The following is a 72,089-nucleotide window of genomic DNA, read 5'->3' as shown; positions in this document are numbered from 1 at the left end:
ATGGTGCACATTATGTAGAAAATAATGTGCAAAAAGAAAAACTGCCTACTTTTAGAAAAATAAAGCACAATGTGTAGAAAAGAGAATAATTTTATCCTCTAAAGTTATGCTGTCTCAAGAGGGAAGAAGTAACAACCAACAAGGCTGCAAAGATGCCTTGTAAAGGGAAGGAGAAAACTTCAGTGTAACTTTAGAAGACAAGGAAGTGCTGAGGATGAAGTTTTGCAGAACAATGTCAATGATTCAATTGTTATGATTGTTGTTAGACCAGTAAGTAAACTCAATTGCTACTGGTTTAGGGAGCCAGGTAAAATTTAATATCAAGTAAACAGCAACATTAGACTGAAGAACTGAAGCCAAGTGTTGCTCATTGACAATTAACTCAGGAGCCAGTGGACAAATGCAGACTCCTGGTGAGAAGCCCATGGACCAACAGAGAAGGAAACCAAGGAATGGCTCACTTAGAGGCAAGATGAAGCTGGAAATATTTCCTCACAGTCTGCAAACCTACAAGAACACAGAATGTCTTCAGTGTTGTAGCTAAGAGAGATGGATGCAGCTGCCTACAATGGAGGCATCATTTCAGCCCTTGAAATTTTCAGCAGAGCTGCCTAGAACTGGTGAGAACAAAAAGTTCTCACTATTTCGTGAGCACAAAATAGTCAAGTGCTCAATCCCCAGATTTTTTAAGAAAAACCAGAAACCAGTATCATGACTAAAATGCTTCTATCCCGCAAAATGATTAGATCACAGATGCGACTTGCAATGGCAAATTAGAAAAAATTTAATCTAAAAACTAGGAGGCCAAATTTATTGCTAGTAGATACTTAATATACTTAGAAAATGCACCTGGAGTAGTTGAATAATTTGAGTTACAATCCTATCTCAGAGTTATTATAAAATGGCTGTAAAAAAGCACTACCAAAGTGTGCCTGAATGGTTACAGGACATGCTTTGGAAACTCCTGTGCTGTGAGGTAAGGTTGAAAGTTACTCATAAAAATTCACTTTTGGTGCAAATATAGCAAATGGCAAAATTTCCAGGACATGGAGAGCAGTGGATCCTGAGATAATGCTATCAACACTCTGCAACGTCTCTGCAAGGCTGAAAATCCCAGCAGAGCACAGTGGCAACCAGCCAGAGGGCCTCAAAAAAGAAGAGTCTTGGGTACCATTTGGCTTGAGCAGGAGAAATGTAAAAGTCAATGTCTATTAAGAACTACTGTGATCCCACCAGACACTGAGGATGTGAATGATTGGGGCGAGTCCCACTGATTTCACCACTGACAGGAAACCCTTTGAGGATCACCAGGTTGGAAGGGTTGTGATGGCAAAGCCCATGCAGTGCCAATGTGGCTCCCACCACCCACATTCCAGTCACTTGTAGTCCCAACAGCTCATCAAAAACATGTGAAAAAAACAGAAACACAAAAAGCAATACTTAAAAGGAAATAAAAGAAACCATAAGAAGCCTGATACACATCAAGAGGGCTTAGTCTGCAGGAGGCAGCTGGAAGTCAACCTTAATTTTACTGGATTAATAGCTATTAACCCTGTTGTAATAAAAAATTTTGTTTAGGTTTTCAATCATTAGTCTTTATGTGATATTTATCAGCCCATGGCCCATAAATTAGGTCAGATGGTTTTTTTCCACCTTCTATTGCAGAAATAATTATCTATCTTTATTCTAGCAGGAGAAACAGCTGACGGGGCCAGGGAGATTTGTTTGTGTTTTGTTTTTTTTTGGTAAGCCATATTTTCAAAGACTTGAGAAATTTTCCAGAACCTGCTCCAGGATATTCTATTGATATTTCCAATTCCTCAGGGGTTGTAAGAAGAGATTAACTGTTGGACAATATCCACGTGAGAGACCATGAACACTAGAAGTTGACAGCTTTGCAGCATAATAATCCATGGAAATGTCATCTGAAAAGCTGAGATAATGTCTGAAATTTGCCAATGGGCAAGAACAGTGTATCTGGGGATGTAAAAAAGATAGGCTTGAGCTTGATTATAAGAATTCAAGAAAGACGGAATTGAATCTGAATAGAGAGACTTGTGGCTCTTTGGATTTAGTCTCACAGGAGATAAGCACTTGCTGACCTTCAGTTCCTCAATGTTCTTCTGCCCAGACTTCTAGTGTGCTTGAGTGTTTGTTTCTTGACCTTCAGCCCCAGCAAAGCAATGAGGTTTAGAAATACTTGAATTGGATCAGTTGCTATGATGATCTTTTCATGAATAATTTTTTGGCAAGGTTAGTGTAAATTTGGATGCCATTCATGAGCTGTTAGTATTGCAAGGTACAGGGGAAAAATCCCTGATTTTATGAGAGGAGCAAATGGCAATGAGCTGTCCTCTGCAGGATGAAGATTTTAATGAGCTGAACATCAGCTGACTTAAAAAACTGCAGGAGGATATAAAGGAAAACATGATGTAGAATTTCTGTTCCTTGTAATCAATTAGAGATAATTATGGTTAGAAGACAATTCACACATGTATTAGCTGTATTAGCTGTGTATTAGCTGTGCTTTCTTTGGTGTTGGGCACTGAGTTTCTACAAACATGTCAGTGCAGCTCTGTGTCCTGTCAAACAAAGGGCAGGCAGCTCAGTCAGGAATCAGAAGTAATGTGGCATCAAGATGTGCAGTCTTGCCAATCTGTAGCTTTCTTGAACTGAGTAAATCTGGGGTGGGATGCAGTACACCAAGTGAGGACTCCTCAGAGTGGTGAGGCACGGGAGATAATCTTGTATGACTCTATATATGTTCCAACAAATGATTGCTATTATTTTGTGATTGTGTATCACTGATTCCAGTATGCTTTGTGGTTTGTAATAACTCAGCTTTATTTCTGAGGAGCTGCTACCCAACCAGTTCTTCTTCCTCTTGCATTTTCACAGATGACATTTTCTTCTATGGAATACTTTACTCATATCCTTATTACTTTTTGCAAGCAGAGGTTTCCTCTATTTCCAGTGCCAACATATCTCTCTTCCAACTCTGTCTATGTACTGAGACAATTTTTGGCTCATCTGAAAAGCAGTACCCTCAGGAGTGCTGGGCATTCAGTCACTCTTAAATGGTTATGTGCAGAATAATATACCTTGCAGCTCAAGATATTTAGAGGTTTTGGGTACTTTGTTCTTTTGATATGAATGTAGGCCGTCTGTACTATTTTTCTCTCTTTTGCATTGATGTTTCTGAAAAAGAATCTAAAGCAGAACAGGAAATTTTTCACTCTTTTTCCTTTGGTAATGATGCATTCAATTATGTTCCCGGTGATTCATGAGGTTTCTGGTGGTGACGATTATTTATCCTGCACAGCCTCCCCGGGGAACACAGGGTGCCCAAAAGTGTGACTAAGATGGGTTCAATGCCATATGCTCCAGTCAAAGTTAGTTATGTTTCTAGGAAAACCTTTCACTGCTTCTGAGCACTCTGGGCTCTGCTGACAACCGCAGGAAGATCCTCCTGTTCCTCTCAGTCTTCCAGGCTAAACCTCCCATTTCCCTGTGTCTCCTCCTACCTTCATTCCAGAGTATTCCCCAGCCTCAGTGTGATCATTTTTCTTCAAGGATTCAGAAATCTGCTTCTCCTTTCTGTGACCTCTTTCTGATCCAGTGTGTTTAGGCGGGATGAGACAAACAGGCCATAATGACAACAGGTCATTACCCATCCTGCCCACCACATCCTCTCTAATACTGTGTAATATTCACTGTACACACAGCAAACTGTGGTCAAAGAAACAATCAGTAGCATTTCTCACTCAGAGCCTGATGAAGTGCATGTCTTCATCATTGCATTTGGGGGACTCAGAAACTGCTGGGTTATTTTTCATCCAAGCAATAAATTTGTCTTAGAGAGGATTGGTAGCAAGGTGTCAGATGCTCCATCAGATGCATCTGGAGAACTGGCGCTTCCAGGTGTCAAGAAGAACACTTCAAAGAAATAATACTCTGCCCTCCAGAGGCTTGCCAAATTTTGTCTACATTTTGTGCGTTGTCAGTGCTGCCTGACAGAAAAAATAATTCAGCAAATGTTTAGGTCATCAATGCCACCCCAGCACAGATAAGGCAGGCACAGAGACATCTCAGCTCTCTTGAACTCTGAGCACTTCAGCACAAACCTGGCAGCTGGAATTCCATTAAAAACCAGAGATGTCAAGGGAATGCCGGGAAAAAACCAAACCAAACCAAACCAAACCAAACCAAACCAAACCAAACCAAACCAAACCAAACCAAACCAAACCAAACCAAACCAAACCAAACCAAACCAAACCAAACCAAACCAAGCCAAACCAAACCAAACCAAACCAAACCAAACCAGACCAAACCAAACCAAACCAAACCAAGCCAAACCAAACCAAACCAAACCAACCAACCAACCAATCAAAAAAGGTACCTGAATTTTACAGTGATGGCATTTTCAATTTTCTTAACAAATTATTCCCTTTACTAAGTTCTTCCTTCCAGTTATAGCTTGGCCAGCCAGCACAATTCTGAAAGTACTGAATTGCACATTTAAAAGCTGCTAAGAAGTGTTTAAATTAATTTCATGACACTTGAACAATCTCCAAATTTTATAGTGTTGTGATGCCAGGATCTTAGTGATGTTCTTACAGTCTATGCAAAAGAGGAAGAACCATTGTAATTTCTTTTCTTCTCTAGGAGCATTTAAGAGTTAGTTATCTACCCCCAAACTTTCTATTGAGGGGAGCAAAGTGTGACTGCAGCACTTCTCCAGGGGAATGGGTTAAGACTTTCAAACTCTGTTGTCATTCCCATGAATTTCCTAAAAATATAATTATAAAATATAATTTTTTAAAATTATATGTCCAATATAGAATAGATAAATCAAAGTTCATTGTTTCTTGTAACAGAAAGCTTTAATATAACCTCTAATAGTTATTTGTATGTGTTGTGCACCAGGTGCAGACATTGAAGACATGAAGTATTTTGAGAGTGTTTGTACTTTTCATGCTGGCTTTCTCAATTATCTTTGCTCTTCAGGGCTGATACAGGGCATTGTAAAATGTTTTAGAGTGATGCACATTACAGACAAACATCAATTGTCATAAAAATTTTGTGGGTTGATGTTTGAAGACTTTAGCAAAAGCTGGGGGGAAAATGTATTTTCAGGTCACTGGATGCAGTCAATAGTGCTGAGTCTCATTTCAAGTGACTGAGACGTTACCTAAAAATCCCAGAGCATAAGATCTTATTCTATTCAATCTAAATAAGTTAATTAATGGGCTATACCAATTTTTGAGTACACAGAGAACAAAAGTCTTTATTTGGAGAGATTTTGGTGCCCTGCTCAAAGTTTTGAGTCGCAGTCTTGTGTTTCAGACCTAAAGTTTGAATTCTGGTTAGGAAAAAGAATAGCAAATATTTTCAAGGACAAAGAAAAGTTTCTATTTCAGTTACTTTCAATGCTTAAAGTCTTCCTTTTTCTAACAGAATTTTGCTTTTTCAGTTTTTCTACTACTTAATTATTTTTTAAATTATTCCACATTGTCGGGAGCCTGAGGACACCAGTAGTTAATGGTCTTATATTTAAATTTTTTCCATGAAACATTATCCTGACCACTTTTCTAAGAGATTTCTGAAATAAATCTTACTCTATAGTTGCTCTTCAAACCAATAAGCAAAAATGTCACTGATTTGGCTAGGTGAAAAGGTTTCATTTTTATAAAACCTTTCTGAATATTTACACAGGCTTCATTTAATCATCTGGAGCCATCATTTTTACTAGTGAGATACAGAAAAATGAATTTCTATTAAAATTATAAAAAATGTTATTGCTTTCAGAAACAATCTGTGGTGCAATTCTATATTAGTCACTGTTTAGAGTGTTGTTACTCCTTAGAGAAAAGAACAGAGCATTTATTTATGGTTTCTTTCAAGGGATCAAATGATGCCCTGACTTTTCAAAGCCCATGGAAGGGGTGCTGACCACTCCACAATGAATAGTCCTGCAACACTGCATCTTCCAGGGCAGAAAGAATTTCCATTTGCCTCGTTCAGAATCTGTCTGTACTTGGATTTGTTTCTAGATACCTTTGGAAAGCAGGAATACATAGGACACTGGGAGTTTAGGGGAGGAATGTTTAATAGGTGAACAAACAGCTTTGGTTTTTATGTCCTTTCACAACATCACTATTTTTTGCATTAAGGACTGGTATTCATCCTTTCATTGCTCATCCTGTTTGATTTTATTGCTGTTTGATTTTATGTTCACCCTGTCCAGAGCAGATCCTGGACAAAGTGGGGTCCTGGCATGCAGCCTGCATCCACACAGCCCCATTGACTCTCAGGGGTTGGATTCAATACTGGGACAGCCAAGAGCCTCCTCCCAGCCCTCCCTGAATCCTCACTGCCAAGGCTTCCATTGCAGGCAATGTGACAAACCAACAACGTCTTGCCAGCTGCCAGAGGATTACAGTTTTCATTCGGGAATTCTGCAAATTTTGAGATGCCATCAAAGTATTTTTGCTCTTGCAGAATCCAGCATTTCTCATCAGAGGCTCTCAGTGTGACTGGAAGGCAGTAATTGAGCACAGGTGTATAATGAGTTTGAACGAAGCACAGTTCAATTTCTGACTTGAATTAGTCCTGTTATAGAATGATATCAGGCTTGTTTCACATAATGCATTTTTCATGAAATGTATTGAACAGTATTGACAATATTTTTGATCTTTCTGAAAATAATCTAATACACTTCATGTTGCTTATTTTTCTGTTTATAGAGAACCACCATCAAGGAAATTATCTCAAATTTGGAAAAGCACAGGCTCCAAAAGTATAGTTGAATATGCTTTGTTGAAACTGAGTAAGTGATATTTGACAAAAACACAACATGTTCTTTGATACAGAGGGATCTCATGCAGCTGGAAATCTTCAGTTTATTGCATGATTACTGCTTGAAAATGTTACTTATGTGCTACCAGAATGTTTCTATACACACATATATAGTATTAAAAACTCTACATAAAATACCCAGTAGCCTGTAGCCAAGCTCAGTGAAGTTCAGATCTTTGAATTTGTGGTGGAAGTTGCTGTTTTCCAGGAAAGCATGGAACCCCCAATATGTCACCATGCAGAAGCTCCAAGCCCTGTGTGTGCCAGCTGCAGGGCCAGATGTGCGCCACAGTTTCCTGGTACAGCAGAACAGTTTGCATTGGAGCTCATGCCATCATGAAATGGGACACTGAAAGCTTGAATTTATTTATGCTGCAAGGAAGACATGAAACACAATCACAGCTTTAAAACTGACAGGGCACAATTGTTTTTGGAGAAGTTCAGAAACCCAGAAGTCAGATATTTGTCTCAGCTGGTTACCCCCTTGTTCCCTTTGTAGTCAGTAGGTAGAATCAGAACTGAGCTGTGAGAGACTTTGTTTTATACATCCAGTTTAAAAGAAATTGAAACAAAGTCTGCTTTACTAGAAAATCAAAGTGGAAGGGATGCTTTTGGTGATTAACTGAAATATTTTATCCTAACTCTAAAATTATTACGCTAGGATATATGACTAGATTTCTGACTCTCTTGATTTTTATACACTTTCAAAAATTAGTACTTATCACCATCTTATTAAAATAGTTTATGCATACCATGAAAATACTGTTTCCTTAGTTTATCATGTTCTGCTGTTTGGGGTTTGTTTGTTCTTCTTTGCTCATTTCTACTTAAAAATTAAAGATCTTACTACATATAAAATTTTGCAAATGGTTTCTCTTACTACATTACCCAAAAGTCATCACCCATGCCTTGCACTTCAGTAATTGCTTGGATATTTGACAAAAAGATAAAAACTTATCCACTAATTTATAAAATGTACTGTATAAATTAGATAGAAGCCATGGGGGATATTAGACACTTATTCATGGTTTTGGAGCAGGCTTGAGAAGATGCAGATTTGGCAAGATCAGAGTAATGTGAAAGAGGAAATCACACAATGTTATCTTGTTCTTTCCCTCTTCTAGTTTCATGCAGTCCAGGACATGAGGCTCTTGTCACCAACTGAGACTCCCATTATATTAAATTTAACTAGTGTTTTGTTTAAAATAAACTTACAACCTTGTAGAATGGATTGGCCTTTCACTTTTTTTTCCATTTTATGCTAATAATATTTATGTGTGATCTTCTAAATTCAGCAAAGCTTTAATTTATTATACAGTCAGCTTGGAGAGCAGAATACTTTCCTATCAAATAGAACACATTCATATTAAGCTAGAAAAATTGATATTGCACAGCAGCTCTTTTTTAGTAGCCTTGTTCTAAAATATCTCAATCAGAAATTGCCTTTGGGTATGTGGGTATTACTGGTTTGTGGAAAAACCACTTAACTGAACTCTTCTGTCCTAAAATTCTGTTTTCTCCTTGCCACAGTCACATGTGGCAGACAATTCCTGATGTGGTAAATTTGCATGGAGCAAGCTGCTCTAGGGGAAGGTGTCCCTGCCCGTGGCAGGGTTGGACCCAGCTCCTCTTCAAGGCTCCTTCCAACCCAAACCATTCTGGGATTCCACAACGTGAACTTGTCAACCTCGCACCACCCCTAATGAATTATTCCAATATTTTTTCACAATTAAATAATTGTACAAGTTACAAGGTACTGCAGTTTTAAATATATTTAATGATTGCCAGTGTTCTCTCATTGCAACCAGATATGAGCACTACATATTCATATAAGAAGGTATAAATATATGTAAATATACACACATATCTATTTTTTATGAATGTGTATATGCGATACAAGCTTCATAACAGATTTAGTATTGTTTTCTACATAATTTCATTTGTGAAATAGTTATGTGTTTAATCACCATCTTTTGAGCAACCTCTAAGTATGAAGGAAAAGATTTTGCTACTCAAAATTACAGAAATATTTCCTTTCTGAAATGAAAAAATAATTTCGATATGGGGAAGGTAGGTGAAAACCCAAAAGATTTATTTCACCTATTACCAGTTTGACATTAACAGCAGTGAATTTTCTCTGGAAGAAACTTATGCTTTTTATATTTTATGTCCCTTTAAAGTTCTTCACATTACCTTTAGCTTTGATTAACCTAAATCGCTGTATCCCGTGTGTGCTTTTTGCCTCCCTGTTGCTCATTCATTTCCCCTACAGATAGATAATGAACATAAAATTAATTCTAATACAGACTGAACACATTAACAGCCTTATTGGGCTTTTGTATTAGGATGAAAAAGCTTTAAAATATGTTTTTAACGCAGAGAACAATACTGTAATGAATTTTAATATGCATAAACTTGCTCATTCAAAATATTTCTAAAAAGTTATTTATAAAAGTCTTTATTGCTGTAATGTGAAGCTGTAAGTTTCTACATTTTTCAACAGTTAAAAGTCAGTGCAAATGAAGAAATCCATTATTAAAATTAAATAAAGAAGGTCCTTTTATTTGTGCATGTGAATATCCTTTCTGTGTATGAACACTGGGAGTTCTGAAAGGACTGGAAATTTTAATTCTATTATTTTTGCTTTTCCCATTTTTTTCTTAGTAATTTTGTACAGAAATGCTTATCTGTGTTCAGTTCTCCCAGTGAATACTCTAAGATTGTAAACTTTTCCTAAAGGTCCAATACCTTTCCCTGTACCCCATAAATTACAACTCCATTGTAATGAGTTAGTGCTACAACAAAGACTCAATGGCAATGCAGTGTATTTTAATAGACAAATTACTCTAAATTAAGCTCTAACCATCTGCTCCATTCTCATTTATGGCTCTAAAATGAACGTATTTTAAAATTATATCATTTAAAAATAATGCAAATGATTGAAGTGTGCAGTAAGGCTTCTGCATATTTGTTCATTCAGTGTAGCTCAGTTATGGTAATAGTGATGTTTCTTCCTTGCTCCAGGCATGTATGAAGGAGAAAGTGGTTAATGCTTGGTACAATAAATTTGCAGTTATTATGACGCATTAGGTATGTCAAAAAAGATATTTTACTCCTAGAGAGTTCCACTGAATGTAAATCTCTGTATTGGAGCATCCTGATGGGATACCTGGAGGCAAAGCTTTAGCTAATTCTACAACTTGTAGGGGGTTAAGGATATCAGAGGCATTAAATGCTGACAACTGTAGTTTTAATATGCTGGGGAAATGAAGCTGTTCCATATCACTTTCTGTATTTGCTAACTGTTATGCCACCACCAGGGATCTCACTAGGATTTATAGAGAAAGAACATGATGATAGCTATTTAGAGGGAAAACAGTAATTTTTTTTCTCCAGTAGTAAATTGTGGTACAGACTGATGGAGCAGCAAGGAGGAGAAAAGACACGATACTCTCAAAGGATGGAGCTGGAAGTTCAAATAAATCCCATTTCCTCTCATTGCCTCTCTGCATTGTTTGTGTCCTCCATATTTTAAAAATATTGCATTAAATGCTTACATTGATCTCATAAGTGAGATAACTTTACTATTATTTTTGACTTCAAAATAAGCATCAGCAGTGTAAGAACATTTACCTCAGGCTTTGTGTGACTGCAGCACTTGCCTGGGAGAGCACTTGTGGAAGGTGCTAAATATTATTCACCACGCAGAAACACCTTTTTCTTCTGACACACTGGGCAGGCCTCTCATCTCACAGAAACACAAAACATAGAAGCACAAAACAAGATCAGCCGAGATGAGGAAGGGAATCTGACCTGCAGATTGTGACCAGATGCAGAGAAAAGATGGCATGAATTTCACCAGTCTGCAGTTCCAGAGGCAGCAGTTTAACTGGGCAGGGACACAGGGAGGAGGGTACAGTGCTGTTTGCCCCGTGTGTTTTCAGTGAGGGTGAATTTCCTTTGGGAAATTTGGAAACTCCTGCCCGTGCAGAGCCAGTCTGAGGCAGGCAGGGCAGGTGCTCCCCTGTTCCACACTAAAGTCAGACAAGAACACCAAAGTCACCATTCTCTCATAGCACTCCAGCAATGCCTCCCTCTCAATCACTCAGGGAATGACATCAACGGTTATAAAGGAACATCTGCTGATGGCTTTAGGAGGGATTAACTTTGGAATGACTAATTTAGTCATATAATTAACAGAAATACGGTTTGTTTCGCAGAATAGGAAAAACACACTACAGAGATACTGATAATGATAATTGTGAGGGCCAGTAATAGAAATCAGAATGCATCACTTCAGTACGTTGCATCTCTGGTCTGTCATTCCAAAGTAAGTGCCTCTTAAAACCAGATGCTCCCCCTGCAATATTTGATATGTGTTTATAATGGATGAACAAAGGAGGTATTACATCTTTTGTTATCACTAAGCACCAAGGTCAAATTTGGTAAGTAAGCAATGATTTCAGAGTTTTAATTATATACAAAATAATTCTGTTTAATTCCTGCAGAAATGTGTCTGCCTCTGGGAGATGTTCTGGAAGGGAGGATTTTAAAATTGGCCATCTTTTTTAATCATTAGAAAATATAAATTTTAGTGTATGCATTCTTTTCTTAGCCTTGTAAATATTAGGAACATAATTCAGATCTTCCCTGTTTGATTGAGGGTGTACTGGAAGGACAATGCATGGGACTTTTCTTCACACTGTAACAGAATAAAACTAACAGAAATGTATCTTCTCTGGAATATTAGTGCCTGGAATTATAAGAGGTATTAATACAGGCTAGAATGTGATTTCATTCTAGCTAAATAAAACTTATTGACCTTTTCTTATTGAAGTTATTAACATTTTTGTTTCCGGAGTCATCAGAATTTATTTTTCAGTGGTTCATTTATTATTTAACATATGATTTCATTCTATTCCATTCAAATTTATAAACTAAACTTGTAACACTGAGAATTTTCCAATACACAGCTAAGAGCTGTGATTAAGGCTGTTTATCTCTGCTCATACTTTTCCATTCTCCACCCTATTGTTTGTAGTATTTTGTTTTGCCAGGATTTTAAAATTTATTTTACTACATGTGTTCTAATTAGGCAAAAATGTTAAGAACTGAATCTTCTATTTGGAAAAAGAAAGGCAGCAGTCTTCCCTTCCCTTACTTTACAAAACTTCCCTATATATTTTCTTTTTTTGGCCAGTTACTTTCATTTTGGAAGTCATCTTTTTGTTCAGTCTCGCAGAACTGCTGCTTTTGGCAGATTTCTGAGAGTCTGTTCCACTCATCCCAAGGGGAATGGATTCATCAGCAGGGCAAAGGTGAGGAGCAGAGAGTTCACAATAAATGAACATTCTTATATTATTCCATAATCCATACTGTGGATGTTGCTGCTATCGTGATGGAACCTTTTGGTACACGTGTGCACATGTTCAAAAGAATTCTTTTTTTCCTCCTCTGTGGGAGCTGAATTTCTGCTCATGCAGAAATTTTATCAGAAGAATTTCCCTGGTGAAAAGGAGAGAAGTGTGTTACAAGGGGAAAAACAGAAAATTCAACATTCTCAAACTTACTAAAAAACATTCTTTTCTAGAATTTGGTTCATTGACATTGGTCTGACTATATAATCTAATGTGTTAGGTGTTATTTTTGTGTTGTTTTGGGGTTTCTTGGGGTTTTTTTAAGTGAAATTTTTTTACTAGAAGAGAAACCACATTTAATTTTCCTGCTGTCTAAATTTTCCATTTGTATTTAGGAGGTGATAAGTTTGGGGCCATAGTGGCTGTTACTGTTCTTTCTGTGCCCTTTGGGAGTTCTAACTACGAAATGAAGCCAAAGCTGCAGCTGCAGCAGCAAAAATGCACTTTTTAAATGAGAAACATCTTGCTGTTTTCCCCTTCCCCACAGTAAAATTTTGCTTAAGATGAAAAATTAAACATCATGTTACAATTAGGCCACCATCTATTAACACTTAATTTGGTAGAGATAAAATTAAATACAGGAACAGCAGATATTTTAATAGATTTTGGGTTTTGCACATATTACCACACACGCACCATTGTATGTAGTACTATGCATTCAGAAGAAAAAAAAATAAATCTTGTGTTTTCAGTAATTTAACTCCTTATGACTCAGTTTTACATTAATATTCTCAATTGGGAGCAATTTTATATACAAACATCATCCTGATATGAAATTTTGCTTCTAGTTCATGCAATACTTTCTGTAAACAAAAATTAGATTCAGTGTGCAGGATCTAAGCTTTTGTCAGTGCGAGATATCAGCTTCATCTACTTTTAAAGTTTTATTAATTCTAACATTTATCCTTTGAAGGGGTAATGATTTATCGTGTGTGTGGAAATTCCACAATACCCTATTTTGCTTTGACAGCTGTATTTATTCCAGTGAGCTAATTAATAGGAATCACAGTTGTTAAGATGGTTTTCTGATGTGTTGACAAAACCCAAATAAACAGCTGAAAATTACACACTTTAGCTTCAAGAAGGAAAAATGTCTTCTTTCATTTCCTTGCCTGTTTTCAGGTATAGAATACAAGGATTGTCCTTTGGAAAGGAAAAGTAATCCAGGAAAATCTTTCACTTTCAGTTTAAAACACATTTTTGTAATAGTTGTTTTTTAGGATTTGTCTGTAATATTTCCAAATTAAAGAGAAAAACCGAAACAATTGAAGCAAAAATAATTCTATTATTTTCTTAGCGATTGGAATTACTTCCCACAGTGACTTAAGCAATGTGATTAAAGTGACTGCTTTTCTTCCATAGTCTGATTTATACAGCAATCCATGATCTGAGATGTAGGAATGTTTAATCTAGCATCTAAAGGCATAACAAGATTTTACTGAGGCTGAAAGCAGAAGTCAGAAACATATAAACTGCCAATTAAATGCAGCTTTGGAAAACATAATGAATCTGACCTTATTTTTGAGCATCTTGCTAGATGGAGGGCAATTAATGACTGACAGTTCTTCTCATGGGAAGTGACAAACTCTTAATCATCTGGAATCTTGAAGTCAAAATTATGTGTCTTTGAAAAGAACATTCAACAGCCCAGTAAAAAAAATTAAGAATATTAATGTTGGTTTATGGTAAGAAAAAAAAATAAATTCCCCACTATGAAATAGCAAGTTTTGGGTCCTTATTACTTAGAAGCTAGAAAATATGATTATAGTGGATTCTTCTGCTCCTGACAGACTGAGGAGCTACAAAAGTCTGTTGAAATAATTCATGGTATGAGTACAAGGAGGAGAGGGAACATTCTGCAATGAAGGATGACATTGGGGAGGCAGGCTGCTTTAGCAATTAGTGCACGGATTCACAAGTCAGAAATTCTACATTCTATTCCCATACCTGACATTGATTAGCAAGTCACATTAGGACTTATTATCAAAAGTCAGATATGCAGCTGATCATCTCATTAAGATCATCATGCCATTAGCATAAATGCATTTGCAAATCATGTATGCAGAGCTTTAGCCTTTGTTTAACCTTGATCTCAGCTATGAAAGCAATCTATGATTCAACCCTCTCATTCCATAATTTGAGCAGCCCACAATTTTTTGATGTATTTATCCTCATCAGATCCTGTCAAACTGGATATTATTATTTATACTTATTTTTAGAAAGTGGAAGTGCATCACAGAAATAGAAGGTTCTGAATTTTGAAGATACTTTAGCAGTTAAGAATGCAGATAACCAATTAATGAAATTTTCATAAGTCCCAAAGATGATCATATCTCTAAGTCCTATATACATTTTAATGACATTTTAAGTGCCTAAATTGTATTTGAATTTGATTCTACATCTTGTGAGGGTCTGTGAAATCAAAGCCCATTTAAAAACAGTGTCCACATGTGCAAGTAGCACAGACCAATATAAGCAAATGAATAAAATGAAGCAGTTTGTAAGAAGGATCTGGCTGGCACACATATCAGGAGGCTTTATTGCTGGTCTAGTTCTACTCATGCTTGCCAAAGATCACCTCCTACTCACTTTCATTCCAAAATTCAGTTTGTGTGGGAATCCAAGACCAGTCAGTAAATACAAAAAAACCCATTATTAAATGGGAATAATCAGGGAATTTGCTTCAAAAGTTGACAACCGAGCTAAAATGTTGATGTAGCCTCACCCTGTGATTCTTAGAAACAGAACAATCTAAGAAGTGTAAAAGTAATGGAATTTTGCCCTGAAAAAGTAGAGCATGTTGATGTCCTTACTTGAAAATTTAGCATTAGTAAGCAGATTTGGTCATCTGAAAAGTATGGCAGGATTGTTTTGGAATAGCTCACTGAAAACCTGGACAGAAACTGTTAAAACTAACCTTGGAAGAGATACACTGATTTATGGAAGGTTAGCCAGCCTAACAAAACAAAATACTTAGCACCTGTCCAGTCTGAAAATATTGCTGTATTCTGGGATTATTTGAGTAAACATTCTCCATTTCTAGGCCAAGTTTATGAGAGAAAGCAATAATTTTCCATCTACTGCACTGCTCTCACACTTCAATGAATTTTCCATATTATGAGAGAATGGAAGAAAAAATGCATCATTTCAATGTTATTAAGTATATCAGTAAAACAAAATTAAACTTTCATGCAATAAGATGAAAGGAGATTAAAATTTCAAAGAAAAAATATGATTGAGAGTTTCATTCATTCTTTTGAATAAATTAATTTTGTCACTCTTACACATTCCAGAGGAATATCATGGACACATGAGAGGTGCTCTGTAACCTGATATTTCTAACTTAAATATTTTAATTTTTCCAAAATATGAGATGTTATGCCTGTATATGCAAAAAAACCCAAAACCAAAGCACATAGCAAACAGTTCTTTTGACAACTGCATTTGAGCAGCATTTCCTAAGCCATACAGATCTCCTCCCTTCTTGTGCTTTGGTAATGCTGACACACTTAAACAATAAACACACATGAGCATTACTCAGGAGAGGTCAGCAAAAGGATGCTGGAATAGAAGGAAGGTTCATTGTTACCACAATAACCTTTCCATGCTCTGAAATATTACATCAGAGTTAAAAATGCAGGATGTAAACAACAGCTATTGAAAACACCCACATGAACTGAATAGGGTCAGACAATAGTAACTCAATATAAAAATCTATAAGACAATAAAAAATACTTCTTTCTATCTGAATTTCATGTATTTATGTATGTTTTTTAAAAGTTTTCTAGGACTTCAGTTATGAGATAACTACAATAAGTTTCCAGGCTTTTCTTGGCACGCTCCCAAGAGAAGAGATGTCTTAATCCACATCCTTTCCCTACATTTATGTTTGAGTGAAAACTGGAGCCTTCAGGGCTTGTACCAAACACTGTGGATGGCTCAGAGAGTATTTTTTCACTCTAGAAAATGAAGCTCCTTCTAGAGATTTTCCATCTGTCACTGCCAAAATAATTTGTGATATCCTAATATGCCCCATCTCACTCTTCGAGTCTGATGTATAAATTGAAGGAGGTGGGTTTATAGAAGTATACCATTCCCTTTTTCTTTCAATATTGTGTATGCAAATACCTTGGCTGCCTTTTCAGTATATCTGCTCTTATAATATATTTTCATTTACACTGTTAGTATAGCTTGGTAGATAATTTACAAGGTCCAAACCTAAAATTCCACATTACCCTGTCTAAAAAGGACTTTGAAAAAATATATCTGTAGTTTTGATTTAAAACTAGTGAGAATAGTCACAGTTTAATTAGCTAAATTTATAAGATTTCCTAGAATTTTTCTCATGGGGTCTCTTTCCCTCCAGTTTTAAATCTGTGAGGGCTTTCAGACTTGGGGGCAAGATTAATATATTTTTAATCACAGCTGTTTGATTTCTTTGTGTTGCATCTGCTTCTATACAGAAAAGAGGATCTCTAGACATTTTGGAAATAGAAGGTCACTTAAAAAGAAAAAATCTTCCTAGTATGCTGATATATATACTTGTTATCTTGGAGCTACTTAAAAATTTAAAATTTAAAAGAGAAAATATAATTTTTTGTTCTTTTACCACATGCTTTTATTGTAATTTCTCTAGAGAATCCTGTCTCTGTCTCACTTTATTGAGTACTAACAGGTGGGACTTATTATATGTTCTCCAGTTTGATCTCTGTCTTGGATTTCCCTTGAGGAATGGGAAGACTGGGCAGTGAAATGAACATGCCCACAGATCCTGGAAACAGCTACCAATGGAGTTTTAATTTTATTTTTTGATAAAAGATCCTTATCCCCTCAGAAATGTATGAAGTTTATGAACAGCTGTTAAAAAGCAAAAGTTGGATAATGAAATCTGTTTCATTAAAGCTGATAGAAGCTGATAAATATCCTAAATGCTCTCAACGGCCTCAGAATGGCAGTACCACAGTAGGTTTTAGTGAAAAATCACACATGTGGCATATGGAAATTCTCTGTAGAAAAACACATTAATCTTTGACATTTTGGGCATGAATGACTTGGTGTCTGCCAAGATATTTGCTACAATGGATTAAAAATACTAGGTCTGAATGGATTTTAAAGGTCACTTCAGAAAGAGTTCACAATGTACCTGAAGGAAACACGGAAAGGAAAAAACCTTTCCACCAGAAAGGCTGTAAAGACATGATGTGTTGATGTGCCTATTTTGTACATTGAGTGCCTAAATAATAAGACACAGACAGAAACCTGAAGCAGTGAGGAGCAGGGTATGGACCAGCATCACTCAGGCCATGGGGAATCCCAGCAGAGGAAAGGTCTCATGTTAATCAAAGTTGAAGCTGATAAACTACAGAAAGCGGGATTTGGAATTCCTCACTTTTGTGCAGATTATCCTAAATGATACAGTTCTGGAAATCTTACAGAGACCATGGAGGCTTTTGAGCTTACAAAAAAGATAAGGGATGGTTATATAACAGAGCCATTCTTATTATCAAAAGGGTTCAATTTCTGGTTCTTGTTTATTTTCTCTCCCAACATCCAACAGACTGTTCTGGCACATCCCAGGGACTGTTCCTGCTTCAGGTGAGAACTTTAACTCAAAATTCCTTCATTCCTTCAAAGTGCTATACATTTGGTAATAGCCACCTCTTCCACTGAGTTTTTCTGAAATAGAAACGTTTTGAAGTTACGCTTTGTTTTCCCTGTGCACAGATTAGAATCAATCTTGTATTTCATTATTTTAGGAGGCAGTCAGATGCCATGACAACAGGTAGCAGTGCCTTGAGCTGGACAGACAATTAATCAATGGCTGTGAGAGGTGACTAAAAGATCAGACAAGAGGTAGGCATGTTTTAATTATTTTGTAAGATCTATCCATCTGCTCTTTTCTGTACTGCCTAATACCAATTATATCATCCTTACTCTGGACTATGACAGTGCAATCCACACTCTGAAAGATGAGGATGAGCAGAAGCCTGAACCAGTCTGGCTCGTGTATTTGCATCCTGTCTCCCCAGAAACAGGGCCTAGGGAGGGTCCGCCAATCCAGGTCTCACCCCATGTTGTAATCTTCACAGCAGCGTTGTTGTCTTCTCCCATACCTCCTCTCAGTGTTTGCTTATGGCTGCAGATCTTCTATCACGTCGGGGTCACCAGATGTTGTAATCATCACAGCAGTGTTGGTGTTGCCTCTCATCCAGGTCTCCTCTCCAGCCCTCTCCAAATGCTTCATCCCCTTTTATCCCAGCTACCTCCATGGGCTACAGCTGCTGCCCAATCAAGGACATCACAGCTGCAGCCCATTTACAAAAACTAGGATCAGGGCAATACAATACAGAGATCTTTTACTGCCATACATATATTTACAATACATATATTTACTCAGGGCCCTACAACCTCAGGTCTTACTGGAGGTAAGAAAATGAAAAGGATGCACATCTGAGCCAGAGAACCAGGAAAGACTTTGCAGTTTGGATGGAGGCATTACAGACTGCCTCCAATGTTGACTTCTTTTTGCTTGATAGATGACAAAACTGAGGTTTTTTCTTGTCTTAGTCTCTATTTTGTGGTTGCTGAGGGTTTTTTTTCTTCTTGCTTTTTTGAAATGGTGTGACAGACCAGCAGAAGGGCTGCCTCTGCTTTTCCTGGCTGTGGCAGTTTGGGTCAGGTGGACTGTGGGGAGGAAGAGGAGGAGATTGCAATGTCCGCACACACATGGAAAGACTCCTGACAAAGCACATGTCTTGCCTGTGGAAAGGAGCAGATCCAAGCCTCAGAGGTCAAGGAGAGGATGCATTCCTAGAGACCCAGAGGGAGACTCTGAGGGTTGCTGCAGCCCAGGAAGCAGCGCAAGCTGCTCGGCTCCAGAGCATCTGGAAGGAGAGCTCATTCTGAAAGGAAATGGAATGCAGGGGGAAGATTTGTTTTCCAAACTTTTGTTTATTGCATCATAAGACCTGCATTTGGTGTATTTATTAGTGGGATGTCTGTGCTGTAACAAAATATCAAAGTCAGAATTACTTTAGTGGTTTGGGGGTGTTCATTCTGCAGATAAAATTAGTCCTACCTCAAGGTTCAGACCTCCTCAGAGTCCCATCAAAACCCCATCAAGGCAAAAGTTTTTATATAAACTTTCTGGGACTGTAGGCCTCTCTTCCTAATTCAGAAAAGACTAAAGAAACATTAGTAAATTATGGCTGGTGTAATTTATTTGGCCAGTCCTGCTGGTAGAAGGAGACAAATAGCTGTTATAATGGACTAGACACCATGGAAAAATAAGCTTTGGTGTTTAATCTCTTGAAGCTGATCTAATTAGTGATGACAATTTGTCTTAGCTACTACAAGAGATTTAAGAGCTGTGTGTAATGCTGTTTCCCTCAATTTTTGACTGCTTTTCTATCTCTAGATGCTGAATTCAAACATTTAAGTTTTCCAAGAAAGCATTTATCATATGATACACACTGTAAACAATGTATATTTTCTATTCTGTTTAAAATGTAATTTATCTATAAAATATGTGGTTCAAAATTCCAAACTCAAGGATCTGTGGGCTCCCATACAGTTAACCAAGTTGTCTGCTGTCCTATATATTCTCAAGCTATCCTGGTCCAATCCAGGAAGATAAATGCATAAACCATAGGACCAAACCATCAACAAAAAGTATTGATCTCCTTGTTAACTGAGCATAAAGAATTATGGGTTTTTTTAACCCTCTTGATTTCCTGTTTTGGTATAATTTTAGTGTCACTGAACATGACTTAAAATCCAAATATCAAATATTTTGTACAAGCAAACCTACATCCTGTCTGCACCTTTATAGAGCAAATCTTAACCGTACTTTGCTTTGGTTATATCTGCTGAATTACACTATCCCCCTGAAGTGCTAATGGATTGGAGTAAGAGATTAATGGTTGGCAACAAGTATAATTCCAAGGGCCTGATTTGCTGTACATGATGGGACTTTCTTGATATATTCAACAAAGAAAGTGTGCAAAGAACTTGATACTGTGAAATGATGGGATTCCTGTGATAATAGTTTGAGATTTGTGATGCAATGTGCATATAACATAACATTACCTTCAGAAATCACTATGAATTTTGGAATAAATTTTACAAACTACTGTTATGAGAAATTTATTTTATTATTTTAATTTATTTTACTTGGGAAAAAACAGGCACTGCTGTTACCATTGCTAACATTTGTAAAAGTAGCACCTCATACTAAGAATCAGGAATTATCTACTTGCCTGCAGATGCAATGAAATGACTGCTTGTATTTATATCAGTTCTTATAACACTGGGATAATAATTAAAGGAAAAATATCTGCATTTTTTTCTGGGGATGATCAAAGTCATCCAAATAGTCAACATGAAAATAAGGAGATGTGACAGAAAACAAAATATGTTAAGCAGAGTATTGGTAACTATCCAAGCCTGGTTGAAAGAAATCACAGAGAAAGAATTCAGGACTTTGGGAAAAGACAGAGGATACACACTCGAAAAAGGTAAAAGCCTTTTCTTTACATCATAACTACGGAGTGATCTATAGTAACTGAATATGCGTTGAATGGAATTCAACGCATATTCAATAATATAAAATATTCACAAAATATTCAGGAATCAATTCACTCATTACAGAGTATTGGGCCTGATATTTAGCTGAGTAAATCAATGCTTTTAGATTTCTGGTTTTGATTCTTCTGGCTTTTTTTATTTCAGCAATTCTAGAGGCAGTTAGGAATGCCAAAGGTGTTGTATAGGGCTATTACTGCACATATAGAACACTAAATGTGGGGACTGGGAAAGAAAAGTGTGAAGAAGATTGCTGAAGTCCTTTCCCAGTTCTCTGCTTATTTACCCTTAGTTTTAAGGGAAATGGTAACATTTTAATGTATTTTCCCCCTTTTTTCTAATCATCTATTTTATTCATAATTATGAAATGTTGTCCAAACAACTCCTAGAACAGTTCCTCAGAATCCATAACTGATAATATGGATTATTATCCATATTATCCATATTCAGCAAACTGCACTGTCACTTTGAAGGACAGCTTAGGACGAGAAGAATAATATCTTTCCTTAATTGAATCTGCAAAGGGAATTCAGGGTGGTTAATTAAAATGTGATCTGGGCAATGACTTTTCTGTTGACAAAAGGAATTACAATATGAGCTTTACATCTTTTAAAAGAATAGGTCAGAGTCAGATTATGTTCACATTGACATAATTGTAGAGTGTTTCTATTGATGCTAATTCATATTTATACCAGTGCTTCAGAATTAAAAATCCATTCAAGCATTTCTAGCAATACAGTGGGTCCTAGAATGGTGCTTAACACTGATTTAGTTTTAGAAGCAAAAGAAGTAAATGAGCAGCAAAACTTCCTGAGATATAAATTGATATCAATTTATCCCTAATTTGTAGTTAAGGCAGAATACAATGGAGAAAACTTAAACTTATCACCTTGTTGAAAAAGTACATTTTTCATGGTAATAATTTATAAATAAAATTCACACTCAGGCAATTAGAATAATTAATAACCCAGAGATTTGAAACAGCAGTAAAAATTGCAAGAAATCATATAACCCATCATTTAACCAGACGCTTCTTCAGTTTCAAAACAGCAAACTTTTTTTTTTAATATAATTTCACCTTCTTCAATGCTGGCAAAAATACTGATTTAGAAAACATTCGTTCTTACAGTTTGCGTTCCCCTGAGTTTTGTTGAGAACCGAAGGGCAAATTGAACATTTTATTTCGTTCAATATTTCTGGGGAAGAGCAAGTTTTTGGTTGTAGACAAGTGATATTGGCCTGTGGTCAGAAACAATAATGTCTTACATTTAATAGTTTTGCTTCTTCTGCTCTGCAATACTTTTAATACTTTTTGTGCTCTTGGGTAGGTATGCCCTGAAAGCCACTTCTTTTCTGCTGTCAGAGTTGGTAATTCTTTTGGAAGTTTCTTCCTGTGCATTGGGGCATATGTATAGACAAGTAAAAAACCCATTTCTATATGCAGCACAATGTATCTATGAAAACCTCCCAACTCAAGGGGTTTAAATGAAGGTGGCTAGCAGCATAATGATAGGAGGATTGTTAATTAAGAACATCCATTTGATATGAATTGGTTTCACACCATTTATAAGAGATTGAAAAAAACCAGCCTGGTTGCTTTTTGTGAGGAGGTCACAAAAGACTTGAGGTTTCCTGTAATAAACTGTGCTTTGGCGTGCATTTAGTTCTCTACACTCATATTTGTGCTTCAGCCACAGACCCTCCACAAGCACATCATCACCCCTGGGGAAGCTGCTGTCGTAGAACAATGTGCATATGAAGGGGTTGTCCCCAAAACCCAAAGAGACACAACTGTGTTTTATCACCCTGTTTGTGAATGCAAAGATACCACCTCTCAGTCAGTTAATTCTCTCCATATTCTCCAGGCTCATTTAACTTTAGCATATGGAATATTGGTTTGTTCTAATGCAGGGAATTCTGTCACAGTCCTAAATTTCTGGGGAAATCCCTTTGCCCAGGATTCTTCTCCTGGGAAGCTGAGAAGCCTCAGAGAAAAAGGAAAACAATAATTATCTGATTTGCTTCTCCTGTGTTTTGCTCCTTTGGAAGGTATTTGGAGATTGTTTACCAACAGGTGAATGTTTGATTGGTTTCATGTGAATTGTTTTGACTTAATGGCCAATCAGGGCCAAGCTGTGCCAAGGCTCTGGAAAGAGTCATGAGTTTTCATTATTATCTTTTTAGCCTTCTGTATTCTTTAGTATAGTTTAGTGTAGTATTCTTTAATATAATATAGTATCATAAAATAATCAATTACCCTTCTAAGAACATGGAGTCAGATTCGTCATTCCTTCCTGCCATGGGGCACCCTGCAAATACAAATCTGCATTGAATTCCATTGTATGGTGTAGATAATTCCTATCATCAGCCCTACATCCTCCTCCTGCACAAACCTTAGTTTTACAATTACATTCCCTTTATTAGGAAAAATAAATCTCGTATGTGGAGAGAACCTTTGAAATTATTAGACAGGTGAGAATTTCTTGCCACTAACTGAAGCATTGAGGTAATATCAGAAACAAATTTTCTTCATAATACAAGATCATAGGATTGTTCAGGTTATAAGGGACTTCAGGAGATGTCTCATCCAATCTCCTGCTCAAAGCAGGGTCAGCTTTGAGATTCAATCAGGCTGCTCATGGCTTTGTCCTGTCTCACCTTAAAGCCCCCAATAAGGGAGACTGCCCTGCATCCTTGGACCAACTGCTCCACCACTTGATGGCTTGATGTTACGATGGTGAAAACGTTTTTCCTTACATCCAGTTTGAGCCTCTCTTGCCTCAATTAATGCCCATTGTCCCTCAGCCTCCCAATGTCCACCATGGTGAAGCATCCAGGCAGCAACTGACAGGACAAGAGGACACAGTCTTAGACTGTGCCAAGGGAAATTCAGGTTGGATGTCAGGAAAAAGCTTTTACTGAAAGAGTGATAAAGTACTGGCATTGTCTACCCAGTGGATGGTGGAGTCACCATCCCTGGATGTTTTTTAAAAAAAAGATGGGCACTCACTAAATGGTTTAGTTGAGGTGTTAGGGCATGAGTTGGACTCAATGATCTTAAAAGTCTCTTCCAACCCAGTGATTCTGTGATTCTGTGATCCTGATGACCTCCTCAGAGGCACTGGGAGGCTGCTATCAGCCTGCCTTGATCACCTTCTCTTCTCCAGGCTGAATAAAATTTCCTGTGAACTGACTCGAGTTTATCAGTATCTGTCTTGTTTGGATTAGATGAGGTCACAAACCTGGATAAAACACTCTAGATGAGGTCAAATGAATGCTGAATGCAACACTGGAAGTGCCTGCAGTCTCTACTATAAGATATTCTAATGCCCTTGAATGACACAACCTATTATATATCAGCTGTCATTAAATTGGAAATTCCTAGTTTTTCTTAGTGCCATTAGATCCTATTCATAACCAAGCTAAGGAATGATGACAGAATTATACATGTAAGCAGAAGGGTTTACTGGTTTTCCTATTCAATTTCCACGGCAGAAGGTAAATAATTACACCTTGGTCCCAAAAATGTGATGCCACTCTGACAGTGGATACAACTCCTCATTCCAGTGCAACCCTTATTCTGCACTGACTCCTCACAAGTCTTGGGGTGAGAAAAAGAAACTGTGCTGTGGTGGCAATTAATGGATCTTTTACTGATCTAGACCTGTGTGCAAACTGTGACGTATGGATGAGTTCCCAGAAAAGACCAATCCATTTTATTCAGTACCCCATTATTCATATGAATCAAAGATGTAACTCTAATAACTCCACAGCTATCATTCAGTAGATTTAAGATCTTTGAAAAAAATACAAGATAAATCAACAAAACTGACTGTGAAGCAGGACATATTATAAGCAAAGAGTGGCATTGATGGTGGCTACTTTAGAAATATAATTTGGTGGCCTTCTACAATATTGTCACAGATATAAAGGACTGATATTTCTACAAGTGAAAGAAAGCATCAGATTGGTCTTAGAAGGTCAACACCTTGAAAAGTAGTTTTGTAGGGTTTAAATCTTTTTCCAGTGGAAATTCAACAGCAAACAAGAAGTGCAAATGTTAATGGCACAAGCTCATTTCACTTTAGAAATGAATTGAAAGATAATAGGATTGGGCTTGCTGGAAAATACAATCCATATTTTTCACAAAATGAGAATTTTTATTATTTTAATTATGCTGCTGTAGTTTTGCCCTGTTCTCCATAGCCAGTGTTCAGTTCTCTTAAACCTTTGCATTTACAGCTCCTATGTAAATGCTTCCTTTTGTAAAAGCTCCCAAACCAACACCACAATTTCTCCATCATAAAACATTGCTGCTGGCCACTCTGGTCCTGAGGTTTTACAACTTAGAGCTCAGAGGGTTTTGACTGAACGCAAACCTTTGCCATTGATGAGTGTCCAGAATTATACGTGTCTCCATGGTAGCCACAGGAGAGAAAGTATATCTGTATAATCCTTCTTAAATAATACAATTTTATGTTTTTCTTGGTAGACAAAGAAATTCTAGCCAGTCATAAGCATGTTAAGCAGCCTGTGAATATCAAAGTTGCACAAATATTCCTTATCAGCAGAATGGAAATTGTTTTAGCAAAACTGAAATGTGTGTTGATACCTCAGGAATATAAACACAAAAGTTTTGGAGCTTCTGTTATGAGTAAATCTGGGCAAACTAACTTCAGATTAATCATTTTGGTAAATTTTCCTTTCTCTTAATCTCACAGTTTAATAGAAAAGTCATAACTAATCATGGCAATCTGGTTGCTTGCCTGAAAAGGAGCTAAATTATTCCCTGACTAATCAAAGTGGAATTTACATTCTTTTAATGTGCTATATTCCTGTGTGATAGCCTGAACTTGCTCATTTAAATGTTTCAGTACAGTGTAAATGATTCCAGAGCCAACATGAAATTGATGATACTGCTGTATTTTTAAGTAGTTTGTTTGTTTCTCATTTCTTTAATTATTTTTGGTTAGAAAAAATACAAAATGACTACTTTGGACAACGTAATGACTGACATTTAAAAACCAAAAGTATCCGAACACCATTTTTGTTTTATACTTTCCAGCTGTCATCCTCTGAATCTGGATAAAGACTGCAGGAACTGTAAAACTGTTGTCATATTGACAAGAAACAGCAGAAGTTGCACACTTCTGCAAGCAAAATTTAACCCAAGGCACACTTTGGCACTGATGCTTAAATAAAGCAAGTTTTTTATGACTAATCCCTCCAGCATTCAGGGTCTGTAGAGGTACATATGTGGATAGAAAATAGGTGTACCAGAAGAGACACAAACTTGAAGAAAAATAGGTATTTTGTTGAAAAAGAAAAAACACATTTATAATACAGGCATTTTTTTTTCTAAAGGGAAACTCCTTTTCCAGTATTCCATGAGTTTTCAGCATATTCCTAATGGGACATAAAAACTGAAGAAGGAATGCAAGCATAGGTTATTATCCCACAGCATTTTTTTCTCCTACTGCTGGCCCACAGAAATTTTTCATCTGTGGTTCCCAGACATGAAAGTAATCCATTGAGTGGAAATTTTCTTTTTTTCTGTTCTTTGTTTTTCTTCCCATCTATGAGACACATTTGGTGTTTTGATGTCCTTCACAATGTCAGAGACTGATTATGCTTAACACAGTTTCCATTTTAAAAAATAGGACAGTGAGTCTTCAAGTTAGAATTTTCTGACAACATTACTCTGCATGTTTTTTTCTTCTTTTTTTTTTCTCTCTTCACTCAGCCTTAGGGGGTGGGGGGTAGGGAGACAAGATAATTAAATAAATTAACAGTATTTTCCCCATTGATTTCATTATGAATTCAATAAGGATAAGAATGAGGCTCTAGGTCCTGAAGAACTTAATCATGAGAAATCTGTCATAGTAAAACCCTCACTGTAAACAGGGAAAGGTCCAGTGCCAAGTTCTGCAGCCTGCATGTATTGTCCCATTCCTGGGTGCATTCACAACACGTAGCCACGGGACCAGAATAATCTAGTCTGTGATGTGCCTTTTGCCAGCAATTTATCTTTGGAAGGATGAGGCTATTCTGATAAATTAAATATTTCTGTGCCAGACCCAGAGCTAGTTGCTTTGTTCTCATTTTGTGTTGTCCTGGCAGTGCCACAGCAGGTTTCAGTATGTGAAGTTCACTGGCTCAGTAATTGTGATGGCAGACAACAAAACTTACTGAAGTTTAAGGCTATTTAATAATAAATAGCAAGCCTTGAGTGGCTTTAACAATACACTTAGCAATATACTTACAAATTTGTGGGAAATTTGTGTAGTTCTAGCAGGCTGCACGGGCTGGATGTCATTACATTAAAATCTCTAAGAAACCTGTGGATCTGGAATTCTGTGCGTAGGAGGGAGTGAGCTGGATGTAGTTCGAGTATCATTCTTCAACAAATACTCAAAGAACTTGTATAAAAGTATCCATGAAGGATCTCAGCTCTTTTTCTTAGTGGAGTCTGGCTCCTGGAAGAGAAATCATGTATGGAAAGCATACCATTAACAAAGGATGGAGGAAGAGACCTTGTAAATAAAGGGCATGTCCACGCCTGGATGCCTTAACCTGCCTCAGGATTCCCACATGTACCCAGACACAGCACAACTGTGGCCATAGGTGCTGCAGCCATCTCTGCTGAAACTTGCAGTAGATTCCATGCTGTCAGCAGAATAATTGATAGAAACTCCATGCAGACATCCCGGTTTATTCACCTCCTGGCTGGCATCCACCCCGGGCTGGGAGGGAAGTTTCCAGCTGAAGTGCCACAAAGCTCAGGCATGCTGTTGGGTGGGCAGGAGCGATCACTGGAGCTGGGTGCTGTGTGCTAACCCTGCGAGCTGCATCTGGAAAATAACTGGGTTTGTTTGGGTCTTTTCCCACATGCTGCACCATCATGTTAGAGATCTGGGGAAGTACTTAAGTGGCTTTCCTCACAATTTCTAAAGAAAACTCTATGAAATGTTATTTTCATGGTTCACTGTAAATTTTTCAATTGCTGATTAGCCATATAGCATTTGTTAACATTACAGGTTTGGCACAAAGCCTTCTGTTTTCCCTTATTTGAAAAGCAGTTGGGAAAATAAATAAAGATTAAACATTATTTTTTAATTGGGTCACTCTATAATGCTTATTTTTCATAAACAATTTAAAAGTTTTTAATGATGTAGGTATATGTACTGTACTATAGAGGATGTATGATCTAACTGTAATAATGAGATTTTTATTTGAGGTTTTTTACTCTGAAGACAGCTAAGAAAAATCTCTGAGCTTCCCAAAACCACTCTTTCCAAAGAAACCACAATGTTACAGAGCCCTTTCATCATCCAGCATACAGTACTGTACACACAAAAATATACACTGTACTACTTTAAATTAATTCATATTTGCAGGAGACACAGCCTGTGTGAGTATGTGCAATTATGAAATGTAACTTTTTTTTTCCTCTTGACATTTTTAGCTGCCTCACCCCTTTTATTTGAACACATACATATGGTGTGCGAGAGTGAGCAAGCTCTCTGTAAATGTTTGGAAGGAGCATCTGTCAGACAATAAAACTTACAAGAAAACATGTTTCTCATTTAAAGAGTATTCGCTAGAACTATTTCAGTGTTGGAATCAGTTCATTTGTATAGCTTGGAGGCATTAATAAGAGCAAAGAACTGCAAAGGCACCAGAAAACTCAAACTGTTACTAAGAATCCAAGGTATTTTTAAAAAGCATTTTGTCTTTTCGGCATCTCCGTCCTCTGATAAGGAATCTGAAGCAGCTGACAGACAGGAAACCTCTGCTACTCCATCCAGAGGGACTGCAAACAAGAAGATGGCACGATTTCTGCAAACCTGGAAAGTCTAAAGATTGCAATAATTGTTGGACCAAAGGGACCCTCTTCAGGCATAAATAGCAAGACTCCTACTGTCTTCTCTTGCAGACCAACTCAGCTGCCAGCAAAAGCAGGTGCTCTCCCCCTGCCAGTGCTCCAGAGGAATATTTAGTGAGTATTCATAGATATTTTTACAAACTAATGTATTATTAGTGATTTACTTAAGATTGTATAGTTTTCTCAAAGGACAAAGACATTTAAAGATCGGTTTTAAGGCTGTTATTTTAAACAATTGGTGGAGTTCAACAGTCTGATGCAATTAGCATGTTAATTTAAAAACAAAATTTGCACAACCTATGACAGTAACTGTAAAAAAATACTGATTTTTTAAACTATGTAGTTTAAACAACCTAAAGGAATTACAATGCTTTGAATTCACATTATGACAGCAAAGTAATTTATATAAATATGAAATCTATTTGACTTTCAATGTTATGCTATAAAACAGCCTTTGTAGAACACAAATTTAAAATAAATCATTTCTTTTGGCAAAGTAACCTGCAATTTAATCTTTAGAAGAATAAATATACCACTAATGTTTTCCACAGAAACAGTTGCTACTCTAATTAAATCAAGATGTGACTCTAATCAGATTTCAAAAGTAAATCAGAAACAGATTTTTCTCTGAGGTAGTACTATGGACAAGGATAAGATATTTTTCTTTTCATTTTTATTAGAAACACTTGTCCCAGGTAAAGTTACAGGTTTGCAGTATATACCATGGAAATAACAAATCTGAAAGCATTATAGTAATGTTTTCAGAAGCACAGCAATTTTTAGTGTTTCAGATATCTGCCTTCTCTTTGGCTATAACTTGTGCCACATTTTATTAGGTAACTGCTATTAATTGTTGAGCTTGGAGTGACTAATATGACTAATAGTTTTTTCCTTCTTTTCGTGCGGAAGGCAATGGAAAACCTGATGTTTGTCTGCTGGTCCTGTAAAGTTATCTGGACGGTTCTTGTGACAGCGCTGGGTCGTGGCAGCAGCCTGCCCGTGGGGGAGGATGCTCTCTGCACAGCAGAGGAGCTCGCTAGGTACAGGATCATCTTCACAGGGAAATGGAGCCAGACTGCCTTCCCCAAGCAGTACCCACTCTACCGGCCCCCAGCTCAGTGGTCGTCCTTGCTGGGTAAGTGAATGTGCACAGTGCTAAGAGCAGATAAACCTCTTGACCTCTGTGGTCCCTTTTTCCTCAATGGTTATGTAAGATAAGAAATGAAAAAGGAAGAAAAAAAAAAAAGCCAAAGTTATTGAGGATGAAATGCAGATTTTGAAGTATCCACAGTGTTCTCAAAAATCTCCAACTGTTTTCAATTGACTTCTGTTTTCAATTGGCTGCAGCTGAAAGAAGCAGTGATAAGCCAAATGTTTTAGTGTTCACTCAATCTTGTACACATTTTTTTTAACCTCAGAAATAAAACAGAGAAAATGAAGAAATAGGGACACTCTAAATCAGACTTTTATGTCATGCCATGTATTCACTCAAATAGGTGTTACTCATAGTTCTGACTACAGCATGTGGAAAAAAAATGAATATGCCAGCAATGGTGTACGTGATTTTGCTGAAAAGGGTGAAGCATGGGCACTAATGAAAGAAATAGAAGAAGCTGGAGAGAAAATTCAGAGTGTACACGGAATCTTCTCTGCTCCTGCAATTTCCAGTGGTACAGGACAAACCTCAACTGAATTAGAAGCACATCCAAGACATCCCTTAGTAAGTAAATGTACATACTCATTTCAAAGTTTATTTTATGTTACCAGCAACCAAAATTAAATATTTGAGTTCCCACTTGTAGAAACAACATCATGAAAAAGAATTACTAAAAAGCATGTCACATTGCAGGGAGCATTGTACAGCTACCATGAAGTAGAAGAGCAAAATGACATTATTTCAAAAACTTTGAGTGAAAATTACTAAAAGCAGGACTGCAGCATTCCAAAGCAGGTGATGCAATCCTGATGGATCATTTTGTTTCATTAGGTTTCGTTCGTTGTACGAATTGTTCCCAGCCCTGACTGGTTTGTGGGCATTGACAGCCTAAATCTCTGTGAGGGAGACCACTGGATGGATGAAGTATCAGTGGATCTATTTCCATATGATGCTGGAACTGACAGTGGATTCACATTTTCCTCCCCAAACTTTGCCACCATTCCACAGGACACAGTTACAGAGGTAGGTGCATGGACAGAGTTTAGCACTTCATACTGCTATGTTTTGAGTCTCCCTTTTAAAAGATAACTCATCTAAAATAGTGAAACTGGTTTCAGTATTTGAGAGGGCTGATGCTCTCTATATGTGGATTTATTAGACAGCTGATAAACCTGCTTTTGTTTATCTTCTGAATCTTTGACATTTATTAGGTAAATGTAAATGGTTCGTGAGAATTTGTCTCTACATTTTTTGGAAAAGCTGACAATTTTTGTAGATGATATTTAACAATCCTTAAAGTGCCAGGAAAATGAAAATGCAGAAGTCCTGACATCACCAAATGTGAATCTAACCAGGAAAATTCTTAGTAGTGAATACTGCTGTGAGGAGGAGTTTTCAGTTGAAAGCACTGCTGAAACCTGAAACTGCAACACTTGAGGGAAAGGACCTAAAGGAAAGCAGAGAACTTCACTGTGGTGACATTGCTTTCAATCTCTTTTGCTCATTTCATCCTCTCTATGCCCCATACTTTGCTTTTGCCATTTAAGAGAGGCGGTAAATGAAGGATTTTGATTCAAATGGTTTGAATACTGTAAGTATTCACCTAATCCTTTCTTAAAGGTAAGTTTTTCTAGCAACAAATGCTGTGCTAATAAATAATGAGGAAAGGAAGAGAGAAGCATTTGGCCTTTCAAATCCATATGACAGCTCCTATGGCATACCTAATATTGTTTAATACTCATGTATTCTCTTGTAATAACATCCAGTTCCTTCTGTCAAATCTTTTCATACATTACTGTGTTTGCAGGACGTCCTACCACAGTTCTGTATCCAGTCAAGTACCCTGAATTAAAAATTCTGGGCTGACCAGGACAGTTATGTGAACTATGTGTTCATAGAAACTGGTTGTATGCAAATTATTTGCCAAAAAGTATTAGCATGATTTACAAACATGATTTTACAGTTACCTTCTTGGGGTCTTTTTAATATTCCCTTTTTTTTTTTTTTTTTTTACAGATCACTTGTTCCTCTCCAAGTCACCCAGCAAACTCATTTTATTATCCCAAACTCAAAATTTTGCCACCAATTGCTCAAGTAACATTGGTGAAAATAAAGAAAACCCAGCTAGGTCTTTCTGCACCTTTTATTAATCTTCCAGCTAAAAGCAATGAAATAATAGACACTGTCTCAGGTAAGTGATTAGTAGATGTTCTCAATTCTGTTATTTCCATTCACTCAGAAGTACGTGGAAATCTGGCAGGTGAAACAGGTGATCAGGCAGAATATTCTCCTATCTGCACAGGAATAGTTCCAGACTCACAAATGGGAAATAAAACAAGCCAGTTGACATGAAAGAGAATTCCTGAAAGAATAAGTAAGGGATTGCATATTTCAGCTGTGGTTCAAAGGACTGGGCCATCTCCAGAGTAAGAGCTACCCAAGCCTTTGTATCAGTGTAGCTCAGTGAATTTTATAAGAAACAAATGACACTCAATCAGAATCAGCATTCCCAAACTCTTTGCAACTTTGAAGTAAATACTCATCCTTAAGCTTTTACATGACAATGAAGCCAAGAACCATTATTGCTGTCTCTTTCTGGGTCAGAGCTTGGCAGCTATGTGCAATAAAATTTATATAATTCGATTGATTTGGACATATTTTCAATAGAAACATAAATCCTGATAACAAAAATAAAGTTCTCTCTCATTTTCATTTTCTCAAAAATATTAGATAATAATCTTGAATAGATAGGAAGATGTGCAAACTACTGACTCAAGTCAATCATAAGGGTGATTTTCAAATCTGTGAATTAAAATATATATATTGTTAACACAATATTTGCTCCAAGGGACCAATGTATCCCCAAAAGATCTGCCATGTTCCAGAAGCTTCTCAAGAAAGTCTGGAGATAGCATGTCTCTAGCACTGCGCTGGTCACCTTACAACCACTAAAATACAGCTTATTCTCTGCTCAGTTAATGTGTTATTTATAATTTAATAAATGTATTTATCAATTTGTAGTGGTTTAATGTATTCCTATTTGTAAACAATACATAGCAAAGTGAGTGTTACACATCTCACTTACAGTTATATATCCTTCCCATAAGATTTGAAAGGAACATTTGGCACCGTTCATGATATAAATTTAAAACTGCATTTAAAGTATAGTATTCCAAATATAATTTTTAATCACAAATCCCCACTTTCTGGTATATGAACCAGTATATTAAACCAGTTTAAAAAATTATTCTGGAATCAAAAGGGCAGATTTAATTACCAGAGGTCAAGCAGTGCCGCTCATTCCCTCTGGAAACATAGGAATGAGTGATGACAGCAGAAGTGGTGAGTTCCCTGTAACACCAGAAATTTATCCCAGGTGTTACATGTTTGGTGTGGCATTGAAGGATGGGCTTGTGCAAACCTCTTTTACCCACAAATGCTGGCACAGGCAGCTTTGATGCCACTTCCTGTGACAAGCAGTATTTTAATTTAACCTGCTAAGGAATATTCATCTACTTTTGATGATTTTTACTTCAGGTGGAAGCATACATTATGGATAGCACTTCAGAGTTTCTAACTTCTTTTCTTGCACTGAGTGAAAATTATATTGAAATCCTTTCAGCATTAGAAAGCTTCTAGTGACAGAATATCCTTATTGGCAAAGGGAAGAGTAGTGTACAGACCAAAAAATAGCAATATGATAAAATATGGGACTTTATTTCCAAAGCAAATTGGAACAAAAGTAAAATGGATTTTGATACAAACAACTCTAGGAACAATAGCTGCCTTCAAAGAAATATAAATATACCTAAGTAAACCAAAGAAAAGCTTTAATATCAGTGTTCTAGTTAGTCATGAAAAGGAAAATGAGTTATAGAAATTGACAGTAATGTTTTTTAATTCAATTTTTGTGTAAAATCATATTAAGCATAGTTTTCTTTTAAGGAATTCTGTTTTTCATTCAAGACATAATATGCTTCAGAACTGATGTAATACCTCAGACAGGCTCTAGATTGCAATAACAATAATGCTGATGAGTTTAGGAGCTGAAACCAGATTATTTTTTTTTTAATTTATGAGACCACACACTGATTTGATGGATATCACATGTGTTTTGTATAAGAAAGGATGCCGTTTGATGATCATTCCCTAGTGCTTTTCCAGCTGTGTATCTGACTCAAGCACAGCTCGATGTAAAGCTCCCTCTTTGCTGTGTGTTGCAGAAACACCCCTGGACTGTGAGGTTTCCCAATGGTCCTCCTGGGGGCTCTGCAGAGGGGTCTGCAGGGAAACGGGGACCAAGATCAGAACTCGCTTTGTTCTTCTTCAGCCTGCCAATAATGGAATGCCTTGTCCAAACCTGGATGAAGAAACAGGATGTGAACCAGAAAATTGTGTCTGAAATAAAGAAAAGATAATAATTAAGATAATTTAAAAGTAGGATAAGTTTAAATCTAAACTACATGTCAATCAAGATTCTTTATCATTCGGACACGCTGCACTATTTTGCTGAAAAGCTGCATGAGAGTGGGTTTGAAAGTTTTTATTTAATATCATTCTGGGGGGTTAAATTCCTAGGGTTTAGTAGGACAACAGTACTGGATAATTCAAAGAACAAAACCCCCAAATAAATCCTTCCTCCAAATACACTGTAAGTTCTTGGAGTACCCTCTAGTGGCAGAAAAGAAGACATTTGGGAAGATCGTATTTCACATTTTTACTTCACAGAAAAAATCTTTCAATCACAAAGTCTAAACTAATAACCTCCTTAAAGATTGTAAGTTGTTTATCTACACCTATTTATACCTAGAAAATATTTTTTCCTTCTAAATTATGTTTTTATAATTTATTGGCATTTTGGTCATCTTTCTAACCTTGCTTAATGTGCATTTCCTCAGAAACTACTTACAAAAGTCAGAGTGACCAGATGTTTGCAGTGTGGTTAAGACAATAATGGAACTGAGTAAAACTTGTCTTGAGACTTTTGAATATATGAAAATGTCTTTTTATTTTTCTTTCTCAAAAGTGAGAAGAACAACTGCCATGAGGACACTCAGCCAACAAAATTACTAGAAAAAAATCTGAAGTGTGGATAGTAGTAGAAAACATCTGACCTGAATTAAAAGTGTTAGCTGAGATTCAAAAGCTGATTGTTGGTGCGTGTCCCTCATTAGATAACTTTAAATTTCAAAGTTAACACTGTTGACCATAACATAAATTATATCAATAACCTTATATATGCAGTAAATGTGTCCATGTTTCTTTATATGTGTTTGCTGCTATTTGTGTATATATTACCTAAAATTAAGGTATGCACAACTCTAACAAAACACATGTCAGAAACTGTTCCTGACTGCAAGTTTTAATGCTCAAATAACTTATAAAATTAATATAACACATGTCTTATGAAGAGCTGTGGCTACCAACTAGGAAAAGAATTTTGGAATAATACTTATTCAATAGAATAAGTTTAAAGTCAGCTAACAAAATTTTTACAGCACACTGCAATTTTACAAATATACAGCACAGGTATTGAACAGGAGAGTTGGCTTGTTGTTTTCCAGAATATCCCAAATACAAGATAATTTCTCTTGTCCTTAAAAGAGCACACTGTATTCTCCACAGAGCTGAAACATTTAAACATTTCTCTGTATTTCTTTCTCCAGGAGAGATATCTTGCAAAGACACAAATAAATTTAAAATTTTATCAGACTAAACTTCACTGGTCCTGCAAATGCTGATAAATACACAATTGTTAGAACTAAGTGTAGGAATTTCTGCTCTTCTCTCATTCTTCAGATTCCCACTGTTTGTTCAAAATAGTTCACTTATACAAGTTGCTCAATCACAAAACTGCACACTTACTATTTTTTAAAGTTCCCTCTATTTCCACTCTATAAGGTGAGTAGTGTTACTACACTATTATGTGTTTAGTTAATAGTTAGTATTTTTCTTTCTTCTTTTTATTAGTTTTAACCATTCTGTGGTTTCTGTTACACTTATCTACTTCCTGTTTACACATTTATCATCATATCAGAAAACATAAGCATATATTGTAGTATTTATTTAAATATTCTCAGAGGGTAGGAGTTTATTTCAAATTGATTGTCAAGTAACAAATTAAGCTCAATAAAGTTTTTGGGCAGACATCAGATGCAATTCTAAATTATGCCTTAGGAAAAACAAACTGAAAACCCACAATGTATCCTTTGAGGTACTTTCCTGGAAATTCTCTAAACACTACAGTTTTCCTTCTTCACATGCCCAGAATAAATAAAGGCCCAGACCCAGTAAAAGAATACCTGCATTTGTATTAACATACATGACCTGAAACTGGGATTTCACTCCTACAAGATTTAATTTGAGTGGAGGAGTCCCAGTGTTTGCTCAAACTCCTGGATACAAAAGTTTTCCAAAGGACAGTGAAGGAGAAAGGATGAGGTAAGGACAAGGAGTGGAAAGAGAATATGTAACCAGCACACCTCAGAAAACTCCAGTCAGTGATACATAACTTTACTATTTTAGGCTGTTTACATACATGAATATTCACTGCATCTTCCTTCAAAAACAGAAGTTTCCTATCCAGCCAGTTACCTGGATATGGGGTTTTTTGTAAGCTGTAAATTCAGGAGACTTTGGTAAATATATTCTTTAAGGATGCCCCTGTGCATTGCTTGGCCATAAATATAATTCCAGGTATTCCCTTTGAAACCACAGGGATGGAGCCATTCCTAGGCAAGGCTGTGGATACAGTGAATGAAATGCATTCTAGTGATGGAGCACATTTCTGATAGTATTTATCTATTAAACTGATTCGTGAGGTACATTATCCCTGCACAGATATTGTTAGGACTTTGTAGCTTCAGCAGCCTTGGGATTCCCTTAAAGATTTTGGGACCAGGAAGAAACACAGAGAAGCTCTTCCTTCCTTTTCCCTTGTTTCTCATGTTACAGATGGTTGGCAACCAAGATGCTGAGGTCCTAAATACATGAGACTTAGGGAAGGAAATAGGCAAATTAATTCCTGGGTTGAGCTAATCTCAGAAAGCACTTTGGAAAGAAGCTTGAAATGGATTTGTAAAGACAATTCTTTTCAAGAATAGCTTAGAATCAGCTCTGATGCCTTGGCAGATGTTCTGCAGAATGAAAGGTGTGGTTAATGGCAAAGTGTAGTAACAAAAAAATTACCACAGAATTAAACTGTGGTCCTAAAAAAATAATCCACATGAAATTAAATTCCTATAATGGAATAAGTGTGAAAATAAAAGATGGACAGTATCTAATGTTATTCAAGGCTAAAAGCTTCATTTCATTATATTCCCAGTCCCAGGTAATTGAAGTACATTGGGAATAACTGATCTGTCATGAATGATCCAACATAATAAAGTAACTCAGACTATTCCTTGACAATATTTAACACTATCAAGAAATAAATCTAACACTCAATACAGCGATTCTGGTATCAGTCAGATGTTGTTCAATGGGATTTTTTGCAGTATGCAGAAGTTGTGTCCATGACAATTTACAGAACTCTGAATGGCTGAGATGAAATCTCTCAGTGTGCTGCACAACAACCTGATTACTTAGAGACTGAATTATTTTTGTTTGCTTGAAGTCCATCAGCCCTACTATGCCAGCATTTGCTAGCCAAAGGCACAGAAGAAATGTGCCTCTTCCAATGGGTCTGGGCAGAGTGAAGGATAAAGTGGTGTCTCTTGGTATATCCTGTGTTCTACCACTGGAACTCAGAACTTTGGAAGCCACAAGAACCCAAAAAAAGCTAAAAAGATGATAGGTCAAGTAGCTCACAATGTACAGACAAATCAACATTTCCTGCAGATATGGGTGTAGCATGGGAATTTATGCAGGTGCATGACAGTCAACATCTCCTCTGGTAGAGGGGCAAAAGTCCAGTATTATGAGATGAGATCCTTTATAACCTGAAATTATTTCTGATGGATAAGTGCTGAAGTAGTAAAGGAGTCCTAACATCCCCCTTGATACTCCTAAGGACTTAACAGCCATGAGATGCAATTTTTATCCCTCTAACCTCAGCCTTAGGAGTCAAAGCAGTAATGTGTAAGGAATCAGTTCTCTTCAACTGACAGCCTTTCAATATGGGGATGCTGATGGGTGATTTTTGGAGGTGAACTAATACTTGTGCTACAACTTCCATGAAGATACTCCATGCTGTGAAATGGAGTGGACCCAGGATGGTCCAAAGCCTGTGCCAGTGCTACACAGGCATTCCTTAATTGAGACAACTTCATAGATGGCAGGGGCAGTGAAGGGTAATAAACACGAATCACTCCTCCTGCAGATGGGAAATAATCCAGCAGGAGTTTACCCCAAAATTTTTATTTAGGTTGCAGACATTGAAGATGAAGGGCTGTGCACCCCTCTTCTTTGACACAAGAAAAATATGTGCTCTTGTGCAATTGGGATAACATAAATATTATGAGGAAAGATGGATCCTCCCAACTGGAAATGATCCCAGACGTGGGTCCTACCTGCTGGAAAATGACCATTCAGACCCACCTTTCAGACAGAGTGATCTCCATTTATAGGACAGGGAACACTTAAGTGATAAATGAGTTTGTCATCAGACATACACACTGGTCTATATTAGTACAAAGAATAAAAATAAGAACCTCAATCACTGTTTGATTTATACTATAACTTTCTTCAGAGAATGTACTAGAAAGTATCTAAGAAATAGCCATTCCTATATAAAAAATCTTATTCTGAAACTGTTCATGTTGTTATTTTTTTCTGCAATATCATATTCACTAATGTTATTTGATTATTTAATGGATTATTTGATTATTCAAGTTCTTTTGACTTCTTTGTAGTTCTTTTATGTAGTGCCTGTGGGTTTTAATCAGGTGCCTACATTTGTACAATGATTTAGGATGGAAATTAAAAGTTTGCTTAATAAAGGAGGGGTGAAGCTCTGGAATAATCACCCAGAATTGATGGGAAATAATAACTTAAGTTGAAAATATAGCAGTTTATGGAAAGAGGTAGTCAATATAGTTGCCTACAGTAATCTAGGGAACTGATCTCAAGCACCTGAGAGGCCCTTTCAGTTTCACGTTCTTGCTCTTCTAGGGGTATAAAATAAATTTTAATCTAGATGCTGGGAAAGAAGAAAGAATTTTAAAGGTGTCTTTTCCATGTTATCTCATTCTCCAGAACATGCTGTAGTTGTTTGTAAATGTGTAACCAGCAGCTGCCTTTTCTCACAGGTTTTTTTCTCTCTCAAAAATACTCCGATAAGCAGCAAACAAGGAACAACCACAGGACTACAGGCACTTGGATGTAACTATCTTCAAAAGCAGTACAGCAGGGATATATAAAAAACATGAAAAGCAAATTAATAGGATTTCTTATGAACTTTTGGATTTCTTTTTCACTCGCTTTGTATTTTCACATGGGAGAAAGAGAAGAGAAATGCATAATTGAAGATATTCCCAGCGACACCCTGGTAGTTGGTAGGTACCTGTCAATGCTTTATGGTGATCTAACTCATGCTGGAACAAAGGTAACTGGAAATGTAACAGCAATTTCTGTGATTGATGAGTATGGTAAAAAACCAGAAAAGGGCACTCTGAAAATAACTCCCTGCAGCAGGGATTAGGTTTAAAGTCCTCAAACACTGTGTGTATACATCACACAAAGAAAAGCAGGTTTTCAGTGTGCTTTACTGACTAAACAGAGAAAAGAATGGTTTTTAATTCTACAGCTGTGGGATTGCTGCTTCCACGCATGCTTCTGCACGTTCTGACTGATGTGCTCATTCATATCAGGATTTCTGTAACATGGCTTTCCCCATATGAATGGGAGAGTTACTTTTTTTGTAAGTGCTGGTCTGAAAACAGACAATTCACAATGTACTAAAGTTTCATTTCTCCTCTGATATGAGAAGCACATTAAATTAATCTACAAGACTGAAAATGTAAGATTTCAAGGGGATAATAAAATATAATACAAATTAATCTTTTTTTTTTAAATAATATGATAAGAGTGAAAGACAATCCATAAAATATAATGTAGTACAGTGCATTATGCTTTTGGAGGTCTCAGTGTGCCTTCTAGAGGTTAAACTTCCCAGAGCATTAAAGTAATTAGAAAGTTTTTCTTATTAACCCTTTTTTGTAGTACTTTAGAACATTTTCTACTGTAGTAAAAATTTATTGCACTTCACTGTTATGAAGTACCCCTGAATAATATTAATCATAAACACATTAAATATATACATATTTCTATTTTTCCTGAAAAAGCATCAAAGATGTTTAATGTTAAGCTATGTTTTACTTAACAGATTTATCTCTGTTTTTATTCAGGGAATTACAAAGTACAACGCTGGGATTTACATACACATGACTTTCTTGAATCTGCTCCTGGTTTGGGAATGTTTGTGACTGTCACAAGCCCTACTGGTGAGGTAAAAATGCTTTATGAATGTTTCTCTAAGATTTATGACTTGACTTCTGGCACTGGCAGGCAGCACTATCTAAAAATAAAAGACACTTCTGAGGAAGAAATAAATCTACAGTCTACCAGCTAGTTCAATATTTTGATGCTGAAAGATAAAATTAAAGAAAAATATGATATTTGATAAATATGTGTATGGACAATTTTTGCATTACTACCAGATTTGGGAAACAGTGTCCATAAGAAGAATCAGTGACAACTGAGAAAAAAGGTAAATGAAAAATAAAACTCCAAAACTCACTAATGAAGTAAGATGGTACAGAATCCACCTGAGCAGCAGAAAGGAGTGCTGATGATAAACAAAACCCAAAGTCAAGCTCACCAAGGCTGCTCGTAGCCCTCACACAGAGCAGCTGCCTGAGGTCTGAGCTTTTCCAGCAGCGGACAGCTGATGTCCCCACCTAAGCAAGGTGTCAGTTTTCAGACTTTGAATGCTTTAGAGAGCATTGGCTTTTGTACATTGCAAAATTCTGTAATATTTTCATGTTCCCTGTGAGCTAAAATTGTTTTGTTTTCTCTAAATGTGTTCTGAAATTTGGATAAATTTAATGATGTCAGTAGCTTAACTGATTCCTTTTTGCATTCAATTCACAGTACTGTTTTTTGATTTATTTATTGGTAATTATAAATTACAAACCCAATGCCTATATCTAAATTGCAGGTACTGTTGTCCAAACTGTATGGGCCACAAGGGACCTTTACTTTTACATCCTACATCTCTGGGGAGCATATCATCTGTTTCCAGTCTAACTCCACAAGATTTGTAGTGATTGCAGGAAGCAAACTGGTAGGTGTATTTCCTAAATGGTCTTTGTTGGAACAGTAGAAATCATTACCAACAGCAGAGATTTCAAACTGGATTAGAAGTTGGTCTAGCTTCTAGCAGATAATTCAACGTTTTTTAGAGATTAAGGAAAGTAAACATAGAATTATGCAGATAAAAAGATAAAAAGACTGTTGTCATATTTTAAAAGTCAGCATTCAAGAGGCAGGACTAAGGACAGAGAGATTTAATTCTTGTATTGTGCTTTGAATGTGAAAGAGTCTGATCATTAAGAACAAATAATTTGAATCCAAAAGACATGCATGTAGGATTGACCAACTCAAGCATTTGACATAAAGATATTCCATGTATTCAGTAACTTAGATCGGATTGCCAGTGAAAATGTAACACTTCAGTTTCTGAAAGATATTTGAATAAAGAATATCTCAGCCTACTTGTTATTGTCTACTACCAGCAAAACTGGTTTTAATGCAGATTTGGAGAGAAAAAAAAAGCCATCAGAGGTGATATCATGGCTCTACTGATTGCAGCAAAAAATTTTTAAGTACTGTTTGGAAATTTTATCTATTTGCTGCTTCCCAAAACCAGGAGAGAATTACTCTCTAGAGTGATTTGGGGCTTTTCGGCTGACAGAAAAAAGAGTTAAATAACCAGCTAAATATCATCTTCTAAATGAGTTAAGGTAAGCTAAATCTCATCCTAGCTGTGCACTTCAGAAACATGTAGAAAACCCAGAAATAACAATACTGGAGTAGGATTATTACACTGGAATAACAAGGTGTTCTCACAGGCTGATTGACAGAAATTAATGGAAATTTAATCATATACATTGCAAAAGCAATTAGATCTAATCATTAAAAAAAAATAATTGTGGAGCTTATCAACTAGAGAGAGTAAGGGGGATGAAGCTTTGGTTGGTCACAGTAAGCTATGCACCATGAATGGGATTCTGAGGAGGTGCAGGTGATTTTATCTGGAATAGATGGGGGTGTATTAGCATTATTTTATGATACATGCACCAACATGTAGAGTTCTGGCCATCCTATATAAAAGAAGCCAAGAGATGCAGGGAAGGAGAACATTAATATCACAAATACTAAATAATGCTGTTTGAGAACACAGAAATAAAAATATTGTCCTTTTAAATTATATCTGGAGGAATAAAGGTCACAAAAGGAAAAACATTCTTTAGTGAAGGTAAATCTTTAACAGTTCTTTGTAAGAACCATACGGTTATCTAAACTCTTTCAAACAAAAACAAAGAAATTAATGAATCACAAGGTTGTGAGATGGATTTCTACCTATAGAGTTAGGTAACTTCAAGACAACTGCAAGAAAATCTTCTCTTCATTTGTGGCTGATCTCTGAGCAGACCTAACTTCTAATATGGTAATATCAATTTCTAGGGTTTTGAAGATTATTTGTTTGGCTAAAACCTTTTTATTTTCTCTTAGGTAGCAATTGGCTCTAGGAGAAGCTTCTCCTACTAGTTTTAGTAGAATTTTTTATGCATGCCAAAATAAGTTGCATAATGGCAAGTTCTATTCTCCCTTCTTTCCATGGTTCTATTGCTTGGCTGGCTTGAGGCATTTTGGCCATAGGTCATACAATAGCCTGGAGGAGATATTCCAACTTGGATAAATAATGTGAAGAAAACAGTTATGTGAGGGAACCTAGAAGTGCATTTGTAAAAAGCCTCCAACAGTACTATTAAAAATAGTAATTTCTGCAATATCAGGATGAAATGTGAAATATAATGAGCAGTCTTTTTTTTTAAGTATTTGGACAAAGGCAACATTTTAATGGCAGTTGAACCAATACTAGCATAAAATAATGCCCTAACATTAGTGAAGGTTGTAAATTTTATATAACTAATTTAAAAATAAAATTAAGAAACCCTTCAAATTTTCCACCTGAATCCAAATTTAGGAGGAATTCTAATTTTTATAAGCAATTAAAAATATTTTCCTGCAATGATCTTAAGGGGAAATTGTTTCATTTTTATTCTAAGGAACTTTGAAAAAGCAGAAGATGCATTAATGAGAACATTTTTTTCTTTTTGCAGCGCATCCACTTGGACATCAGAGTTGGAGAACATTTTTTGGATGAATCTGCTATTCAAGCCAAAGACAAAGTGAATGAAGTTAATATCAGACTAGAGAATCTAATTGAGCAAATTCATCATGTAACCAGAGAACAAGAGTATGAAAGAGTATGTATGTCCCCTAATGTAAATGTTAAAAAACATTGTAAATAGCTTACTGATTTATGAAGTATTATGAGGTTTATTATCCAATTGCAGGGCTGTTTTTAACTAACTCATAAAAATCTATAGATATTTAACCAAAATAGTCTCTATTACCTTGCAAAATATTTTTTAGTGGTTACATAAAACTGTTAATCACTGTGGGCTCATGCTTGTAGCAGCAGGTGTTATTTTCTAGCAGCAGGTGTTATTTTAAAGCAGGATTTTCCAAGCAGGGTTTTCTTGGCCAGACTCAGCCACAGCAGCTGAGCTGGTGGCAGGTCCCACTGTGGGTGATGCTGTTATTTCCACACTGCCCTGGGTGCACAAACTCCACTGAGTGGGGAAGGAAATGAATGAGTGTGTATTTATATATCCCCATGAAGTGTACATTTATACATCCCTTCTTCAAACAGGTGTACACCCAGTCACTTTCTATATGCACACAGACAGACTGAGAAATGTATCCACTCGTTACCCAAAACTCGTTACCCAGTTTGACATGGATCAACTCATTACCCCAAACCAGAAATTTGGCTGCAAAAGGGCTCTTGACAGCAAATTATATAAACCTAAACAGGTTAAAATCTGTACTGATAGAACGTGTTTAGCACAATGCATCTTCTGTGAACAAGGGAAGCTCTGTTTACCTTCCTGCTTCAGGATGCAGTGTGCCTGCTTCTCAGTTTTGATTTGTGCACGTATCCACCACACAGATAGGTACAAACCTTCATTTTTATCCACATGGAAAAATGGTTTTGTTCACCACCATGCAGAAGAGGGCTGCCTTTCTGGTTACCATGAGGCATACAGATGGCAAAAGGTAATAATTATGCTTTTCCTTTATTCTCTAGGAGCGTGAAGAAAAGTTTCGGAAAACAAGCGAAGAAACCAACAGCAATATTTTGTGGTGGGCTATAGTACAAACACTAATCCTCATCTCTGTTGGAATCTGGCAAATCAAATCTCTCAGAGATTTCTTCATATCTAAGAAGCTTGTTTAAGTTCTATAAAGTCAATGCAGAGATTCAAAAATTACACACCATGTAATACTGAATATCCAAAGAAACCCTGCACCTCTGAGAAAATTGCTTGTATAGAATTCTCAGCCTTCTCTCATCTTCTGTTCTAACTCTGGTTTCTCCAGCTAGGTCACAACCTCAGGCATCCCCTCACATTTTTCTCCTTGAATCCCATATTTTACTATTTTTTCCCCCATCTACAGATGTAAAGCTAGATATAGAAGGAGTCAGTGACTAAGGCAGAATTTAAGTTCAGTACTTACTGAAGAATGATTAATTTACGTTAAATCTAAAATACAAATCTAAAATAAAGTTTCCTAAGATTTTAAATTACTGTGCTTGCTGAGTAATCTTATTTGGCACTACCATGAAGAGTTCAGCACTTCAGACTGACTAGGATTGAGATAGTAAACAGAGAAATAATTACATCCCCTGTGGTGTTTAATTGGGTGAGAGTGTCTTGAACTCAATCTATGTATGTGTAACACGTAAATATAATTGTGAATGCTTTCTTGTAAAATATTCAGAGTTTGAACTGATCAGTGGTGACAGCAATTATCATAGAAGAGAGAGACCCAGACAAGCAATCTGGAATCATGCTTTTTCTTCCAGAAAAGCCTTTAACATTAGGCTACGGAATTGATGATGATCAGATGCCTCCCACAGTTGTTTATGTAAATTACAGTATTTATGAAATATGCCAAAGAAACCCAAATTATTTGGTTTCTTGGTAAACAATGTCAATTTTATTTTAATTCATTCCTGCACTAAATATTTCTGCGCTGAGAAATTTTATAATTTTAATTATTTAGCAACTTTACTATGACTGCTTAGAGAAATTACCAGTTTTTGACTTAATTTTCTGTTTTACTTATTGCAGCTTGGTTGCATATACCTTTATGCCCTAATTTAGCTAGTTTATGTACAAATAGCAGTGTAACTACAGCATCATACAATGACAAGTCAAAGGCTGTGGTTAAAATTCCAGCTAATTAGCTTGACAAAGCAGCAGTAGTAGGAGTTGGAGGTGATTACATACAAACACATGGAAGTTGAAGTTTCTAGAGCACTGTGATAGCAGAATATTGTGGTTTGTTTTTCTACCCATCTTTTCAGACTTTGCTGGTTTAAAAGGCAGTGAAAAGTGAAATATCTGTAGACCAATTATTGTTGTAAAGGCACAGCTTTCTTTCTTTTTTCTATCTTCCCACTTGTTGTTTTCTTTAGCAAGGAAATGACATTTTCCTTTAAGTCTACTTATATTTCCAACATGGGAGTTAAAAGACAGTTGGTAGTATGTGAGAATCAATAAAGTTGATATAAAGTAGAGACAAAAAGCAATGTTCCAGGGACCAAATCTATCCAAATAAAATCTCATAAAGCTACTCATTGCATTGTGTCCTATATTTAAAAATTCGGATACTTCAGAGGTGCTGCTTGGAATGACCAGTAAGTAAGTATTATTGAATTAACTTCTATAGAGCACTCACTCACAACATGTCTGTAATAACATCTTTGGCAGTGGGTAAGAAGGAAATATGTGTTAGGTATGGTATATGGTATGTGAAATCCAATCAGAAAGTAATAAAGTGTTGTGACAAGGTTGTTGTTCAGACTTTAGCTGATATTTAGTGTAAGGCTCCTAACCACATCCCAGCGACAAACATAACTCATTTCACTTACAATACACTCCAGCTGGAAATCCAGGACAAGCAACATTTCAGAATTCATAAAAGAGCTGATCATGTTTCACCATATTAATTAGGTCTATACTCAAAGAGTATAGACTCAGCACTGAGACTTGGGAGTCTTGAATATAACTTGTGATTGCTTCACTCTTTACTACTACTAATGGCACTATTATTAACAATAATCATCATCATCATATTATCATTATCATCTTTGCTTTCAGGAAATGTTTTCAGCCTCCTTCAAGATTTTTAATTAACTTCATAACGCACAAGCTGACTCAGAGCTCTTTTGGGAAGCACTTTGGGGGCAGAAGCCTTTGTGAAATTAAAAGCTTCCTCTGCAGTTTGTGGCTCTGTCATACCCAGAGCTACAGCCTGCACTGCAACTAAGTTTGTAGGGGACTTCCTGCCTAAAATTTTCGTCACTGAACACTAGCAAGCGATGGGGTCTTTTTTTGTCTAAGAAATGAACGTCAAATCTCCATGTTTTGCGCTTTTTCCACAGCAGAAGATGCCACAGCAAACCTGTGACAGCGAATTAACAAACTTCTTGGATTCTTGCATTTAAAAGAGCGATATCCACAACTATTTTCTCTGCTTTTCTTTTTTGCCCCTCCATCTGCTGGCCCGAGAGGAGCGAGCAGGGCGGGGCTCCTGCTGAAGCCCCTGGCCGGAGCCCTGTGGGTGCAGCTCTGTTCCCCACGTCTGGGGACGGCGAATCTCTCAGAGCACCGTCTGTGTCGGCACCGCTCCACTTTGATAGTGAGAGGCCAGAAAAACCAAATTTTATTGGGGTGCGTGTGAGGACCAAGCTCCGCCGCCCTAAGGCCCCGCGGCGGGAGGGGCGCGGGCCGCGCTGCCCTCAGGGCCGCCTCAGCGGGCGGGACATGGCGGGGACGGCCCCGCGGGGCTCGGCCTGAGGACGAAGCGGCTGTGCCCCAGCCCGCCCCGCTGCCCCATGGCCGTGCCCGTCTTCTGCAACTCCTGCCTGGGCGAGCCCCGCGCCCCCACGCCGCGGTTCTGCTTCACCAACTGCGGCCACGTTTTCTGTGAGGTTTGCCTGCAGAAAGGTAATAATGGCTGCTGGGGCGCGCCCGGCGGCGCGGGCTGTGCTGCCTGCACACATCCGCCCCAAACATTGCTATTGCTCACCCGCCGTGGAAAAAAAGGAAGCCCTGAGCACTTTTTCAAATGTTACTGATAAGCCTTTCCAGTCCTTGCTGTTGATTCGCTTTGAACACTAAAACTGTGTCCACTTCCAGGTGGATGTGGCTTTGAGAGCGAGCCTTGGGCACACGCGATGGAGGCTTAATAAAACTGGATTCTGGATGCTTATGATCCATGATTTTGTAAAAAAACACCCCACAAATAGATGGCTTTTTGCTCCGGAAAATTTTGGGAAAATAATGTTTTTTCCTTAGTGAAAGAGCAATTGAAAAAACGGAGGATTCGTTTAGAGTAGGTTTTGGAAGTCGTTTTAATAAGTTTTGAGGCTCAGTATTGTTCCTGAAGACGTTCAGCAGCATGAGGGAAGATTGGAGGTGATGTTTTGAAGCTCTTGTGTTATGTACAATTCCAGAGTCATATTCTGGGACTCATGTGAAGCTCTTGGACAAAGATACGTGGGAAAGGCAGAGGAATAATGAAGTTGTTTTAAAAAAGGAAAAAAAATGCAGCAGACGAGTATCAATGTTTCCCCCTTTCACATCGTGCTAAATGCCCTGGTTTTTGTAAGGGCACACAGAAAAAATGATCAATCTGTATTTCAGAACTAAAAACTTTTGACTAGATATTTTCACGGGGTGCTATTGAGGATAGAGGACCATAAAATGCAGCCTCTGCAGCTTGCAGGCCCCTAGAACATGAACACTTTCCTCTCCGCTCTTAGTATTGTTTGGCATAAAAATATATGAGGGATTATGTATCTTTTTACTTTGAGTTCAGTAGTAATGAGGTTTAAAATGTATTTAAAGATGTTTATAAACACCCATCCTAGAATCTTCAGAACGGCAGTAGCTAGCAGAATTACAAATTATAAATATTGAAATAATGTGCATTTGCTAGAGATATTTTCTAATATGTTTGCAGATAAAGAGTTTAAGTCATAAAGTTTTTTAAAGTGATTTTATTGTTTTCTCACTGGAGGAATTCAAAAGGCAAAATTACTAGTTTCTTGACATTTGGGCTTCATATATTTTGTTGGGATAACCCAACTGTGCCCCAGTCTAAAAAGCCATATATCAGATTGACTGTAAGTCATTAGTGCACTTAAGCATACATTTAATTAAAGCAGGCAAGTAGTCCTATTTAAATCAAGGGAACTAAAAGTCACCTGCATTCTGTGACACTAATGATATTCATAAAATCATTTACATGAATGCTTATTTAGAGGTGTAAGACCTGATGACATTCACATACATTTTTCCTGCACAACTCAGTGTAATGGTTATAGAATCAAATTCTTTATTCATGTTTATTCATGTTTCTTGTGTAACCTGCAGATTTCTTCCACAAGCTCAAGAGGTTTAGGCATCACATTATATTTGCGATGTATTCAATATATATTCAGTTTGATCTATATTTTAAATGTGTCTTTACCTTACAGGCAAAAAAGATGAATGTCTGGTCTGTAGGAGGGCTTGTCGTACCTTAGTCCTTTCAAAAGAGGTAAATCAAGCTTTAGTTTTGTTGCATTACATGAATCTGTGCTTTGCTTAACAGCTAAACTATTTGCATTAAAGAATGCTTCCTTTTTTGTTTTTGCCAACTGTGACATGAGTATTTACTGATAATAGGTTGCTAAACTAAGATGCTTAGGCACTAGACAGCTCTGCTTTTTGTTGTAAATATTCCTGTAAATTAAAGCCTATGGAAACTTTAGGTTTTCAGGTACTGCCAGGCTGTAAATCATTCTAAACATTTCAAGAAATATGGCTGGTTACTGTGTAACATCAGTGACTACTTTCAAAATGTGGAAAAATGTTTATTGATCTTGGCATTTGTACATCACAGAAATGAACTGTAATGAATTATTTCATGTAATGGACTGAATTGAAAGCCTGCCTTATGGCTCAGCAGTGTTTTTAAGTGGATTAGGTTTTTTTCCCCATTTTCTCTTAAGGTTAACTATTTTCCTTGTGGCTGTGTGGTTAAGAGAGGGTTTGAAATATTGTTGGGAATTTTTGTTATTCACTGGAGAATTAAGAGCTTTTAATTCCCGTTCTTGATTAATCATTAGGAATCCTTAATTTTGCATTTCTCCCAGGAGCAATCTTCTCTTTAGCTGATTTCATAAATAGTTTGTGAACACATTCATATTTTTGTAGACTGATGCCTACCTAAGAGCCAATGCCTTATAAGGATAAAAGAGAAACATTAAAAACATTTAATAAAATTCAATACAGCTAAACAGGAAGGGCTCCTAGGAGTCTTGCACATTGAAGAAGAAAATGTTACTAACAAAAATTGCAACAAAACAACAAAATGCAATTATAATACAAAGGAGCAATGCACACAGTAATCAAATATGAAAAAAAATCAAAAGCCCTTCATAAAAATTCTAAAGGACATATTTTAATATGCTTTCAATATCAATGTATTGTCACTGCAAATGTTGTTATTAATTTCAGTCAAAGAATAATTTTGGTTGTTGAGGACCTCTGAAGGTCATCTTGGGCAACACTTTGCTCCAAACAATGTTAATTTTTAAGTTACATCATTCTTAAATTGCACCATTTCAGCAGAAGTTGATAATTTGCTTCAAAAGCACAGAAGGAATTTAAAAATGCAATGATTGGGATACTAAGAAAAATATTAGATGTTTCATTAGAACCTGCCACTGCTGTGGAGGGCTGGAAGGAAGCAAATTACCATATTCTTTAAAAAAGACATTAATGATGATTGCTTATCCTTGATTAAGAACAGATAAAATGATTGGAATGATAATTAAAGATGCATATAAAAAAGTCATGGCTCTATAATTCAGGAACCTGAGTGGAAATATACCTGGTAAGCTTTATGAGCTTGATGCTATGGAAGAATTCCCAATGAGAGGAGGTCCTATAAATGTGTTAGAAGTCCTAATTAAACTGTATGTTGGGGTAATCAGCATGTACACATTAAATATTCTCATCTTTACAGTAATGCATTCTTGTCACCTTCATGTCTTCCTTCTGTGTCTCATGATCCCCACTTGCTTTTCCCCAGAGCATGGTTAAGTGTTACAATAAATCAGAATCTGGCTCTTCAGTATTTCAGAATATCAAAGGAACATCTGCTACTCTTCCATGCAGCAGATAAAATATAAACAGAGTTACACAAATCTTTATTTGAAAGAGTTTTTATATCACTATGAAGCTGGTTGGGTTTTATTTTTTTTAAATCTGATAGGTACTTAAACCAAGATCATTGCTTTGATAGAACCCTAAATAGATTGCAAGAGCTTGCTTCCTATGAATGCATTTCATTTAAAGAAGCTGAATATATTTTTATGAATCTCTTAAGTTTTCAAGATGGAATATTATTGTTTTTATTTTCTTTCCTGAAATACCATAGTTAGGTTAACTGTTCTGTTTGTCTGCATTTCTCCATCTGTCAGCTGGAAATTTTTGAATCTTTGGCTAAGTCAACCAAAGTCAAATTGCAGAGGAAGTCTCAAATACAATTACTTACCTTCTGTGAGATCTGTAACAATTAGTAGCTGGGGAAAGCAAGGAAAAACAGTTTTCCTAAAGCGTGCACAGCTCTGATTAAAAGACATAAGTCATAAAAAGTTTTAAAAATTCAACAATTACGTTAAGGCTCTGTCCTTGTTCTGGGATAATATTGTGCTGCCCAGTGGGCAGGGAGAGACAAAGGGATCCCAGTCAGCATTGGAACCATTCTGAAAAAGGACTTTGAAACAAAACTGATTGTGGGATGCATCTCATGTGGCTGGGAGTGGTGAGAACCACAAAGCCTGGAAAGGGCTGCCAGAAGCGTGGCTGTTGGTGTGAGTGCAATGCCTGTTCCAAGGGCCACAGCACCCTCCTTGAATGTCCTCTGTGCACTGGTACTGCCATAATCACTGTAAGTGTATATGTGGGTAATATATTGAACAAAATCCCAATGCTTTCCAGGTATTTGATACGGCCATTAAAGAAAACTAGGCTCATTCTCAATTTCAGCTTTATCCTCGTCTAATCTGTCAATTTTTTTAATTTAGATTCATTAGTCAATTTAAGAAACTCTTTACAAAAGACTTTATTTAATATGACTTGCTAATAAAAATGCTAACCTTGGTATATTTTCATTTCTTCATAGACAAGTGCTGATATTCAATCACTGTTCATGCCAATAGATGCGTTAAGCAAGAAATATTCAAAAGAAATATCACAGGTGAATCTGCCTTTAAACTTTTTAACTCTATAAAATAATCAGCAACTCCTACTGACTTTTATGTGAATGGGAAAAGTGAATGAGTGAATGCTTGAAAATGAATGTATGCCCATTACCATCTTAACTTCCTTAATTCCACAGTTTCTGAGTTCTTAAGGAGACATAAATTATTCATTATGGTCACTGGTTATGTTTTCAAACTCTCTCTAAGGACCACTAGTCTGGTTATTTTAGTGGTGTAAAATCACTTTCAATGCCATGCAGTGAAAAATTAGATCTTCCAGAAGCTTAAACGTGCCCAGATAGTGTGCCTTAATTACAGCAATAAGAAGTTACACAGTGAAAACCTGAGCTGGACACAGTACTGAGCTCTGAGCTGACTGTGCTCTCTCTCCCTTCTAATTTTTTTTTTTTGTTTAATCAAAACACACCTCTTTTTTCCCCAGGTAGATGCAGCAAATGATTCCAAGGTCATTTTCCTCCTGCTTTCTGTGAATTCCAGATAGGATTACTTTTGTCAGGCTTAGTTTCCAGTCAAGAACTTCTGTAGCTCTCTGGGTTAAATGAATGCATACAAACTCCCTTCTCCTCCTCATTTTCTGCGTCTCTTCAGCTTGGCTTTGGGACTCTGTGTCCTTGTCCCTCTCCCTGTGCATTTCAGCAGCAGTTTCAGCCACTCCAGCAGTACCAGCAGTACATTGTCCCTGGGCCTGGCTGCAGCCTTCTTTGGCTGTTCTCATCTCCTTGGGCTGGACTTGCTGACCTTTGGGTGAGCTTCCTGATCCAGAAGAACAAAACCCAGGCAATATCACTTGTGTCCTCCAACAGTGGTCATGGATTCACATTTGCTCTACCCCAGGCTTCACAGACTTTTCCAAAGCTGAGCTTGGCCCTTTCCTGAGCAGTGCTTCTCCTCAGAAGGGACACAAGGTAAATGTGAACTCTTCCTCTGTCCTTCCATAGCCACTTTTTAACAGCAGGATCAGCAGTTACCCCATAAACTGAGCAAATGCAGGGAACCTGCACACTTCCAGTCACACAAACTTCCAGAGTGTACCAAAGGAAGGAAAAAAGAGGGCTCAATCTCTCCAGGCTGAGGTAGGTCTTCTGTGGCCCAGTATCAAAAGATGTAAGAGCAATTTCTCTAATCTCTTATCTAATCTGATACCTTGTCACTTCTGTGGGTGCTAGGAAAGCATGAGGGCAGAGCTGGATGTAGTGACACATCTTCAGAAGAGCCTCCCAGCTTTCAGCAGCTCATGTCACAGGGATTTCTCAAAGTGGGATTGTTCTGCATTCAGAAGCTTTGGTGGATATTTTCCCCCACATAATTGTCAGGTTGTTCCCTGAATTTTAGCATCTGTCTCATTGTGGAAGGGTGATCCCCAGGTTTTTCACTGCATGATGATTGTTTCATTTTTCAGATTTTAACCTGTTAGTTTAATTTCTTACTCTTGAATTTGATTCTGGAGGAAAAAGGATCCATTCTCATGCACTACATCTGTGCTAAGCAGTAGTTTTAGACTGCTGATGCAGCCCTTCTTCAACTGTTTGTTTTTCAGCCATGAAGATTCATATTCTATGTGGTCATTCTCTTACTGAAGTTCTTGCATACCTCTGATTATTCTGAACTGTTTCCAGACCTACTCTGTCCTTTCTGAGGTGTTAGGCAGACTCAAGATATAGGAACATGCATTTATTAAAGGAGAATGATGATGGCCCCTATTCCATTTTAAACTGGTAAGATCTGATTTGCTTTTTGACTGGTACTGAGCACTAAACTGACAAATTCAGGTTTCTCCTAGACCAAAGAACTCATTTTCTGAGTGAGTAGAGACAGCTCAGAGCCATCACTTCCCAAGTGAACATTACTTCCATCAGTTCTTCCAAAGACACACTGATCCTTTGATGAGTATTCAGTGGGAACCTCCCAGGTCCTTCCACAGGGAATAAAATAACCATTTAAGTTGGATACTCCTCTATGGGTTTATACTCTCAGAGTGTTTCTTCTTGGTTGTCTCAATTCCTGCAGATTTTCTGGCAGTTTTCTTACATGTGAGAAGATTTATTAGAAGTTACTGCCTGTAGTAATTTGTTCCTCAAGCTCTTGTCTTGCCTACCTTGTCATTTTTACTTTTAACTTTGTCATGGTTTATGATCCTCATGTGGACACAAGAAGTGCTTACACATCACCAGACAGTGTGTCTAACAATTATTTTTTAATTAACAGGGTATTTTTACAAGGCATATTATAATTGCCAGTAAGACAGATTACTTTTTATGTTGCCATTAATTTTATGTGTTTGCTTAGCACTGATGAATAAGAAACACTGCAGCTAAACTGGCTTTCTAATGTCTTTACCTTTTTATTGAACATAGTGTTAAAATATAACTTCGGTGAAATAAATCTACCAGCTCTGCTGTAGGTCATATTGGATTAAATTAACTCTATAAGAGTTTTTCTATCAGTGAATATAACTTAGAATAGTTTGGGATTTTTTTGAAGAGGATTCAAAAAAGGTATTTTAACTGCCTATAAAAGACAGAAAACTTTGAATACTGTTATTTTCCATTACTTCTTTGCTGAGGTGCATAAATGTAATTATGTGCAGCTTGATATAACTGTATTTATTTTTAGGTATCAGAATTTCAAGAAAAATATCGTAAGCGTTTATTAAAATACCACAAACAAAAGGTAACTCTAATTGTGATTGTCTCAGTTTTTGTTTATGTTTGCCTTGTCACTTTGGTTTATTTTTAGAAACAATATTAATCTTTTATGTGAATACTTAGAATAATTTATCAGGATTGACTCATTACTATCATTATAAATACCAGTTTTTAGTCTGTGAGGACTATTAATTCTGCTTAGTGTTTCTAGTAAAATATTCTAGTTGTAAGGTGGTTAAAATGAAATGGAGGATCAAAGGACAGGGAGGGAAGAAAGCAGTTCACTGTATGGAGGGGAAGGTGGAGGAGGTGGGAGAGCGGGGTGCTAGGAGATAAGCCCAGAGGAAAAGGAGACAAAATAAATGAGAAGTTTGAGCTATGCAGAACAAGACTAAGGGCTGATACCCTGAATTTGGGATAGCTGAGTGTGAAGGACAGAATTAATTATTCTGTGGAGAACAGGTACTGCATTTGTTACTGTGCTTCTTCCTGTGTAGGTTGGAAGGCAGATTCCTTTTCCATTTTTCAGCTACTTCTAAATATTTGATTAAATTGTTGGATTTTTCTTTTATTTCTAAGGACATGGGATGTTGTTTAAGGCAACTTGGCAGTATTGGTGACTTGACCTATGAGTGGGTGCCCCATGTATGAAGTTACAGAGGAGAAGCTCATGTAGCTGCCCAGCTGGCATTTCATGTGTGAGGAGAGTTTCTGGTATGATTGTCATGGATAGAAAGCTTGGGAAATCAGGTGTTCTGTGGCCCATTCTTCCTTCTTCTCCATGAATGCATTTTGGGATCACTCATAGTGTGTTGTGATGTGTGTAGTTCTTTTAGGGTCCTGTCCTTCTGCTTTCAAAGCCAGACCAGGTAGGAATCCTGATTTCATCCCCCTTCTAATCTATTGTACCAACTCCAGATGGTGAAACTAAAACCTGAAGACAAAGTAAAACAAATAACTTAATAGAATTCAGCATAAATTGAGATGTTATCTCCAAAGAAGCTGTGGAGAGTTTTGATACTTTGTAATGGCAGTTTTTTAAGTTGTTACTGTTGAGACATTCACTCAGCAGTGTTTGTGAAGTATTCAGGGGTGCTGCTTGACCTAAGGAAGGTGTCCAGGTGACAGTACCAAAACAGTTGAAAATACAGTTGGTTGCTGCTTCAATGGCCTCCTGTTTTGGGCGGGTTTGTTGTTGTTTTGCCCATTCTCTGTAATGTTAGTATGTTAAAAGTGCTTGCATTGGATCAGGGTCAGGAGAGGCTGGTTGTATTAAACACCATTCCAGTTTCTCATGCTTGGCTGTCTTGTTCCAGGGCCCCTTCCTTATTTCTAGTTTGTCATCCTTGTCACTGTCAACCAACAAGGTCTCATGGTCTTCATTAAACTGCTTTCTTGTTGTTTCTGTGGTTTGTGTAGGTATTTGGGTGCAGGTGGTGGTGGCCATTGTTGTCCATGTTCCTGGCAGGTGTAGATGTCCTGTTATGCTAGGATCCCAAAATACTGAAAATCAAAGAGTTGCTCATGTTCTTTAAGGTACTTTGGTCTTAAAATTACCCAGTCCTACAGAGCAACAGGGTAAAGTACATTCTTCCTGCCTGGTTCCTTTCTTAATCAAACCTAGCTCTCATTAGGAAGGAAGAAAAAAAACCAGAATACCAAAAACCAGATCTTACATAAATTACATTTTTTCTTTAATCTGTTTTGCAGAGTTTTTCATCTGCAAAAAGAGCATAGTATCTCCCACAAACAGTATGATTTTATAAAACAGGTAATTTTATTAAAGGATTCAAATAATACTTTGAGAAGCATGAAAAATTAACAAGCAAATTCATAATTTGCTTTCAAATCAAAATAAGAACAGTGTGAAGGATTAAGGTCACATAATGGAAATGAGGGATAAAACATAGATGCAGTATTCAGGCTATTGAGTAAATTTTTACATCCTTCATAAAATATAATATATGTTCACCTAATGAAAGACTAAAAAATACACATACTAGGGAGCTGACCCAGTCTTCTTGACCTTAATATTCTTCCATTTTGCCAGCTCATAACATTTTTAATGGAGATATTTCTGGTTGTGTCTCTCAACAGAGTAGCAAAACTTTTCACTTGGGCTTACTACAAATAGATACTGAAGTGAGCTGAATACATTTTGAATCTGAAATGAGAAATATGGGAACAATGTATTTTGTACATTTATTGGTAGCTTTTTCAGATAACTCTATATTAATCATAACAAAGCTTTTATATCAGATATGAAAAATAGGAAGCAAAAGAAAAGAAAACTGTTTTTAAGCACTTTTCCTAGTATTCATTTATCCAATATTACCAGCATACTTAAGAAAAGGTAATCAAACAAAGTCTTTAAGTGCCAAAAAGAAGCATATCTCTTCCAGACTGACTGTTTAATGCCTCCATAACACAGCCATAACAGCTCCAATAAATCTGGAATTGCAGTGATGTCTTAACATTAAAACCAATAGAAAGCAGCCTCTCAGCACTTTAGAATACTAGCTGGGTGAAAATGAAGCTGTATATCACACAAACAGACTTTGTTTCAATCTCTGATTATCTCACAGATAGCAAAGCTGGAAGAGTCTCTCAAGAAAGTAACACAACAAATTCAACAGCTACAATGGTAAGAGGTTTAATGCAGAAAAAGTAAATGTAGTCAGACTGCAGTACTTTTAATTGATAAAGGAATGAAAATTCATGTTTTGTTTGCCTTCCTTGTGTGTTTTTACAGAAATAAATGCATAGTGATTTCTGACATCTGATCCGTTTTATTCACAGTAATCAATCCTGTCAGGAAGAAATCCTTTTATTTTACAACACAACTCTGTAGTTAACTCTAAAAATGAACTTTTAATCAAGTCTGTTGTATAGATATTCAGTTCTATATTTTTTATTTGCAGTTACATAACCATGTTTGTGCATTTTACAATGGACTTTATAGCATCAGCCTGGAAAATGCTGTGGTGCCTTTCCTGCTATGTTAGCCTATTTATAAAGTTACCAGAGTTTTGTAACATAGTTCTCATTGTTTCTATTTCGAGTAAAAATTAAATTCTTGTCTCATCTTGAATTACTCTCTTTTCTCAAATGTTTCAATTTAGTAGTCAAGAGGTCACTTATCCTTATCCCTCTGCTAAATGACTGATACACCTTCATCTTTTCATCTTACTTACTTTCAACATAAAGCCAGAATTGTTACTTAAATCTCCTTAATAAGCCAGTTCACGAAACCAGCATTTTAGTTACACAGAATTGATCTTTAATTGATCTTTATTCCTTTTCTGTGTTTTTTTAGTACAGACTTTCCCTTGACTCTTAAATGCACATAATACTGTATTTTGCTCTCCCAGGCTGCTTGGTGTAATGTAACAGAAAGAAAACCAGTATAAAGGAAACTCTGTATGTGGTGGATTATTGCAGTTTATATATTTTTATTCATTTTATGCCTCCATTTTCTTGTCTGCATCACAAACGAATAGCATCTTGGTTATATCAATTACAGAGTTCTTACTGAATTTTAGATTTTTTTTTTTTTGAGTTCTACCTAGAGAGAAGTGTCCTAGGGCCTCTTTTTGCCTGCCTAGTAAACATATTCCTCCTTTTTATGATTCTTGCCAAAGGTACCAGCTTTGCAAAGTTATTGTTGAATAGCATGAAAATGCCAATATTTCATTTGATAACTAGATTTCTTGAAGTTTGGTAAATACATAATTTCATGAAATTAAATGAATTTTGTGCTTAGCTGTAGTTAATGGTTGTATTTTAACATCTGTTGTTCTCTAAAGTACTTTGCCATGACGTTGTGCTAAAGTTGATATTGTTGGGTATGTAATGAGCACTGCAAGTATTATGATGTAAAGATCAAGTTCACGGATTTACCAAATAAATTCTAACTTTGCTTCATGGCAAATAGTGTCATGTTAAAACCTGCTCCTGATGGATAAATGCTTTGATTTTGTACTTTACTGACCAGTTAGGCATGTTAACTAATCAAACCAGCTTTCAGTTTATATCTGTTGTTCTTCTTTCCCCTTTAGTATGAAGCCTCCTGAAAACACTACACCGCTGCCATTTTCCAGTTCGAGCAGAAATCCATCCAGTAAGAAGTGTTGGTTTAAAATATTAACTATGGAATACCTGTCACTGGACATAGCTGTGTTCTAATATTCAATTTCTTAATGACTTCAGTTGCTTCAAGGAAACAGAATGTTTATTCTTCATATTCTCTTCATTCGAGTCGTCCTTCCACTTCTGAAACGTGGGTACAAACTTTTTCATTTTCAATTAAAACCTTCACTAATATTTTGTACAGAAAGTAAACTTTTTGTAGTTATTTTAAAGTACTTTTGATTTTTTTTGTGTTTTGTTTTTGCAAACTGTTGAAATATGAAAGAACTGAGGAAAGTCTTATCTATTCAAGTGTACATTACAGTTGAATGGGTGGTGGTTACTGGAAAGAAATCTAAGGCATGATGCACCTTATTCCAAAGAACTTTTGGATGAATAGCTATGTAGATGAATGCACAAATAGGTAGATTAGTGAGACACTCTCCATTCACCATAGAGAAAAACAAATTTATTGTACAGACACCTATATGTGCACTGTAGTGATCTCAGGATAGATGGGATGAGCCACTCCACTAAGGCTCATTTAATTTTAAGTAAAATGAATATACAGCTTGCTAAAGCTAAAATATTTTTATACCTTTGATTGTGACTTCCTTTTCTACAAAAAAACCCAGAGATTCAGAGTGCCCTTGTTGTGGATACAAATGAAAAATACATAAATATGCATATTTATTCAGACAAATAGAAGAATAACAATGCTAATCATAAAATAACTTACTCTGTAAATGTCTAAAGCAAAGCTCAGAACCTGAATAGGTTTTTCTTACTGCTACTGAGTTCTGGAATAAATCCTAAATACTTACGTGTCTTATGCATTATGTATTATGCTTTTCCATTACTGGTCAAATTTAACATTAGAATCCAACATGATTTCAGTCTTTATAATGAAAATGTTATTTTAATTACAATGTCATACTTTGACCTTTCTTGCAAGGATGGAGGCAATGGAGATTGATCCTGTACCTTCACCAATGAGGAAAGTAAGTGGGGTTTTTTAATACTTGTTTATGTATAGTTACACACATATATCCTTTTGATTTCTCTTACTCTGTTAATGCTGCAAAAAATAGGATTCATCCCCCATCCCATTCAAAACCATTCTGATGTGCATGATGGTTTCAGGTGTGCTTGATGCAGGATAGAAATCAGATGCTCCCCAAAAGAAACCAAAAGCAAATAAATCACAACAATAATTTCTGGAATTATATTCTCCACATGCCATGTACAGGCTTTTAAACTTGTGATGCCAAAGTAAATGCAAATTCTTAAAATCTCAATATTGCAAAAATGTCAGTGGTGTGAAAGCCCCGTTTAGACTCTGATACCTGAGTAGGGAATTGCAGGGTTTGAGTGATACTGCTCACATGAGAATGAAGGCAGGAGCTTCTCATGGTGTTGGTGTCCTGGTTAGGAGAGGTGACATCCAGGAACAGCTCTAGCTTGCAAATGGAATGTCAGCACAGAAAAGTGAGAGTGTCTGATAACACTTCTTATCTGAATGTGATAGGTTATACAATAAAGCCAAAATACAAATATTTCCCACCTGCCCATACATCTTTAAAAATAGTAACTTAATTCTTAGCTTTTGCATTTTAGTGCTATGAACAAAAATGACAGCAGAGAGTTCTGGAAATCTGCAGGCTCTGTAGACCTTAAAAATATCTTAAAATGTCTTAATAATTAATATGCTTATTACACTGTGGTTGATGACTTGTTGTTCATTTAGCTGGAGACACCAACTGGTCCAACAAGATTATCAGTAATAACTCCACCACAGGACGGACGTATGGGTGAGTCAAAGTAAACTTTGTAACTGAGTAACATTTCTGTTGTATTAGGAGGATGAATAAATTAAAATCCATACATTAGCAATTTACTAAAAAATTTGAATTGTGTTGAGGTGTGAGGAATTTACCACGTGGTAAATTCACTTCACTCCAGCAGCTGGGAAATGGTTAAAATGAAGTATGAAATGTTTTCCTAGTACTTACCTCTTCTGTTCAGTAAATGATTACTTGTAACCAAACCAATTCTTGCTGAATCAACAGTTGCAAAGAAAATACTGTAACTATATTGAACAGAACAGGAACACTTGCAATATACATTGTTGACCCTCTGTTAAGCTTCTTAATTTTGTGTATTTGTGGTTAACAGAGAGTAACATTGCCCACAATGTAATATTAAATATCAGATGAAGAAAAAGGAGGACACTAAATGGAAGTTAAAAAATATTTAATTACATAAATGAGGTAGTTAAGATCAAGAATTTCTTTCAAAAGGTGATATTTCTTTTCACCTTATCACTGTTATAGGGTATAAGACATTTTACCTGCCACTCCTGTCTTTGATTTCTTCACACCCTGAGCTTGTGTAACTCTCAGATGTAAATAAGGCATGAGTAACAGCCTGCTGGAACTGGTGCAGTCTCTTGAGAACTGTTTGTTTGTGAGGACTTCCCCAGAATTCCTGATGCTTTGCAGGCCTGCTGTCTGTGTGTGTCTCTCCCATTTTGGTTTTACATTCAGCATGTTTCTGCAGCAGTCTGTGCTCAGGCAGCTTTCACCTGGCTTCAGCACTTCATAGAATCCATCTGCAGCCACATAAAGAACTTTTAGCACTCTTGTGTTTTTACATGGTGTAAGTGTCCTGAAACAAAGACAAATGCAATTTCAATGGAGGAGGAAAAATTGTTTTTTCTATGTTATGTCTGATTTATATGCTCAGATCCTTCCTAAATCCATGGTTGCCTATAAATTTAAGCATAACAAGATAAAGAGAGCTGAGGTTAACTGGTTTTTTTTATTGTGTCCAAACATAAATAGATATTTATGAGACAGTAAAATTTTATGTAGAACAGTTATATGTTCAGCAGATTTCAGAACTTTCACATAAAGTTTTGCAGTGGACAAGGCTGAGGGAATCAAAGTTTATGTGCAAAAGTAAGGGTAAGTGGAAACAATGATTTAATGGTGCACTAAGGAGTTTCTTTCTCAGAGGTGGATGGGGCAAAAAAGATCAGCTGAAGCACTGGAGCACTTCAGCACAGCTGTCTTGATAGTCTAATAATAGTCTAATAAATGAAAGAAGGTGAAAGAAACCACCATGTGTTTAACTGGAACCAGATTTGCAGGGATGGTGCAATATGATGTTTTTGTGACAGCTGAGCTCTCTCACTGACTATTGTAATTGTGCACCATTTTTACTTCTTGGATGAATCAATCATGAATTTGTCCCAAATCATGCAATAAAAGTACTAATCTTTATTTACAAAGTTTTCTCTTAAGTAAAATGGGTAATTCACGTTGTTTTCAAAAATCTGATTCCACCAGGGAGTGTATCCTACAGGACTTCTCAGATAGCTCTAATAAAGCCAAGTCAGAGTAGTGGAACAGGATCTACAAGGTAATTCAATACTTTTTCAAGAAGTTACCATCTCCTACAAGAGAGTGAAATGTCACCTCTGGCCTTTATTAATCTATTTGTTCAAAGGTTATATTCTAGATCCGAAGTGTTGCTGTGCAGCCTGGCTATCATCTACATGAATGTTTGAGTTTGGGGGAAAGTTTTATTTTGAAATCACATTTTTCAAAGATGTAAAGATATATGCAGTTATAATCTGTGCTTCTGTAGCTGTTGGCATCTTCAGTTATGGTACTCCTATAGAAAGGGGTAATTTTATAATGAGGAAGTTTAACAGTGTCTCTGCTGTGCCATTCTTACAAAAATCAGAGATGAAAGCACAATATCTGCACAAGGGCTGTTCTCTGAATAACCTGAACTTTTCATGCAGCCTGCAACAGGTGTTTCTGTTTTTATCATTTAAACATTGAAAATGTCTTAAATGGTGAGAATTATTAACATCAATAACTTTGAACTATTCCAGAAAAATTAAACTCATGTTCTTTATAATCATTAAGCCAAGCATATTTTCCTAGCAGAAATTTAAATATGTGTAACAAAGCACTTCTTTTCCACCTCTGATTCCATAATTGTTTTGTCAGTCTGCCTTTTGAAATATGTGAAAATATTCAGTAAGTAAAAATATATAGACAACAAATTGAAGTACTATTGAAATATTTTGTGTTGTTATAATAGTAGCCTCAAATCAGATGCATGAATGAATTTCATTAACAGATCCACCCCTGCGCTGAGATTACCACACAGTTCCTGTCCATCATCAGCTGGATCCCAGAGCAGCCAGAGGGGATCATGGGCTAATTCTGATTTCAGAACCCCTCAGCTGTATCCATTTACATCACCTTCCCCACAGCTGCCTCTGTCCAGGCAGCCAATCACCATCTCTGGGCTTCTGCAGAGACAACAAGGCAAGTGGATTTATAAACGAGCATTTAGCATTCCTGAAAAGATTTTCAGCATAGCAGCTTAAATAAATGAACCAAAATAAAAATGGTATTTCAGAATTGGAAATAGGCTTTCAGCAAAATATAAAAGATGTTGGTGTTTGTGATTGTATTTTGCCTTGGTCTTATGTGTGGGATGGTATCTGCTGTGAAAATGTGTTCTTGCTTCACTCCAGAATTAGATTTTAAGAGATTCAAATCTGATAATGTCCAAATTTTCTGTCTCAACTGCACATTTCTTGAAGATCTGCCTGTCAAGACATCCATGTAAATGTCCAGAGATCACAGTAAAAAGGGAGCTAGTCCAGGGTGTTATTGTTGAGTGCAACATAAAACTAGCAAAAAGCTGCATAAACATCAGCACAAGGAGGGGTGGATGTGGGTAGGAATTGCCCTGGGGCAGATTAATGAACAAAATCACAGAATCAGAGTCACAGAATCATAGACCAGCCCTGGTCAGAAGGCACCTTGAATGGTCCTGCCCTTTTTGGGAAAGAGAACCTGGATGAGATCATGTAGCACCCTGACCAATCACATATTGCAAACCTAATTCTCCTTATTGTTGAGTTTGCATCACCATTGAAATATTATTTTTAACTTATATTGAAAAGATAATTCATCTCTAAAGCACCTTTAGTCCATACTAATAAATATGACCTTCCAGCAAATCCCAAGTAGTTTTTAGTTCATGAAACCAAAATAAAAATATTTTAAGAAATGAAGGCTTATAGCTTGTAAAATCTTCCATCACAATTGTTTTAATTGTGAGATTTCTGGAAAGATACAGTATGTGAAATAATGCATGAGCCTGATAGGATCTCTAAACAATGTAGGAGAAATTAATGTTATTAAAAAAGTAGGTGGATTGAACTTTAGTAATCGATGTCATTTGGCTATATGATTGCAATGAACTTCAGTTCATATACAGAATAATGCCTTAGAGATTCACTTGTGTAGCTAAAATTGAAATATGGCAAAAATGCTTTTATGGAAATACCGAGAAGCACATTTACATTCATGAAAATGGCAACAGGAAAGTTTTCATCAGTTGTGTAGATTTTTTAAATTTTTGATAGTTTTGCTTTTTCTTATATGAATTCCCCATATAATTTACAAGAATAAACTTTAGTTTTACCATGGGTTTTTTTTCATTTGTACCTGTATTTTTATTCTAGGATCAGCTAATTTAGGAGGACGTTCAGCAGAGAGATGAGCAAACATCTGTGAATTGTTTTGGTTAAGAAGGATCTGGAGATGCACTGCAGAGTCTCTGGATATCAAAGTATTTGTAAATTCCATAATATGTCAAATTGGCATAAACCAGCAAATTGTTCAGCATGAATCTGTATTTAAAACATCACTGATCTTTCTGATTAACATCTACTGAAATTTTGGATGGGAGTACAAAATTTTTTTGTTTTTTGAAATTCTGGCTTCAAATATATTGCATAAATAAAAGTCCTTCATTACCTAAGTGTTAAGGCAAAACGTGATTATATGTTGACTAGCTGCAGGATAAATAATTGTGCCTGTACAGTATAATAGATAGACTTCAATCCTAAAAAAAAAGCAATTTCTTTATGGATTTTTAATTTCAGAATTCCAAAGTTTGGTTCTTACTCAATGCATCTCCTTTTGTTTGCACTCTTGGAAAGGGCTGAGTTTTGAGGGATATTACATTCTAGCAGGCTCTGCTGAGCTCAGAACACAGTATCTGTTCTGTGCTAGTGAAAGCTCACCATTTGATTTAGGTAGCAGTGATTTCTTCCCAAAATGGAATGAAATGGGGGAACTGGAATGAAGAGACAAAACACAGTGAAGACTGCTTTTACTTCTGCACAGGAATAGCAGCTGGAGACTCTGAATGAAAGGTGCCAGAATTGTTTTTTCTGCAAACAACTCTGAAATTGATGTGCCTTTGTTTTGTTTTGACCCTTAACTTTACCTGGACTATTTTAAGTATAATAAAACTAGAAGCTGGTGTGTTTTTTTGAGATAAAGTTCCCTGAATATATGATAAACTTCTTTTGGGTTGAAATGTTTTGCTTTTCATATCACAAGTGGATGGGAGAGAGAAAACTTAATGAAAGGTTTAGGAGTTGAGATGAGAACTGGAAGAGGTCATTCACCAAATACCATCATGGGCAAGCTACACACCCAACTTGAGGATATTAATTGAATTTATTACTAAGAAAATCACAGCAGGATAATGAGAAGTAAAATAAATCTTAAGAAAACTTTTCCCCCGCCCCTCCCTCCTCCCCAACTCTACCTCCTCCCCAAGAGTGCATGGAATCAGAGAAAGGGAGTTGCAATCAGTTCATCACAGGTTGCTTCCACTGCTCAGGGAGAAGGGTCCTTGCCCTGCTCCAGCATGGGAATTTTCAACTTCACATTTGCCTTATTTCAATGTATACCTGCCTTTACTTCCTTTTTTACCATGGGAAAGTTGGTAGATTTTCTCCTCCTCAGTATTCTTATACTTCAGAGATTAGCTGGGATCTCAAAGTCAAGTTTCTTCCAAGCAAACTTCCAGCCAAAAGATTTAATTTTACCACAGACATGTTCAAATAAAGGTGTGTAGTGAAACTCTTAAAGAAATTCAACTCTCCTTTAATTCCAGGTGAGCTTCAATAGCTGGAAAAATGAGGCTGGTAAAAAATTATTGCAAGATTTGACATTATTTGTGCCCCAGTGGTTTTCTGTTTGTTTGCATCCCAAGAAGGGATGGATTCTCTCTAATCTCTGTTTCATCACACTGCAGAGTTGTCATCCAAATCTGTGAAGTCACACTGTAACTTCTATAATTGCTGGAAGATGCATTCTGCAGTCAGGTGGAATACTTTGCTTTTATTGGTTTTGTTTCTCTTCCATCCTGCTCCACAAACCCTCATCAATTGCAGAATTGAGCTTCATGAAGCTGAAAATTTATGTGTATAAATGAGCCCTGTCTGAGAGAATTTGTGTAGGAAAGAGTCATACATGCAAGATCTACATCAGTCACAATAACAAGGAATCACCCTGTCATTCAGAGATGGGAATATTCATAGAGAACAGAATGATTCCTCTTTCTTGCTCACCACAGTGGTTTCCACTCAAATTCAGTAACAATCTTCATGGTTCAGGTCATCATCAGTTTACCTTTTCTGTGCTGAAAGCTGGACACAGGCAGACTGTGTTTTAGCTATAGGCTGAGAACTTGGAACATCACATCAATAAAGAAAAGAAATTTAGTATGGAAATAGATACTTATTTCTTGCTGCTTTGAACTACTTAGTAATGTCTGGTAGTATCTTCTGATAGTATCTTCTACTTAACATGTATTACCTAATCTATTTGAGCCCACAGTCTAATCCCGAAGAAAAAAAAATCCAGCAACCTCATCTTCAGAAATTCTACAGCTTTGAAATTCACTTTGAAGAGAAACAATGTAGTTTGAGGAAGAAATCAAAGGCACTGGAGCTATCACTTTTGAATTACATCCTCTTGCTTCCCAGAGGATGTCATTCCCTCTTGCTTCAGAAAAAAAAAGAAAAAATTTTAATGAACTGAATATAATGGGATTCTTTTCAAAACTTACATCTAAGTGGCTCTTATATAAAATAAAGTAATAGGTAGGAAAAAACAATTAAAAAGGTAAAAGCTTGAGGAATGTAATTTGCCAAGTTCAATGCATCTATCATTTGTTCAAAAAAGTTGAAAATACCGTATTCAGTATTTCACTCTTTAAGAAGAGGAGAAGGGAAAAAAAGCAAGGTTTTTTCTACCTTCCAACAGGCACAGAAGTTCCTATATCACTCTCCCAGCATCTCTCTTCACAGACTTTTTGTTGCTTTTGCGAGGAATCGGTCCTTTTGTGCGAGGAACTTTGCAGTTCGCTGAGGATGCAGCAGAGGGTGCTGAGCTCCCTCTAAAGACATTCACTCCTCGCTGCTCTCTGGCCAAGCGGACTGAAACCCGGGATGGAGCTCACATGGAAAGCTACAGATGGTGACGGGATGAGCAAGGATGTGGGGCAGAGTCCGAATGTGAAACATCAGAAAAGCACCCGGACGTGAACAGCAAATGTGAGGGACTACGTAAGGTCACTGGAAGTTAAAACTAGCTCGGGTACAGGAGTTTTCAGGAATGTGAAAGGTGAAAATGGAAGCAGGGGAGGGTAAGCAGTAGTGGTCTGAAGGAATAAATTGTTTATTAATTTTGTAAATTTCTGAACAGAGGACCTTGGCAATGCACAGTGGATATTCAAGACTTCAGCATTAAGAAGCAGCAGCAGAAGCTGTGCTCTGTAACTTTGAGAAACAGACTGAACTGACCTCCAGCTGTCATTTTCTGTCTGCAGCTTTCTGGCCTTGAGGCATAAGAGGGCACTAATTTATCTTTTTCAGTTTTCTGGGAGAGAACACGAGTATATATTTCACTACAAGGGTGTTTTATGCACACACAGACAATAGCAGAGGATTTTATTACAGACAGAATCGTGCTATTCATGCAATGGGGTCAACACTCATGCTGAAGGTATCCTCTTGTTTGCATTATCGTTGCCAACTTCAGCTTCATTTCACAGTCATCACATCTCCCTCACAAGGTGATGCTTATGCCATAGAAGGCAGCATCATGTCTATTTATTCCTGTGTGACACAAAGGAAGTCTGTTGCAGACAAATGCTTGGTCTGTTAGACATAATACCTGATACTTGCCAAGGAGCATTTTCTACAATTGTGCCAATTAAAATGTGAAATTGCTACCACTTATTTTTGAACTCTCTTGTTCTGGCAGTCAGGAAAGAATGCCATAACTCATCAAGATGCAGCGCTGTTGGTTTATCTGTGATAGCTCTATTTTCCCTCTAGAATTTAACCTGCTCCTGACCTGAGGAAATGCAATTTGATAATTCTCTCCTTCTGTGGTCTCTGTGTCAAAAATGCCAACATGTTTCAGTCTGCGGATCAGCTTTGTGTGCCTTTGGAGCACATGCTCTTTCTCATGGTCCATTGTGCCAGAGTCTTTCTGCAAATCTCTTTTGTGCAGATAAAAACTGCTGTGCCAATAGGAGGATACTGCTCATGTCCGTGCTGTAGTGTTTGGGATTCCTCCACATTGTGCCTTTAGGGTTGCTGGGTATCCCACCAACTCCAGAAAGACTTAGCACTGCTGTGAGTAAATCATCTGCATCACTGGAACCCCTGACTGCTACAGCATTTTGCAGGGAAACACCTTTTGTAACAACAGGATTGATTTGCTGAGTGTCTCCATGGAAAAGGTTCTGCCCTGAGGATCCTTTGTCTCGTGTGTCACCTGAGCCTTGGGCAACTCTTCCCTTGGTTATGTCTAAAGCTCTGGTAATCTGTCCTTTGAAATGGTGTTAAATATTTGTCCTGAACTTCAGTACTAAAGTAGTACCAGGGCCTAGGGTGCCAGCTGGGTGTCTGGCATCTGGAGGGATGGGGAAATAACTTTTTTGGAACAAAATGGAAAATTTGTGTGGTGACAAGGTGGGGAAGGACATGACTCTGAGTGTGAAATGTGAAAAGCTTTTCAGTGTTAGGAGTCAGTGAAAAAGTTCTGTTAGCAGGTCACTCACAAGTCACAGTTTACCACCAGCAAAACAGGAAAAATCTTTCTGTTCTGCAAGTGGAGAGGATTGCTTTCCTTTTTAACACACGGGACATGGGGAAGGTCCCTCACAGCCCCTGTCCCCAGCAAACAGCAGCCCTCTGACCTTGCTGCCAGAGAACTGTTCAGAAGCCACCAGATCTAGAAAGGATTGACAGTCCTACATCATGGTCCACCTTGCAAAACTCTAAAACCAGCCACCAGTGCTGTCAAGGCCCACATGTAAAACAGTTCTGCAGGAAATGAGCAATGCTGAGAGGTTCAGGTTCCTCCTTGCACTCTGGAGAATTGCCCCACACTGGCAGTGTTTTGTCCTAACCAGCCCAGGGCCTCCCAGATAGAGGCACACAACGCATTTCCGATCAGGGCAGTCTCCACAACAGGATCAAGGGCTGTCTATCCCCATGTTCAGTCATCTGCAGGAAAAAACACAAAAGAGAGGAGGAAATCAGTCCCACTAGACATTCCTAAAAGCTTTTTCTGGCCCCTGCCTTAACCGAGCACACATTTTAGCCGTGTTTCACATGCTTGCCTAGCTCAGTGTTGAGCCAAACAGAAGCTGACTTTGGAGATGGTCGAAGTACATCTGTGTCTTTATGCATTTGGCTGTGCAAAATACGGTAAAACAAATAATATTTCAGCCATCTCCAGCTCCTCTGAGCTCAACCACTTTAAAACAAGCAGGACAGAGCTCCAAGAGTCATTGTGGGTGATGACAGGCATGGCTTGGTGTGATGGGAGTGAGGAACAGATTTGGGATTACCCAGACCAGTTTCAACTGTTCTTGACCTAAGTCTGCACACAGGGCCCAGCCTGGGGGGTGTCACCTCCTGTAACATGGGGACATTATAAATCAGGATGGTGCAGGGGAGAGGAAGAACAACCCGGCTAAGAGATGGAGGACAGGATAAAGGAAGGAAGAACAAAAGCAGCCAGGAGTATCAAGGAATGTTCTCAATGTAAACTACATCCTCCTAAGTCTTGCTCCTTGTGTGTACTCAGGTGTTCTTGTGTGTTCTCCTTTTTGCTGTTGCCCATACAATGTTAGCAGTAGAAGGTGTTTAAAGCAGAGAGAGACTGGAATGGCTGAATGAGAGTTGTTTAAATGCCCCTGGTCAAGACTTCTACTGTTCTGTGTTCTGGTATCATTCTTGGCATAGATACGCAGACCTGCTCCGCCTTACTCACTTCTTTCATCGTAAGCTCTGAAATGGGCATTTCCAGCTTTTTATCTGTTTGTTTATCTTTCTATTAGAATCTCTGCAGTTCCTAGTAATGGCAGGTCATTTAGAAATGATGCAGTTTTTCTAAGAAAGAAATAGGTAAGTGAATAAGAGACAAGGCAAATAACCTTTATAATGCAGAGGACTTGCGTTTTCCGCAAGTGTAGTGCAGTTACTGTTCCTTCTGACAGCATTTCACAGCTTACCAGTAGAGTCTATGGGGTGTGTGGGTAAAAATAACACAGTCTAGCCATGTTACAGCCCTATACAGTAAATCTTAAAAAAAAATAAAAATAGACCTGTAGTTTGCCTGTGTGAAATTACCAAGTTGCATTACTAACATGAATGTAAAAAGCTTCTAGCCCGGCATACGGTAAATACATTAGTGCTATATTCCAGAAATCATCATTTTCCCAAGCTATAGTTCTTGCTGACATATGTGGTAGAAAGGCTAGTTCTGCCAACTGTCTGCTTCCTTCATATCCTCTCATTTTGGTGCAAGTTTAAAGCAATATGCTTAATAGCCGCAGTCTAGTACTTTGAAAAATTGCAATGCCATCTATCTGTGTGGAAAGTCACATATCAATGACATTTGGTTGGCACAGAGGGTTTGGAGAAAAATGGCAAAGAAAACAGTTGGCACTGAGTTTTGAGGGAAAAAAAATCAGAAAATGTGAGTCTGTATGCTGTAAATTCAAGTTTTATTTGCTCATATATCACTTTGTCAGGGTTTTCAATGGTTCTTGTGGAAAACGTGTTACTGAAATATAAAGAAGTTTTACATATAATAAGGATTTTCCCTTCAACCTAATTGGTGTTTTCCCAACCTGTGCCATACCCAATATGCTGGGTAGTAGAACATCAGCCTCTGAAAGAACTACAGGAGCCCTCAAAGTAATTTTAAGAGCCCATCCATGCACATTTTGCAGGATTGTGTGAGACAGGAGGGGGTGTTTGCCCAGGCTGATGGCTGCTACTCTGCCATGGGTGCACAGGGAGCTGCATCTTCACGTATTCTTGTCAAAATTGATACCACGGTTGTAGATTTAGGGGAAAGCTGCTGTACATTTCCAGTTTAACTCAACTGGAAACTGGCAAACCACAGCCCCTCCCTTTCACACCATAAATCAGAGACAGCCAATAACAATTAATGCTCAGGCATCTGTCTGCTGAAGCCTTTTTGCACACTGGATGAGACCCTTTTTCTTGGAGGCAATCTTTGTTTCAAGCTACTGTTCCCTTAAAACCCTTACCTTGGTCGTTGATGATGGGGCTGCAAATATTACCACTGAAGAGAGAGGCTGTAAAATAAATGTCACCAACAGACACAGTCTGTGTGTAAAGCATGCACACATTGAAAACCTTCCTGTTGTTTGCAGTGCTTAATGCCTGCAGTTTTCCTTGAGAAATATATAAATCAGAAGGTAGATCCTGACAATATGATGGGGTAAGTGCAAATTTTCAACATGGATTGTTAATATGGCAACAGACTGTTTGAAGGGACAAAAAAAAATGTTTGAGGGAAGGGAATAGCTCTTGTAAGACTCAGCTGTGCCTGTCAGAACTGTTAAAAGAGTCACAGTTTTTGCTGGGCAGTAAACTGGAGTCCCTGCTGTGCTTCACAGTTAGTTTCCAAAATTCATAATTGCAGCCTGTTTCCAAAAAATTAATTAGCTTATGAATAAGGAAAAAAACCACAGAAGTTTGCATGGAGTGCTTTAGAGCTTTCTTGGGATACGCTAATATATGTTTTATTTTACTTAATTGCTCTTGAACTTTTTGAATACACCATATGTAATGGGACACACTGTATAGTCACATTTAATGAAATATTGCTGTACTAGCTATATTTCCCCAAACTTTATGAAGTGCTTAATCCACATTCTTTATACCCTAAGATAGTGAAAACTGTGACTCTCCAGAGAATACAAATATCTTACATCTTTTAAGCAGTGATGAGCAGATCCTGAAGGAGCACAGGAACACAGCGCACATAAAGCCAGGTCAGTGGGCACAGGGCAGATTTTGTTATCACAGAGCATCCAGCAGTGAATTCACTCCAGCAGAGACAGAAAACATCTCGTGAGCCACTGATCTCCCTCTCACAGCCCCACACCACAGCCAAGCAGGGCAGGAGCGACTCGTGAGCCCAACCATCTGAGCCAAGACGGGAATTTTAATTTTTTTTATATTCCCAAGTGGGAATTTTATTCTTTGGGAAGCCTTTTGGGCAGGGGAGCCTTGGATACAACTATTTGCTGCCAACAGTCACTTTTAGAATGGAGAAAAGAGTCTCTTTTGTACTGAAGGCTAAGAAAACCTTCCTGTGGGAGTCAGGCAGGGTGGAAAGCTGCCAGCCACACTCAGAGTTCCTGCCCACATCCAGGTTTTGGTGATGTGAAAACAGGGACACATGCATGTGTTTTGCAACACATTCCCTAAGTAGCCAGACTTCTCACAATCAGATCATTATAACTGGGGAGGCAACAAATACAAAGGTTTTCTCAGCAATTAGCATGGGTTGTGTGTGAATTCTTTTCTGTAAACCTGATGGTA

At 37.1% G+C, this 72,089-nt stretch overlaps 3 protein-coding genes across 4 annotated transcripts; all 3 read left to right on the top strand.

The window, feature by feature from the left end:
• The first annotated feature begins 28,385 nt into the window (after positions 1-28,385).
• SPON2 (spondin 2) lies at positions 28,386-35,616 on the top strand. Of its 2 annotated transcripts, XM_063157936.1 has the most exons (6): positions 28,386-28,857; positions 29,653-29,878; positions 30,240-30,463; positions 30,731-30,922; positions 31,916-32,090; positions 34,123-35,616. In XM_063157936.1, the coding sequence occupies exons 2-6, from the start codon at positions 29,656-29,658 to the stop codon at positions 34,299-34,301; spliced, it is 993 nt and encodes a 330-aa protein (XP_063014006.1). In that variant the 5' UTR covers positions 28,386-28,857; positions 29,653-29,655; the 3' UTR covers positions 34,302-35,616. The 2 variants fall into 2 exon arrangements, with proteins under 2 accessions (XP_063014006.1, XP_063014007.1); XM_063157937.1 differs by lacking the exon at positions 28,386-28,857 and having other exon boundaries at positions 29,646-29,878.
• Positions 35,617-39,075: 3,459 nt separating this feature from the next.
• Positions 39,076-45,136, top strand: LOC134419109 (transmembrane emp24 domain-containing protein 11-like). The gene is given in 6 exon segments (XM_063158077.1): positions 39,076-39,223; positions 39,226-39,393; positions 40,246-40,346; positions 41,058-41,183; positions 43,246-43,392; positions 44,280-45,136. Coding segments are annotated over 6 exon segments (840 nt in total). The 3' UTR covers positions 44,430-45,136.
• A 1,960-nt stretch (positions 45,137-47,096) lies between these two features.
• Positions 47,097-63,907, top strand: RNF212 (ring finger protein 212). Its single transcript, XM_063158075.1, has 12 exons — positions 47,097-47,208; positions 48,744-48,805; positions 51,440-51,514; positions 54,153-54,209; positions 56,770-56,828; positions 58,243-58,304; positions 58,394-58,463; positions 59,268-59,313; positions 60,060-60,123; positions 61,663-61,735; positions 62,468-62,656; positions 63,865-63,907. Exons 1-12 carry the CDS (start codon positions 47,097-47,099, stop codon positions 63,905-63,907), a joined length of 912 nt encoding a protein of 303 aa, XP_063014145.1.
• Positions 63,908-72,089: the final 8,182 nt, after the last annotated feature.

This window comes from Melospiza melodia, chromosome 5, assembly GCF_035770615.1.
Source record: "Melospiza melodia melodia isolate bMelMel2 chromosome 5, bMelMel2.pri, whole genome shotgun sequence".
Classification (NCBI taxonomy): Eukaryota; Metazoa; Chordata; class Aves; order Passeriformes; family Passerellidae; genus Melospiza; species Melospiza melodia.
This window is presented reverse-complemented; position numbering and strand designations above follow the sequence as displayed.

Excerpts from the sequence above, each read along its gene's own strand:
- SPON2 (XM_063157936.1), top strand. The coding sequence starts at position 29,656 with ATGGAAAACCTGATGTTTGTCTGCTGGTCCTGTAAAGTTATCTGGACG. Across the intron at positions 29,879-30,239 it reads TCAGTGGTCGTCCTTGCTGG|GTGTTACTCATAGTTCTGAC; the intron begins GTAAGTGAATGT and ends TCACTCAAATAG. Across the intron at positions 30,464-30,730 it reads CACATCCAAGACATCCCTTA|GTTTCGTTCGTTGTACGAAT; the intron begins GTAAGTAAATGT and ends TTGTTTCATTAG.
- RNF212 (XM_063158075.1), top strand. The coding sequence starts at position 47,097 with ATGGCCGTGCCCGTCTTCTGCAACTCCTGCCTGGGCGAGCCCCGCGCC. Across the intron at positions 60,124-61,662 it reads ACCACAGGACGGACGTATGG|GGAGTGTATCCTACAGGACT; the intron begins GTGAGTCAAAGT and ends TGATTCCACCAG. Across the intron at positions 62,657-63,864 it reads GGGCTTCTGCAGAGACAACA|TCTAGGATCAGCTAATTTAG; the intron begins AGGCAAGTGGAT and ends CTGTATTTTTAT.